This window comes from Bos indicus, chromosome 13 (genome assembly GCF_029378745.1).
Source record: "Bos indicus isolate NIAB-ARS_2022 breed Sahiwal x Tharparkar chromosome 13, NIAB-ARS_B.indTharparkar_mat_pri_1.0, whole genome shotgun sequence".
Lineage (NCBI taxonomy): Eukaryota > Metazoa > Chordata > Mammalia > Artiodactyla > Bovidae > Bos > Bos indicus.
The window spans coordinates 78,130,761-78,200,799 of NC_091772.1; the positions used below are offsets into that span (position 1 = coordinate 78,130,761).

Genomic DNA, 70,039 nt, shown 5'->3' on the forward strand with positions numbered 1-70,039 from the left:
GGTGGGAAGGGCAAGAGGCCCAGCAGGACTGGCTGGCTGCCAGCCAGAGGAGCGGGCCCTTGGCACGGCCGGGGCTGACCGGACACCACCCATGTTACTGCTTCACAGCCGGACGCAGCAGGGTGCCAGTACCCCCGCACCCACCCCCACCCAGGGCCCCAGAGCTATCTCAGCAGAGAAGCAGCTCAAGGGCACTGCCCTCCCCACAAGGTCGTGGGCAGGGGTCACGGGGCAGCGGAGACCCCTCGCTGGTTTGCTGTTGGTCAGTCGAGGGGGCTGCTTCCCTCCCCGGCACTGTCAGGGCCTGCAGCTCCACACTGTGAACAGTGACCGCGGAGGGACCTTCTCTCATGGGCAAGGACCTGGCAGGGACTGGGATCGGGGCCGCCCTGCTGAAGAAGTGCTCTCTGCACCTCGAAAGAGCGCTTCCTCTCCGCCCTCCGTGTAGGCCGTAAGCTTGAGACCACCGTGAACGCACCGGCCAAGATGAGGGGCAGATCGCACGACTGTGGGATGTAACCACAGACCAGACTGGAGGCTGTGACAGGAGGCTCCAGATGAGTCCCGAGGCTCTAGGCACAGTTCCCTGTAGCCACCAAGGAGGTACCAGGTGCGGAGCCTCCGCTTTCCTGTCTGGAGGTCCCCGCACTTGTAGACTTGGCCCTGAATCTGCTTCGGGGTGTCCCAGCAGCGTTCTGAAGTAGTTTTAGCAGCTCCCCTCCTCTTTCTCCCTTGTGAGCTGACTGAGAGTGAGGAGCCCGCAGACGTCCCTGGCCCGACCCCCTTTCAGGGGAGCTTGAGGCAGCAGCTCACTCCAGAGGACGGGCTCATGAGGACCTTTAGCAGAAAGTCTGGCAGCCCTTTCTGGAAGGTGGCCCGCTGTGAGCCACCCGATTCCCTCCAGGCAGTCACTGCGACGTCTGCTCTGGCTCCTGGCACAGACACCCGGGTGGTGCCGGCTGGTGGTTGGGACCACGGCAGGGAGCGCAATTCTGAGTCACGGACACGTCCTCACCCCTCACAGTGGCTGGCAGACACACGGTCCATCCGAGCAAAACTGTTTCAAATGCTAGAAACACAGGGGAGAGCTGTGTGTTTCTTCTCCATCCAACAGACAAGGAAACCCAGCTACATGGTACTAACAGTTGTTACCAGCAGAGACTTAATACCTCGAGCTTCACAAAGCAACATTTTAAATCTAAGGGAAAACCCTACTCCTGCTTGTTTTTTAAGACGGGTCGGCAAACTATGGTCCATGGGCCAGATCCAGTCTGCTGCCCAGTTCTGTTTGGCCCCTCAAGAGGAATGATCTATACAGAGGAACATCTGCAACTGATCTGATAACAGGGAATACTAACTTTGAATCCAAATTACATGTTATCCCCTAAAAAACAGCATTCCATTCTTCTCAGTGTACCTGTTACCATCATAAAGAACTGTACTCAATTATGTTTTGAATTTCATCCAAAAATTGTGGAAATTTTGTTTTCTCGTTAAATAAACACACACATAATTTGATTTTGCCTCTTGGCCAATAAAGCTTAGATAGTTGGGAATTCTCTGGCCGTCGAGTGGTTAGGACTCTGCCCTCACTGCTGAGGGCCTGGGTGCAACCCAAGGTCTCACAAGCCAGAAGGAAAAAAAAAAAAAAAAAAAGCCTAAATGTTTACTAACTTGGACCCACTGTAGAAAAAGTTCCCCGGCCCCTGCTTTTGGAAGTCAAGTTGAATACCAAAGCATCTAAGACATTAAATTCTAATCCTGAATAAAGTATATGCTGAGGAAGAAGAGCACAGCTTCTTAAATATTAACGCACACTTCTTTTTATTATATTAAAATCAGGCAATGGTCTGACAATAAAAAGGCTGCTTATGGAATACTGTTATGTTAAACTTTACTTACAGGATGTTAAATCCTTAGAACTAAGGTTTCCCCCAGAAAAAGATTAATGGAAACACCAATTGCTTTTCAGACTTGATAGTTGCTGCTTCAAAAGGTGATTTTACACAGACACTAACAAACAGAAAAAACCCTTGGAACACAATGAATTGATTTTATTTCGTATGCATCCACATCTCAGCATTTAGTGGTCCTGAACAGAAAAGTGGAAAAACGCAGCGATTTGCCAGGAATTTCGGGGATCTGCCGTGCACACCGAGGTCTTTCGTAATCCCTGCTGAGGACTGGGAGAAGCAGCAGCACCAAAACCAAAGTATGCACCGAATTCAAGGTTCTTTTTGTTCCAGTTGTCAGCTTCCAAACTAGACCCGAATGGACTGAAAGGATGACCCAATGAGAGCCCTGTTTAAAACTTCAATTTTAAAAAGCCAAAGCCTTTACAGGAAAAGAAAACAATTCATTCAGAGGGGTCGTGTGTGCTTACAAGTGTCTTCTGTGGCCTTTCTCCAAGTTTAACCACCAAGGAGGTCGCGAGCTGGCAGGTCTGAGTAACCCTGGTGACTGTTCTTTTCACCTTATCAAAACCTGAGCTAAAGAAACGCATCAGCTGATGATGGCAGCAGAGGGTGGCAAGGCTGAGAACCCAATATTCATTTCCCAGGCTGGTGGAGAGTAAACTGTGGTTCCAAGGCTAAATGAGGGGAGGTCAGAGACTCTTTCCAACCTTACCTGATGGCTTCTGGCCAAAGCAAGGAAGCGTCATGGAAAGTGTTGGGTGGTGGTGGTGCAAAGGGACTTGAGGAGGAGGAAGGAAAAAGCAGCACCCCTCAATTAAGGTGGGGGGAGAAGATATGGGGAAAGCCCTGAATTCCTCACCAAAGGCCAATTTCAGAGGGAAGCAGAGGGGTTACAATCTATGCCTCGGCCAAGGGCAGCAGTGGAGGGTGGGGGGAGCAGGACTGATGGCTTGGAAGGGGGGGCATCACTTAAGACTTAGAGAGAGAGACCAGGGATGCGGACAGAGCAGCCCACACGCCAGCAGTGTCCCCCAGGCTGTGACCTGAAACCTTCATGTGTCCTCTACTAAGCCACCCCGAGCTGGAGGGCTGTTGCGGGGAGGGGGAGGGGAGGGGGGAGAAGGCAGAGACCCCAGGCCATGGAATCAGCAGCAAGGTGATTGTGTGATGTGTCTTTTCACAGTTGAGTTAGATGTGCCCCACCGGTTAGGATGGGAATCAATTTAAATATAACTTTCTTGATCCCAGAAGTTCAACTATGTGGACAGTGGTTACGCTTGACAGGTGATTTGTTACAGCACAACCTGTATATTTCAAATGGACAGAAAAATTAGTATCATTTACAGCATCTTAAGATAAACTGCCTTTGAATGGGAGCTTTCTTTCCAGTACTTTGAGGTCTACAAGACGAATCTAGAAAATTTACTACTGTGGAAAATGAAGACTGTTTAAATCGAATGGGGGCAGGGGAGGGCCTGTGGTTTTTCTTTTTGATTAATTGCTGTAACACTGTCCTTCAGGCGGCTGAGGGAGTTTCATATTTTCTTTAGACATCATTAGGCGCCGAAGCTCTTGCAGGACAACTTTGATGCTATATGAATTCTGCCATTTTGCTAGCACTGATATGGCTCTTGGGTCCACCTACAGAAAGGCAAAGATAAAACAAATTACTGTCAGGCTCTCAAACAAAAGGAATGCTGTGTGCTGGAGCTAAGCTACAGCAGAAAAGTGAGTAAGAAGCATTTTTTAGGTGGAACACGCTGATCACCCAGCAGGATCTGACATGCGGAATGCCCACAGGATTCCCTCCCTCCCGTTAGTCTGCTTTTCCCTTGTTGGGTCCCAAACCCTCACGGTCTGGAAGGAGGAAATTACGGATAAGTAAAAGCCGCTCTTACAGACGAGGCACCGACACCTGGTGAGACTCAACTGGCTGTGAAACGACGGCCTCGCCTGCTGGGCCAGCCGCAGCCACTGCTCAGGGCCTGTCCTCCCCACTCTGTGCCTAGGTGGCGGCCACCACTCAGGGCCTGTCCTCCTCACTCCATGCCCAGGTGGCGGGCAATGCTCAGGGCCTGTCCTCCCTACTCTGTGCCCAAGTGGCGGGTGATGCTCAGGGCCTATCCTCCCCTACTCTGTGCCCACATGGCGGCCACAGCTCAGGGCAGTAGGGAGAGCAAGGCAAGGGCTCTGCAGACCAGGGCCTGCCCAAGCCATGCTCCCTCAAGTCAGTGCAGCGCTCCCTGGAGAAACGCCTCCAAATGGGAACTTCTCCTGGGTTCAGGACATCAGGTGGGCCTCAGAGGTAACACTGACCAGAGCAACAGGCTCAGCTCTTCTCAGCTTCCATTCCAGTCTTCTGAATACCTCAAAACAGAGGGCTTAGAAGCTCCTGTGATGCTAGCACGCAAGCACCCTCTAAGGCTCCTGCTCTCCCCTGGCCAGGACAGCGGCCTTAGAGGCTCGAGAGCCTTCAGCGCGCGGCAGGGGGCAATCTGCCGCCCCTGCTCCGCTTTTACAGCATTTACTGGTGTGTCCCCATCAGTGCCTGCTTACGGCAAACAAGACTGGTCTCCATTCATGGCAGTGAAAACAGTGGCAAAAATAAGAAAGCAAGGCCATTACCAGGAAAAAGTATTATATGCCTGTGGTGCACAATTAAGTCCCACGGAGAGAAGCATGGTGTTGGGGGCGGTCTTTCCCCTCTCCGCCTCTACCTCTTGGGGGTGTAGCAGGGAGGCTGAAGGCGCGCTCGTTTCAAAGTGACCGGCACAGGCTGAGCGGTAACAGCCCAGAGCAAACGCCGCACAAGTTGTGCTTAAACACAACTGGGAAACAGGCCCTCACTCCAAACAGCACGTGTGCGTCCTGCAGCACGTCGTCATCCAAGAATCAAGGAACAAACGGAATCAGGCCCCGAGTGCCCCTGACGTTCGAGCACAAAGAATTTTGGGGAACCCCAGGGGACAAGGAGGGGCAGCAGAAACAACTTACCACTCCATTAGAACTATTAACTCCATTCATATTAATTTTTGTTACAAATCTTACAAAGGGGGGTGCTTCTGGGTATTTAGGTCCACATTCTATTTTAAGGCTGTATATTCGGTTTTCATAAATTGTCTGGAAAAAAAAAAAAGAAGGTATAGCCATGTCAGGCAATTACAAAGAATTAAAAAAATGCACAACTTCTGAAACCCCATTTATTCCCCATTTATTCCTGCTGCAGAGCTGCTGTGTCTACTGCCACCATAGAGTCTGCTCGCGGTTTGTAAGTTAGTCGTGATCGGTCCCTGCACTAGCGCCCATGAATCTCGGCTTTGGGGGAATATAAAGAAGCCAGGAAATTTAAGCTAGGGTCACTGAAGTCTTAAGCTGGTATCATTAGGCGCAATCAGATGGACTTGCTTTTACGTTCATGTGTCTACACCCTGGGAAACGAAGTGTAAGAGGCATCCTTCATTCTGGGAAGTCACACCGATGTCTACTCACGAAGGGACCATCAGCCGAGGCACTAAACACCGCCACGTACAGAGTAAACAACAGGCAACTCTAGAGAACTTTGAACTCAGGCACAAGGTCGGGTGGGCACAGACACAAGGGTCGCCTCCCACTCCTCAGCACCGGGGTCGCGCTCTGGGAAGGGATCTCAGCCACGGGCACTCCGTCCCTGCTGCCTTTAGGACCACCCAAGATGCCCGGCATTGAGGAGGTGGCGGGGGGCCGAGGACGCCAGACCTGCCCAGGAGAAACGGTCCTTCTCCGAGCGCCAACCGAGCCTCCGCTGAGAAACACCGACGAGTCCCACCTCACGGCAGGGAACGGCTCCCTGACACTTCCGCCCGCTGAGCGGCGGAGCGCGCCCCCTTCTCCAGGCGGTTCTTTCTGCCTAGAGCGCTGACCCCCACCCGAAGCACCCCAGCCTCTGAGACCCAGTTCAAGCACCGTGTGAAACAGAAGGCTGCTCACGGTTTTCTCATGTGCAGCTGCGTCATCATCACCTGCGTGTCTGAAGACCACACCAAAGCGTGGCTGACACCTCCCGGTCGGACCGGCCCCCGTGGGGGAGACCGGCCTCCTCCGGGGCCCTCACCCGCGCCCCGTGCCCACTGCACCCCGTGCTGCACAAGAAACGGCTCCTGTGTGAACAGTGACATCTAGCGGCCTTTGCGGGGAGCACAGTAAGAAAGGTGATTTAAAGGCTTGAAAACATTCCGTCTAAAATAGTGGCCCGTCCCTAGCTTAAAAACTGGAACATATATTTTAAGATTCAGAAGGCATAATATTCCCATATAAGATTTTCACATCCACTTCACAGCGACCCCAACCTGTAACAAAAGCTCAACTCAGGATTTCCCCCTACCTGCCTTCTTCCCTGGTAAGCAGGAGCACCATCCTGCAGTTACAGCAAGAGGGCAGCCAGCCGTTGACTCCCTTTCCCTCACTTCTTATCCCCAGCATCAGGCATCTGTAACTGTTCAAATGCTGCAGTTACATGACAGGTGCGCTCAGCGTACAAGATGGGCATACGCTGTCAGAATAAAGGCTGGGGCCTCTAAACGGGAGGCAGGGTACAGCCTGAGAGGATCTCCATGACGGAGGCCACCAACAGGCAGTAATGTACAGGAGGAGGAGTGGGAGGAGACATGTCAAACTATTGCTCACAGTGAATCTGGGCATGAAGGTGGGGATTTGAAAATTAGGGAAAAGCTTGGGAAAAAAGACACCACACTAGGTATTTTAACAAAGAATTTAATACAGGAAATCGGTTAAACAGGTACCACTGGACTGAAAAGTTTTAAAAGAGGAACCTGAACACACACAGAGGTGAGGACTGCAGGGAGCAGATACTACCTTTGTGTTAGTTCAGGGTTATTGCCTTTTTTACCCCTGAAGGCTGGGGGACAAGGGAAGAAAGCTGTAGCTGATCCGATCTAGAGGCTCGGAGGAAGAGGGCTCCAGAGTTGAACCCAGGTCTCTGAGGAGGGGCTGCTGTGAGGCTGATGCTGGGGGTGCCCCCAAAGGCTGGAGGAACCCCCAAAACCTGGAGGCCGGGACCCACGGCTGATGCCAGGATGAAGGGCAATCACCAGAGTGGCACAGACAGAGCAGAGGCAAGCAGGAAGGAACAAGGCTTCCTCCCTGCCCTTCAGGCTCTCCGCTGTGCCCTCCCCTGGCGCCTGACAGGAAGCCAGCTGACAGAGGAAGCATGGAGTTCACAGATGCCAGTGCCAGGATCCAGAGCAGAGCAGGGAAGGTGGGTTTATCGCTCACTACCCAGCACCTGCCCAGCCCACTCCGGACCAGGCAAGACAGACTTCCTCTGCACAAGAACTCTGTTCCCGTCAGTCAGGGAACAGATCCTCTGACGGCAGCATTAATTATTCATTTCTTGAATTCAATCACAGTACTACCTGAATATTGTACAGCTGAAGACTTAACTTGCTGTGTTGACTGCACAATTGCAATAAAAAATAAAAAGGCAAAAGGAGGCCCTCTTTCCTTCCCCTTTGCTTTCTGTTCCCATCAGGGTCACTCTGGCCCAAGGCCCCCGTCTTGGCAGTGAGAGCTGTCTCTGGGCTAAGCCTCTGGCCTTTCGGGGCTCGTCCAACCGGCTCTGTGGGCCCCACAGGGACCAACAGAGGGTGCCTGTCCTCCAAGTGATAGGTTTCAGTGGTCCTAGCGTCCCCTGACTCAGCCTTCCAGACCCAGGCCGTGGTTATTTTTTAGTGTTATCTGTGTTCCCCTGCTGCTGCTGCTAAGTTACTTCAGTCGTGTCTGACTCTGTGCGACCCCAGAGACAGCAGCCCACCAGGCTCCCCTGTCCCCAGGATTCTCCAGGCAAGAACACTGGAGTGGGTTGCCATTTCCTTCTCCAATGCATGAAAGTGAAAAGTGAAAGTGAAGTCGCTCAGTTGTGTCTGACCCCTAGCAACCCCATGGACTGCAGCCCACCAGGCCCCTCCGTCCATGGGACTTTCCAGGCTAGAGCACTGGAGTGGGGTGCCACTGTCTTCTCTGTGTGTTCCCCTAGTAGGCTTTGTTTCAGCCCAACACCTATTTGATCAATTTCTATATTAAATTATCTCTGTTGAAATATTTAGTATGGTTTCTCTTTTCCTGACACAAAGAATTAAATGGTACAAAGTGAACTGCTTAATCTGTATTGTTTGAAAAACTCTATGAGAATATATTCACGTATCAGACAGGTAGCTGAAAGCTTTTCAGGAGGAGACAGGTCAATATATACTGATATGGAAAGATGTCCACAGTCTGTTAAGGTAAAAAAAAAAAAAAAAAGCTGCAAAACATTAAGCACAGCAAGGTCTCATTTTTATTAAAATGGTTATGTATTTAGGTTTGTGTACCCACAGTAAATGCCAGTAGAAACACACCACACACCACATGATCAGTTTTTATTCTGTGGAGAGTATAATGAAACGGGGAATGGATCACTGCCCTTTTACTTCACACACTCCTGTAATTCTGTTTGTTCCTAATTATGCGCAGTCTACTTTTAGATAAGTATGTGAGTGAACACACAGCTAGGCTCTAACCCACCCATAAAAACACCATCACGGAGAACTCCAGAGGTGTAACGGTGCTGCTCAACCAGGGCGACCCCCGTCCCTGTCCCACTCCCGAAGTGGCGGGAAGCAGGCTGCCCCTGAGGATGTTTATGGCTGTCCCAACCCCGGGGACGCTGCTAACACCCGCTAGTGGCAGGACAGCTCCAAAACGAAGAACCACCCGCCCAACGCGTCAGCAGTGCCAAGGCCGAGAGACTCCGCTCTGTAACCCGGCTACCATTACACCCCACGGGCAGAGCAGAAATCCTCTACATGCAATGCCGTGGACAGATACGTTTGCCGAATTTTTCAAGGGGCACTTGGACAGGAAGCTTTGCTTTTAGGTTTGGAAGATTTGCTTTACAAAAAGAAAAAATATATATACATATCTATTTTCAAATAGCTAACACACTCACATGATTAAAGCTCACTCAAAGAGTACAAAAAGGTATTGGGAATAAGTCTCCCTTCCCGCCCCGGCCCTAGCGAGTGATTCCTTTTGAAGAACACAACCACCGACATGGGCTTCTTCTCTGTTTTCCAAAGTATTCTCAGCACACGGAAGCACAAGCGTGTCCACCTCCTCCGCCTCCCTCTCCCAGCCCGACCCCAAGTGACAGCACGTTCTGTGTGCTTTGTACCTTTTTCCCACTTAAGTATCATGGAGATCACTCCATTTCAGCACACACAAATCTGTCTCATTCCTTTGAAAAGCTACACAGTACATACTACGGTCTACTGAGAGACACTCAGGCGGTTTCCAGTATTTTGCCAGTACTGAAAATAAGGCATGAGATAATTTTGTACATACAGGATTTGGGGCAATACATTCAAGAAAAGAGGAGTAAATCCCCAGTAGGACTGCTGCATCATTCGGTACATGCTTTCTAAATACTGGTGGAGGATTCTGTTGAGTAACACAACAAAAATGTAACAGGGAGAGGAGTTCCTCAGTGTTCTATTCAGACGCTTTAATCATGAGGCTGACACTCCAGTTGCACAGCATACACCTTGTACATTAACCACAAAATAGATTGGTCACAGGAAGCGCCTAGAAGCAGGTAGTTCCTTTATGTCTTTGTTTTTAACCTTAAGGAACAGAAAGTGTATGAGTAAAAAGACACGATAATAAGAATTGGTAAAGATGCAGAGAAACGCACCCCGCATGCGCTGCTGGCAGGATGTGAGACGTGCAGCTGCTTTGGAAAACAGTTTGGCAGTTGCTTAAAATGTAAACAAAGTTATCATGTGATCTAACAATCCCACTCCTACGTATATACGTAAGAGAAGTGAAAACATCTGTCCCCATAAGAGCCTATACACAAATATTCATAGCAGTATTATTCGTAATAGGAAAAGGTGAAAAAAATTCAAATGTCCATCAATTAATGGATAAACAAAACATGGTATATCCATTAAAAAAGAATATTATTCAGCCATAAAAAGGAAAAAGCTACTGGTAAGTGCTATAACATGGATGAACCTTGAGAACACCATGATAAGTAAAAGCCAGTCACAAAAGGCCACATATTGATCCCAATTACATGAAATGTCAGAATTGGCAAACTCAGAGAGACAGAAAATTAGTGACTGTCAAGGGCGAGGAACGCGAGGGCAGAGGGCAGAATGGGAGCGCCTGCCGAAGGGCATGGAGTTTCTCTCTTGGGTAATGAACATGCCCTCAAGTTAATGACAGTTGCACAGTGCTGAATATATGATTAAAAAAACCCACTGAACTGAACACTTTAAAAGTAATTCTACGGTAAGTGAGTTCTCCATTGTGAATTATGTCTCAATTAAAAACAAAGAAACGATGGAGAGGATATATGGGAAGTACCTTGCATACTGCAGCTACTCACTAACAGCTTCCTCTGCAAAGAGGCCAGTTGAAATTCAGGGTACTCTAAAGTGTCTTAGGTGGAATAGGCTATTTTTACAGAACTGAGCGTTCATTTGTTCATGTGTTTGAGTGGCTCCGCGGCACCGCTGAGTGTGCTCACTCACCACACCCAGTCGTGGTGTAATTTAGGGTAGTCACTGTTGTACGCTGGTTCATCCTCACTACTCTCAAGTCTGAAAATCGGTCTGTTGATTAACAAATCTATTGAACTACCACCTCATTCTGAGTCATTTCCAGGTGTTCTGGAGAGTAAAGAGGAGGGAAGAATAGTTTTCATCTTCAAAAAACCTAAAGCATTCTTAAGAAGAGATGAAACGCAGTGAAGGAAACCATCACTATACTAAGGGCTTTCAGAGACAGCAAGAAATGATCTGTGTGAAGACAAAAGCCTTCTGCATCAGGTTTTCCCTAGTACTTAATGAGATTCAGAAAATCCTGATTTTCACAGATTTAAAAAAAAAAGATCAAGAAATGAGTAAATACAGATTGCACATTTTTTAACCACCCCCACCCCCCCACAAACAAAGCTACAGGGTCACAAAAATGACTCAGAAAAGTACATGGCAAAGCCAGTCATTTGCCCTGAGCACCTATGACGATCCAAGATGAACAACAGCTGGTCCTGACACTGAGCGAGCCCCACACGCTTCCTTTCTCAGCCAGGGCCAGAGCCCCCGTGTCTTTCTACCTCCCAGAACTAGTGCAGAGCCTTGCACAAGGTGAGCAGAACGACTGACCACCCTCAAGCACAAGCAGACACAGGAGAGGGCTGCTGCTGCTGCTAAGTCGCTCAGTCATGTCCGACTCTGTGCGACCCCGTAGACAGCAGCCCACCAGGCTCCTGCATCCATGGGATTCTCCAGGCAAGAGTACTGGAGTGGGCTGCCATTGCCTTCTCCAGGAAAGGGCCTGCTATGCTCAAAATCTCCTACAGCTTGTCTGAAACGAGTGTCACATTACTGGAGTCTATCTCTTCACTTCCACATCAAATTATTACTTAACACTAGATAATTTTATAATGGGAACAGCTGAAAACTCAAAACATAAATAGGAAGGAGACAATATAGGCTAGTAGTTAGGAATACAAGCTCTGGAGTGAGACCTGGTTTGGGAATTCTCAGCTAAGTGACTCTGTGCAGACTTCTCCAAGTTGGCTTCTGTAAAATGGAACGCAACTACACAACAAGAGCATCCTAACAACGGGCTCTTGTGAGAATTAAATGATGTTTCTGGGGAGTTGACTTCATGCCATAAAAAAAGGTTAGCTGGCATTACGAAGACTGGGAACTCGTGCTAATTACACAGCTTAAGAGAGGTCACATTCCTCATCCCCATTGTCTCTGTCTTCTTTGCAAAGGTCTCTGGGCTCAACAGTGCCTGAACAGACCAGAGCAGACCACGCAGGCAATGACCCTTTGCTGAGTGGCCCAACGAACCAGGACACAGATACGTGACAGGACTGGGAAACGATGAATAAAAACCACAACCCAGGAGGCTCTCCACAGTCTAGACCCTGCCTTCAGGAATGCCGGCTGTATCTGGAGCCTTGTTATCTGATAAGCCCAAGAGTTTGTTCTAAACTACATCTAACAGTACAATTACCTCAAGCCTCACTGCCTACATCGTCACGTAAATTCACACTAAGAGTCTGAACAGATTTTTGCTTACCATTTAGAGGGATTAAACAGCATCAGAGGAGGTTCAAATATATAAACTGAAACTGGTCAAAAAAGAATAGCCACATTTCAGAAACTACACCATTGGTGAGCTTTTCCCGTGATAAGGTAACAGTTTTAAAGGAGGCACAGTGAATGTAAGACATTGACATTTATAGCCGTAGCTCGACGCTTACTCTTGGAGGCCCAATTATCATCCCTGTCCATCTTGTAAGTGTCATGTCTTCGTCATCTTCTAGACCCCAGCTAACTGTGCCATCTCCTACTCCTTTCTGGCCTTCTTCGAGTTCTTCCAACAGTCGGAAATTGCGAGGGACTTTTACTCCTAAAATAAATGGAAAGAGATTCAAGATACTAGCAACTCCAGGGGAACTTGTAAGCCTAGAGCTAGTCGCTCATTACCTCTACCTGACAATAAAGATGCTTACATGCAAAACACTGCTGTAAGTTGCCGCGCCTCAAGCTTGCTGCTCGCGAAGCTACCTGTATCGACGAGCACACCAGAAGGAGGGGCGCTGGCGACTAAACCACGGCTGGGTGACAGAACCTAGAGTACCCCGCCCCCGTCCCTGGAGCGCTGACAGATGTCACAAAGGCTTTACAAGTAGAAATGCTAATTTGCCCCCCTGAGTTTGACATGAAAACCATAAATAAAGTGTTGATAAAAGTGCCTTGGAAGAACAGAGGGTATTTCTTTTGTTTTATTCTTGTTCTACATCTCTGAGTCTAAGGGTGTGCTCCTTTGCTGGAATGACTCTTAAAACTACCTTAGAAGGAACAGCTGCCCTACTCCGAGCATGTAACAAGTGTCCCCTTCATCAACTCAAGAGTCAAGTGAAGGCAGCACGGATGAAAGTTTTCAAATATTTAAGTCACAGTTTCTCGTGAAAAAGCTAAAGGAGGGTAGCCGGTTCTCTGCTTTACCTGTTTCTAAAATTCCCCAAGCCTGGCAAGCAGCTCAGGGAAGCAGGCACACAAACACCTCTCCAGGTTCATGCCGCTGTGCCCGAGTTCAGGCTGAGGCGCGCACTGCTTCTGGGTGTCTTCCAGAACAGAGTCCAGGTACCAGGGCCAGCTGGGGATGCTGCTCTCCCAACCAGGCCTGTCCACCTGTCCCCCACCTCCCCTGGCACTCAGACTATTTCCTCCAGGAAAAACTCGGGATCCAGGCAAGTTACCAGCTTTCTTTACTGAGCCCCCAAGGCCAGACTCTTCAGAGCCAAGCAGCACTTCGCAGATGACTGTGAAGAAAGACCCACTTGGAGGGACTCAAAGCTGTGGGAGGTGTTTCCATTATATTTTAGTATTTTCCAAAGTGCAGAACCCGCTACTATTAATTTGACTGGAATAAATATCTGAGGACATCAGATACTTTTCCAGGCACCAGGCAATAAGCTGTGAACAACACAAAAATGCCTGCCCTCATGGAGCTTACATCCTAGATGGAAATACATGTAAATTATTAATATGACAGATGGCGGTGCTCTGGAGCAGAGAGTACTGATGGGGGAAGTTACAATTTTAAATAGGGAGCATGATTTATTGGTGGCTGAAGGGAGAGTCTTCCAGGCAGGGGCAAAGGTCCTGAAGCACAACCTTGCCCAGAGTGCCAAAGAACAGCAAAGATACCAATTTAGCTGAAACCAAGTCAGTGAGATGGAAGATTAGTAGGAAATCAGGGGCTCCAACTGTGAAAGAAAACACTGGAGTTGTGAGCAGGAGTGATGCGGTCCCTCTGGCTGCTGTATGAAGAGCGCAGTGAGGGGAGCCAGGGCAGAGACAGGAGGCTGTGGCAGTGATTCGCAGGTGACAGCTGCGACGGTGGTGAGAAGTCTCGCTATTTCAGAGGTCTGAGTGGTGAGACGTGCTGGCAGGCTGCCTACGAAGTGTGACAAAGAAGCGTCTATGGCCCCCAAGCTTTTTGAAGATGGTACATGAATGGATAGTTCACTCTCTAGTCATGTATTTATTTTTGAGAATAACCTATTTAGGGCAGGTAATATTATACTAATTTTTCATTTATGACAATGATAAAATGTTCCTTTTAAAAATAAATATAAGCTAGAGAGTCATCTGACTGAAGAAAAATATTAAACAGCACAGATGGTACTTGAAACTTAACAGAAAAATCCTGAAAGCATTCCTGAATGGTCCATTTGGAAAACACTAGCATTTTTCACCCAAAGACTAGCCAACTGGATTATTCAGCTACACTGAATAATTAAGTCTCCTCCAGCAAACACAAAACTGAAGGAGGTTTTTGATATTATAAGCAAGAAGGCAGACAATACAATGCCTTTTGTTTAGAAAGAGTTAAATCATTAACAATCCTAACTACTTCGGCTCAGGGAGAAAAATCACTGTGCCTCACCACTGCTATTGCTCCTGGTTAATTTATAACCCCGCACTAATACAAATGAATATCCCTACAGCACAGAGTTGTACTGATAGGAAGACTGGTAAATATCTGAGGTACCTGTTCCCAGACGGGGTGACGGGCTGAATTGTGTCCCTTCAAATTCATACACAGAGCCCTAACTCCTGGCATCTCAGAATGTGCCCATGTCTGCAAACAGCCTTCAAGAAGGTGATTAAGCTGAAATGAGGCCACGAGGGTGGGCCCTAGTTCAGTCTGCCTGGTGTCCTTATTAGAAGAGGAAACCCAGGTGCCCAACAGGCATGCACACCTGTACAGAGTAAAGACCACACGAGGACCCAGTGAGAAAGCAACCACCTGCAAGTCAAAGAAATCAAACCCGCTGACACCTTGATCCTGGACTTCCAGCCTCCAGAATTTTGAATTTCCATTGTTTTAGCAACCCAGTCTATGGCACTCTGTTCTGGCAGCCCTCGCAAACTAATATAGACGCTAAGTGACGTCTTAAGAAATTTGGAAAGGAGACCAGGTGGTGACAGTGATTATCTCTCGGTGCAAGAATTATGGGTGACTCCAACCCCCTTTCTATATTCTATGATTTAAAAAAAAAAAACCAAAACCACGATTGTGGTATTTGATCAAGAAAACACTTAGGAACCATGTCAACCAAAGCACACTTGCGATCCACTTTGCCTCGCACGCCTCCCCCAGGTGAGTCACACGGGTCATGCTCCCTCACGTTCTCCAAGCCTTTCGTTACCTGGCACCTGGTTGAAGTAAGGACTGAGGATTTCCTGAGAGGGGGAATCTCACCTAATGGTATTCCCTAAGAGACTAACTCTCTAAGTGGTCTGTGTTTTTTAGTGTTACCAAACCCTGTTCAAATGATCAACAGCAAAGTCCAGTAGCTGCCATGGCTAAGACCTTCATCACTGAATGAAGTTATACATGTGACCTCTATTTCAACTTACTCTCTTTGGCAAGATAAAAAAAAATGGGCTTTTTTTTGGGGGGTGGGGGGGGTGGGGGGAGCTGCGCCAGTTTGCAGGACCTTAGAGACTGAAGCCAAGGAAGGTCCCAGAAAGCACTAAGTCTTAACCCCTGGAGCGCGAGGAAATTCCAAAAAAATTGTGCTATTTTTTTGGTGTCAGATCTTTAAAGTCAGGTTGGATTAATTACTTCAGGTGTAACTGTTCCGCCTGTAAACTTTAGCAAAGAATATCCTTATGGCTGTAAATGTTCCCTCTTCATCTAACAACCAGGTCTAATTAGGAAATCCTTTTTGTAAAAAAACTTTTTTGGCTACACCTCTTTGCATGTGGGATCCTAGCTCCCAACCAGGGACTGAACCCGAGCCCCCTGTGGGGGAAGCAGAGTCTCAACTGCTGGACCGCCAGGGAGGTCCCCCGATTAGGAAATCTTCATCCAAATATCACAAGCTCGTTGCTATTAGTTTCAAAGCAGGTAGTGAATTTGACATTCAATTACTTAAAGCACGCAAAGCCCACATACACAACTGAACAACAACAAAAAAACGAGGAAGTTAAATTTGTTTTAGGTTAGCATTTGGAACAGTAACTGAGCACCACAGAGGACAGTCAGCTTTTGTTACTTCCATACTGACTTTATAGGGTGATTCAGTTTGAGTCAATTATGAAACAGGCATTAAAACAGCTTAATAAATGACAAACTTTGGATTGGCCAGTATCTACTAGGCAGTCTAGAAATAGTCCAAGCAGGAGCTGGAATATACATATAAATATCAGAATAACTGTAATATATACTGATTAATTACAGTAAGCATTTAGTCTATCTGAATAGCAGTTCTCAGCTTTTTTGGTCTCAAGACCCTTTTATACTCTTAGAAATTACTGAAGATTTCAAAGAGTCTTTGTTTATGTGGGTTATAGCTATTGTTATTTATCAAATTAGACAATTAAAGCTGAGAAACTGTAAAAATATTTAACTGACTTAATAACTAACCACAACAAACCACTGTGAGTTTAGATAAATAACAGACACCTATATTTTCCAAAGAGCGAAAATAAATTGCTCAGAAGAGTGGCATGGCTTTGCAAATTTCTTTAAAATGTCTGGCTCAAAACAACAGGAAGTGTTAAGAACTGACGTGAACTGGAGAATACATGTCCTGTCTAAAGGGGACAGTCACTCCTTTGCTCTGGCCAAGTGTCTGTGGTTCAGATTCTGCTTATGTGCCACCATTCTGCAACATCTGAGGTCACCTAATTGTTCTCAAAAACCCCTTTGAACCTTAACACCCGAGGTTTAGCTCAGAGGGTATTTTAAACCCTCTAAGGGTAAGAGTAAGTAAAGACTGATAAAGGCTGCAATCTGGCATCAGGCAGTTATGCACTCAGTTAACCTTTATTTAGCTAAATCTTGAAGAATTTAAGTCCACAAAGTGGACAGCTTTTTAAGAGGGCTGTTACTTTTTATTTTTTAGTTAATTTTCCCTAAGCCATAAACTTATTTTCACTCAAAAACTGATTAAAAGCCTGGGGAAGAACAGCCAGCAGAAATCAGGAACTGAAAAAACATACAAGTATGCAGCGATTCATTTAGCTTTTTCTGATATTTAAAGAGAAGTGGCTGATGAGTACCTGGTTAGCTGATACACTGAACTCTAAGAGGCAGGAGGAAAAGGGGATGACAGAAGATGAGGTGGTTGGATGGCATCACTGACTCAATGGACATGAGTCTGAGTAAACTCTGGGAGTTGGTGATCGACAGGGAGGCCTGGCATGCTGCAGTCCATGGGGTCGCAAAGAGTTGGACACGACTGCGCGACTAAACTGAACTGATCTAGTAAAGAACCGTCTAGGGTTCCATGTTCCATGTGTCTAAAACTGAGCTCACTCCACGTTCACAAGCAAAATCCACACATTTTAGGACCGCAATTTTGAAAGTTGGTGAGGCTTTTTAACTGTTTCTCAACATTCCCCTACCCATAAACTTGTCAGTAATATATATGTACACACACTTTTCAGTACAATAATTACCACTCATTCTACACTATGATAGACCTTACAAGGGCTATGAAAGAAATAAAAAACAGGAGCCTCCCAATCAGAGTACGAAGTCTCACTATGGAAACAAGACACACACACGAAGTCCAATAAAACAAAACTATTAAAACATATAAGAGAAATAGAATCATAAGACAATGTTTTTTTAACCTTTGAGAAGGTCATAGACCCCTCGGAATATGATGAACCCTAAAGAGGTGGGGCTGCGTTTCTAAGAGGGACTGGACTTTATCCTGAAGGTAATTAGTGGGGAGCTGCAAAAGGCTCTGAGCAGGGCAAGAGATAAGGCCAATCTCCCAGGTAATGTTCAGGATGTGCTGAAGGATTAGAGGCCAGGTTAGGGACGTGTTACTCTGAACATCTCAGGATATAAAGGCAGAAGCATCTGCTTGGAGCAAATACCCTGGCAACAGAACAGGCTATTGAGCAACTTACAGGCTGAGGCGGGTGGGACGTTAAAAGATTTAAGGTAGCACAGATTAATCTGTATGACTGTGGTGGTGGTTCTCATTTTTATAAGGAGATATTAAAACAATTGGCCTTTACATGGTAGCCTTTAGATGAATATTTGTTGACAATTAAAAAAAAATGAGCAAAGAATAAAAAGGTATGTACAGTCTATTTTGTAAAAGATAAACACAAAGTCAACCCATGCTTCCCTACATGTCTCCCCGACCCAGGGATCGAGCCCGTGTCTCCTGCATCTCCTGCAATGAAGGCAGGTTCTTTTCCTCTGAGCCATTGGGGAAGCCCCTTATATGTGTGTACTCACATAAATTATCTTTCGATGCCATGGAAAGTGAAAAAAATGAAAGTGTTAGTCACTCAGTCTTGTCCAACTCTATGCGAATCCATGGACTGTGGCCTGCCAAGCTCCTCTGTCCGTGGAATTCTCCAGGCAAGCATACTGGAGTAGGTTGCCATTTCCTACTCCAGGGGATGTTCCCGACCCAGGGATCGAACCTGGGTCTCCTGCAATGGGGGCAGATTCTTTACCATCTGAGCCATCATGGAAGCCATGGAAGTAGAATCACAAATGTAAGGATATCTGGTTGACCACTCTATTTTGAAAAGGCTGGTCAGAGTAATGGCGAAGTTACCTCCCACAAGCAAGAATCAGAACGTAACTTTAGAGAAAACTCTACAATCTCTCAGCAGAGAGCATGGCCCTAGGCTCCAGTCTACACTCGGCCACTTTCTAGCAATCTAGCTGAGGGACCGTGCAAGTTACCTTGAGCCTCAGCACATCAGGGGTCCTGATACTCCGGCTTCTACGGGAGGTGAGGAAGAATCAACGAGCTAAAGCCTATGAAGCACCTGGTGTTATACCAGGCACAGAGACTGAATCACCTTCATAGGCACACCATCATAGTATAAAAAACCCTCACGTGATCCCATATCCTCTTCTAGCTACTGGCTCATTTCTTTGCTGTTTTTTAGCAAATAAACCTCAAGAGAGCTGTCTTGACTCCTTGTCTGCAATTTTTCACCTGACCTGCACCTACTCCACTCAAGGTTCTCTAGTGAGTCACTCACCCAAACTGCTCCCAGCAGTGATGGACGCTCAGGCCCCACCTCCCGATCCGGAGTGCCCCCAGCTGCTCCTGTGACTCCTCCCGAAGCCTCGGGCTCTCTCCGCAGCCTCATGCACTGAGGCGCCACTCGCCCTGGCCTCCCACCGCTGGCTGCCAGGCTCAGCGCACAGCTCACTGGCCGCAGCCTCGTGCACTGAGGAGCCGCTCGCCCTGGCCTCCCACCGCTGGCTGCCAGGCCTCAGCGCACAGCTCACTGGCCGCAGCCTTTTCTGTCTACTTGACTCCCCAAGTGATCTTACCCAAACCAAGGGCGCTAATGACTCTCCAAGAAGAGGGGGCGAGAATACACAGAAGAATTACAAAAAAGAGCTTCACGACCCAGATAATCATGATGGTGTGATCACTCACCTAGAGCCAGACATCCTGGACTGTGAGGTCGAGTGGGCCTTAGGAAGCATCACTACGAACAAAGCTGGTGGAGGTGATGGAATTCCAGTTGAGCTATTCCAAATCCTGAAAGATGATGCTGTCAAAGTGCTGCACTCAATATGCCAGCAAATTTGGAAAACTCAGCAGTGGCCACAGGACTGGAAAAGGTCAGTGTTCATTCCGATCCCAAAGAAAGGCAATGCCAAAGAATGCTCAAACTACCACACAACTGCACTCATCTCACATGCTAGTAAAGTAATGCTCAAAATTCTCGAAGCCAGGCTTCAGCAATATATGAACCATGAACTTCCAGATGTCCAAGCTGGTTTCAGAAAAGGCAGGGGAACCAGAGATCAAATTGCCAACATCCGCTGGATCATGGAAAAAGGAACAGAGCTCCAGAAAAACATCTATTTCTGCTTTCTTGACTATGCCAAAGCCTTTGACTGTGTGGATCACAATAAACTGTGGAAAATCCTAAAAGAGATGGGCATACCAGACCTCCTGACCCACCTCTTGAGAAACCTGTATGCAGGTCAGGAAGCAACAGTTAGAACTGGACATGGAACAACAGACTGGTTCCAAATAGGAAAAGGAGTACGTCAAGGCTCTATATTGTCACCCTGCTTCTTTAACTTATATGCAGAGTACATCATGAGAAACGCTGGGCTGGAAGAAGCACAAGCTGGAATCAAGACTGCCGGGAGAAATATCAATAACCTCAGATATGCAGATGACACCACCCTTATGGCAGAAAGTGAAGAAGAACTAAAGAGCCTCTTGATGAAAGTGAAAGAGGAGAGTGAAAAAGTTGGCTTAAAGCTCAACATTCAGAAAACTAAGATCATGGCATCAGGTCCCATCACTTCATGGCAGATAGATGGGGAAACGGTGGAAACAGTGGCTGACTTTATTTTTCTGGGCTCCAAAATCACTGCAGATGGTGACTGCAGCCATGAAATTAAGATTCCTTCTTTGGAAGGAAAGTTATGACCAACCTAGACAGCACATCAAAAGGCAGAGACATTACTTTGCCAACAAAGGTCCATCTATTCAAGGCTATGGTTTTTCCAGTGGTTATGTATGGATGTGAGAGTTGGACTGTGAAGAAAACTCAGCGCTGAAGAACTGATGCTTTTGAACTGTGGTGTTGGAGAAGACTCTTGAGAGTCCCCTGGACTGCAAGGAGATGCAACCAGTCCATTCTAAAGGAGATCAGTCCTGGGTATTCATTGGAAGGACTGATGTTGGAGCTGAAACTCCAATACTTTGGCCACCTGATGCAAAGAGCTGACTCAATGGAAAAGACCCTGATGCTGGGAAAGATTGAGGGGACGACAGAGGATGAGATGGTTGGATGGCATCATCGACTCAATGGACATGGGTTTGGGTGCTCTCCAAGAGTTGGTGATGGACAGGGAGGCCTGGCGTGCTGCAGTTGATGGGGTCATAAAAAGTTGGACAGGACTGAGCGACTGAACTGAATTTATATTTCTAATTAACTGCCTGCTAGCCATCTCCATTTAGATGCCTAACAGGCCTCTCCAACTTAATTCCAAAAAAACTCCCTTGCACTCCTCAAAAAACAAAAACTACCCACCCCTCGATTTCAGTGTATGGTACAGATTTCCCAGACTAGAAACCCTGGAGTTACAGTAAGAAATCTTTCCCTTATACCCCATATTTAACCCATTTCCCAATATATCCCCAACACAACCATCTTCACCGTCCGGACCACAGGCACTGCAGCGCGAGCCGCCTCAGCCCCGACTGCTTTCTGTCTACTGACCATTCTCCACAGCGAGCCCTTTAAGGGTAACTTAGATGCCACGGCCCCACTCTCACCACCCTCCCCCGGCTGCCCCTTCCTACTAGCCCCAAACTCCTGGGCTCACCCACAGAGCCCCGCCGACTTCCCCATCATTTCCTGCCTCCCTTCGCTCGCTGCTCACCCTCCTCCTCCATCCACACCGGCCTCCCTAAGCTTTCTGAACAGGCCATCTGATGTTGCTTTTGCACTTGATGCTCACTCACCCCAGAATTCTCTGTCCCAGAGCTGGGCATGGTGGCGGGCTCCTTCTTCTTCATCCGAAGTCTAACTTCCCATTCCCTCATCACGCTTTATTTTTCTTCACAGCACCATTACCACTTGACATTTAAACGTACAGTATGTTTCCACTTCATTAGCTGTTTATTGTCTGTCTCCCATCAGAACATAAATTCCCTGAGAGTAAAACTTCTGTTTTGTTCCCTACTGAATTTCCAATACGTCAGAGTGCTCTGCCAAAGCGTGTACTCCAATGCCTGCGGAATGAATCAATGGGTGGCTGGGTGTTAGCTACGGATGTTGTTTGAGAATGAACAATGCTCAGTGTCACAAAATTCTAACTCTGGTTTATTTCTGGAAACATGGCAGGGAAACATTCACAGCACTATTAAAAGAAGTCTAATATTATAAAGATCATCCAAGGGACTAATACGGATTTTAAATCACCCACGAAGGTTATATGTTAAATTTTGAATGTGAGGATATGAAGAAAAAACACCAATCTTCAACGAGGAGCTGGGCAGTCTCTTAGAGCCTCCCGTCCCCCACCCAGTGGTCCTTCACACAATGACTGCGCTGTACCTTTTCTTTTTCTTTAAATTTCATTTTCTTTCTTTTTTATTGTCTGACTCACTCTCACAGCTTCTCAAGCTAAGAGCTGTGACTCATTCCACCCCGCGTCCCTAGGATCTGGTATGCTCCCTGGCATGCAATGGTGCTCAATTAATGCTTCCTGACTCAAGAAAAGCCAGCGCCTCTTCCTCTCCTATCACAGCCTCTAATATGGTCTGCTGTGGCCAAAATACTCAATACTGATACTATATAAGTGAAACACCAAAGGTTCTTTATTTTGAGGTAATTAAAATTCAGTAAGTAGTTTTATTTTTTAATGAAGTGTGATCAAGACTTTTAGAGAACCCCCTTTTTTTTAAAGAGGGAAAACTGTTTCTCCCCCCAGACCACACAAGTCAAGGATTCTTCATTACAAATTGAACTTTGCTTCATTAAATATATATGAAAGCATGTTACTGATATTTCAAACCATTTAGAAACTGCTTACAAAGTTAATACACCAATATTCTCTACAAAGCAAGAGCATTTAGCTCTGAATGGCCTGACCACACCCTTCTTCTAGAACCTCAGGGGCTACTCCAGGGATAAAAATCCAAATACTTGTCAGAGATCCTACAGACCCTGTGAGTGTATCAGTCGCAGGGGGACTTCATCCCATCCCAACGGGAGAGAGTAGTTTCAAAATCATGATACGTTACTTTAAACAAAAGACCTCAGTGAATATATTAAAAATTAAATCCATATATGTCAAAACCCAGAAGTATTAACAGGTTAGAAAAACTCAGTAACACTCTAACATATTTTCTTCCTCTGGCACTCAATCCACTGAATTAACCTAAATTTTAAGATTCCTAAAATTTCTAAAATTTCCTAAAATTTCACCTAAAAGGCAGCTGAAGAAACAGCTTCAAGAGACAATACCTTTACAAGAGTATGTAAAAATGGACTCTTGTTAATCTTAATAAACTGTAACTATTCAAAGGTTAACTATGAAAATGTTAAGATAACTTTATCAAGGTGCTAAAAAAACACAGCAACCCAAGATTTATAAAAAGAAAGCATTTGTTACTGTTACTTCAGAATTCTTCTTTCCAGAAGGATTTTTCCTGGATCTGTGTCAGTATTAAAAGTCAGCCAGTTATTCTCTTGGCTAAATATAAACTGAAAAGTCAGCAGCTGCAGGATATCACTAAGAAAAGATGACAACCAGGTTAAAGCATGAATAATTGACAGGGTTTTACATCATGTCCTAGTAAAACATTTAATGCAGTAATGTGGAACACAGAACATATTAAAATATTTGTGGTACAAAAAGAATTTTGAAGCCCTTTAAAACGTCTTTTTGGGAAAATCACTGCTACAAAGTGGCAGGTACCTCAGCAGGTCAACCCTGGAAAACCCTGGCCTGGCTTGGGTCTTGATTTAAAATGGCAGCGCCTCACAGGTCTCTCTGGAAAGAAAGCTACTAGCTGAACCTGACTTGGGTGCCCATCCAGGGAAGACAGTGACCTGAGCCAAGAGTTTGGTGGTGCCACCATCTGGGAAAATAACGATGCCTGGAAGGTGAAGCACCTGGATTAAACACTCCTGACATAAAGTGAGGGGGCAGGGAACTTTTATTTCTGAGCAACCAGCAAGTCAATCTGGGTGCCTACTCAGGGCCTGTCCAGAGAGGGATATTTCTTCTCTTCTTCTCTACAGCAATGATTCTCCACGTATGGTCCCCAGACCTGCGGCCTTCACATCACCTGCGAACCCACCAGAAGTGTGAATTCTCAGGCCAGACACAAGAACACTAAACTACAGCACAGAATTATCCAATCAAAAACTGAGGGTAGAGCCCAGCAACCTAACAAGCCCTCCAGGTGATTCTAATGTGTTCCAGTTTGAGAATCGGAGAAGGCGATGGCACCCCACTCCAGTACTCTTGCCTGGTAAATCCCATGGACAGAGGAGCTTTGGTAGGCTGCAGTCCATGGGGTCGCTAGGAGTCGGATACGACTGAGCAATTTCACTTTCACTTTCATGCACTGGAGAAGGAAATGGCAACCCACTCCAGTGTTCTTGCCTGGAGAATCCCAGGGATCGGGGAGCCTGGTGGGCTGCCGTCTCTGGGGTCGCACAGAGTCGGACACGACTGAAGCGACTTAGCAGCATCTAGGGGAAGAAACATCCCCCCTTTTATCATCCTTATGTCCAGACGATGCAACAACAGCTGGTGACAAAATGCAAGGCCCCACGTTTCTCTGCTGCGAGGGTGACGAAGGCCAAAGATTGTATTTTCTCTGAAAGGGGTGGAGACAAAGAATAAGGTGTGGTAAGTGTCTCAGGACATTAGGGAAGGAGAGGACAGAGTTAATGCTATTCTAAAGTCCCTCTGTAAATACCAACTAATCAGGGCAAGAGCTTTCCTTTTTGAAAGGTTGAACAGGCATTTTCGCTCTGTCCTCCCGGATTAGTTCACTGTGACACTCAGTGTCTGCTATTTGCCAGGGACCATACGAGTGCTAGGGACACAGCAAAAAGCAAGGCAGAACCCTGTCCTACTGGAGAGGCCCAGAAAATATGCTTAGAAAAGACACTCCCAAACAAACAGAACACCCTGAGAAACCTTCAGACAAGGTTCAGCACTTTAGAAGAGAACAGAACAGAGCTGTGATGAGTGAGAAGACCAGGCTGAAAAGGGTGGGAAGGACGGCCTTTCTGGAGAGCTGAGACCTGAAGGCGGAGAAGCAGGCAGTCAGTCACGTGCAGGCCAAGCTGCCCAAAGCGGAAGGGCAGGAGCAGAGGTGCTGTATCACAAGAGGTCACGGCAGGCAAGCCCAAGACCACCGCGGGCCTTGAGGGCCATGGAAGAGAGACGGATTTTATTCTAAGCGCAGCACGAAGGGCTTTCTGCTGGGAGTGGCAGTTTCTGTTTTCTCATCTGTGAGAAGTCATTCTACTTCCTCTATAGCGAATGGATTGGAAAAAGGCATGACTGTAAGCAGGAGGTCTTTGCTGTCTTCTAGGCGAAAGAAAGGTGGTTCTGGTAGGAACCACTGTCTTGGTGGCAATAATGCCAAGAGAGAGCAGGAGGATTTGGCATCTATTCTGGGATTACACCTATGGATTTGCACAGGGTCAAAGTGACAATGAAGAAAGAACCCTACTTGGTGTTATTATTATCCACCCGTGAAGGGACCAATCTGCCAAGGCAGGAATGTCGACAGACCTGCCAACGGCTGAAGGAACTCGAGATGCCCAGCTGGAGAACAGGCAACGGGAGCTGGAAAAATGCTGCCGTGGCCAAAGTGCATGCCGTGGAGCAGAGCTGTCCCAGTTCTGCACCCCGGATCCCCCGCCCTGGCTCTGGGCTTCAGGCAAGTCATTTCTTCTCTCTGGGCCTCAGTTTCCTCATCTTCACAACAGATACCTGCTTCAAAGGGTTACTGTCAGAAACAAGATGATGTATTTAATATAGCATCTAGCACATAGATAGCCCTAGAAGTGCCATTTAAAAAGAAGTCTGAAAGGCCTGCATGTACCTGAAGACCAGTACTGACAGATTCTGTACACGACATCACGGAGCCCGGAGCCCAGAGAGCGCGAGTTACTGCGTGTGCAGTGTAAGCAAGGGCAAGCAGTGGCCCTCGCTCTCATCAGACACCACACAGCCCAGGACGGGATAAGAGGTGGTCAGGGATGCTGCGAAGAGCTCCTGCTACAGGTCGCACTAATTTCTTACTAAAGCCCATTCTCACCAAGACTAAACACGCCAAGACCAAGGAAGAGCACACGGCCAAATCCACACCTTTCCATTTCCTTCCGAAGGTGCTGGAGTAAGCTGGGAAAGGAACTGGAGTCAAAACCCCCGGCTCTAATCTTGAGTGTCACCACGCCTTGGCCAGCCACCAATGTCCCTCGGGAATGCCACGGGGCCAACACCTCCCCTGGAGAGCACACGAGTCGTGGAGAGTTAAATGAGATGATATAGCAGGTAAGTATAGCGTGAGGAAACCTCTAAAGCACTATACGCAATGTAAAAGTAATGGTTTTAACATCTCTCCGTCACCCAATGCGCTGCTCTGTGCTTCCCTGGGGACTTTTAGAATTCGAGACTTGAGCGAGGGCGAGGGAAAGAGAATCTAGTGGGGGGAAGAGGGTGGTTTTAAAGTTCTGTGAAGGGGAAAATCGTGACCATCACACCCTGGCAGTCCCTAAGAGGAACCACAGGTTGTTCTGGCCCAACACAGCGTTTCCTTCCATCACTGGGGCAGACTGGTATGTCTTCAGCTGAGCACCACGTGACGTTGTCTTGAAAGCAGAATCCCTGTCGTAGAAAAGGCACCTACCTACAACCAGCAGAAGAAGATGCTCACACAGTGAGACACACGGGAAGGAGACCAGCTAAGAGACTACAGGTTCTCATCTGCCAGCTCCAGCTTGCTGGGGAACACTCTTGAACGGAACGGAAGACCGTAACCTCCACCGCCCATGTGGTGACATGTTCGTAAGAGGGCTGTATGAGCCGCTCCAACACATGCGGGTTTAAAGTGTAACGGGCTTACTCCTCTGGCACTACGTTTTTGGCTAACTGTCAGGGTAGCCTGAGGGATGCTGGGTTAGAGGAAAGACCTGGCTGCCAAGGGTTACTCTTTGAGGCCCTGCAATCTTGGTCAAGGCAGGAGTAAATAACCTGTTCTAACACGAGCATCCTGAGGATTCTGGTGGGTTTTTCACAGTTCCACTCTCTAAGATCTACGCAGAAATCACACGCTGCAGAAGTAAAAGAGGTAGAAAGGTGTTGTCATCAACTGCTGAAAGCAGTGACCACAGAAAACTAAGTTCAGCCCTGACAGGAACTCAAAGGCGTCACAGCTGTTTCCTGGGACCCAGAGACCCAGATTCATCAAGAAGCTTATTCTAAAGCTGCCTAAGGAAGGCCTCGGGGCCGCTCACCACACCTGAAAGACTTCTCAGGGTTAGAAAGCAGAGGGCCCTGTACACTTATTTTAGTTCAACCCAGCAGTCTGCCCCAAGTCGTAGCAGTACGATCTTTCTGCTTCCCACTTTAGCACTCGACACTCCTCTCACTGCCTGGGAGTAGAGGTCAGATCTTGTCATTCCGCTCTTTTTAAGACCCTCATTCATGCGCTCACCAAATATTTACTGAATGCCTACTTCAGACCAGGTGCTTGTTCAGTGGCATCCTTTCACACTGAATAAAATCCAGAGCCCTCTCTCTCTAACCCATCTCTTTAACAAGCCTCCCTTGCACACTGAGGTCTTCGGTTCTTTCAATCTGCCAAGCGGATTCCTCTTACAAGGCCTTTCCACTCACTGTCCCCCAGCCCCAGCCTGTGACACACACCGCCAGCTCCTTCCATCATCTGCTTCAGTTCAAATACCTGCTCCTGGAGAAGCCTTCCCTGACCACCTCTCCAGACAGCACCATATCACACAACTTCCTTCATAGCGTTTACTGCTATCTGAAATCTTACTATGCATTCCTTTCATGGGCTTCTCCTTGACTAGACTAGAAGCTCTTCGAGGACAGGGGCTATGTCCACCTTGTTCACTCTCCATAAAGGGGCACAGTAAATTCTTAACAAGTATCTGTTGAACACACAAAGGAGTTCTGGGAAGCCCAGTTCCAGGGCATCTCAAAACCTGCTCCCTGTTACCTAAACCATGCCAAGTGCTCTTGTATGCCACCAGGCAGCAGCTGACCATGTTTCATCTGATGACTACAGCATTTATGAAGCACTCTTCAACTGGCAGGATCTCAAGAAGTTGGAATTAAGTAGCTGTTGAATCTGATTATAGATAGCCAATCTCCAGTCACTGCCAAGGAGCTGAGCGGCAATACCACCGTAAGGACAGGGGCTACGGGCACAGCCGTGTGAACGGCCTCCCCGGTCCACAGCAACCTGGCCGGGTATTACTCCACTGAGAGAAGCCTCACGGCAGTCTGGCCTAACTCAGCCCCTCTCTTCTGAGAATGTCTGTGGCAGTCTCTTGGTAAATGAATTGACTCAGCACTGTTCCAGCTGAATCCAAATCCAAGAAAGGGAGGTACGGTTTCCTCTATCCTTCAGGAAGACCCCATGGCTTTCAGTGTAAAAGACAGCTTGTGGTAGGTGACTTCAGTCAGACCCCCGACGTCCAACTCCTTCCATGCCCACTCTAGCAACCAGACAAAGAATCCCCTCAGGATACTAGAGGAGTCACATGCGGGAAAGACAGACTCCCTCACCCCGCTCACTTTAGGTCACCAACCTCTCCTAACAGTGCTGCTGCAGCCTTATACAGCTGGAGAACTTCAGTACCCAGCTCGGTAGTCCTGTTCGTTTCCTCCATCAGAGGTCGCCCATGGTCACCTCATTTTTCACTGCCAGACACCTCAGGGGACACCCCGCTCGCCAAAAGGGAGACACTCTGTCACTCCCAAATCATGCACTTCCAGAATCTGACTGTGTTGCCTCACTGGCCCCTCTGGGGGACCTTCCCCAAACAATCATCACCCTGTCTCCTCCAGAAGGCCACTTGAGTCCATCCCCTGATCCCTAACTGTGAATGTTCACTCTGAAACAGATTCCTTCAGGACCTGATCCTCTGGAGCACCTTAGGGGAGTACAGAGCAGGGAATGCAAAATAAATGCTGCTTCCATTTACCTACCAGAGTCTGGAAGAACTCCCCCTGGCCCAGAGTGCAGCCCCCTCAATCCCTCTTGCATCTAGACTTTCTTCTCTAGCTCCCACCTCATTTATTCCTCTCCCCATGACCATCCAGCCACTGGGGAACTTCTGACCTGAACTCCCATATGTTACCAATACCTGAAAGAGTGGAAGAGACAGTCTCCATATGAGACACTCCTAAGGTATGCCTCCCCTACCCAAATAAAAGAGATGTTTCTCCTCTGAGAAGAACACCTCTGAAACCTGATTTCCAGTCTCACTCACTGCATGGGGCTTCCCTCAGTTGACCCTTCCCCTAACACACACCTCCAGGGCTCCCAACTCATCTGTTCTTCACCCAGGATCTCAAGCTTCCACCGACCGCCCTACTCAGAGCTCGCCTCCTAAAACCTAACATCTATCTTTTCAAATAGGGGCCTGGTAATGATGGGGCCATTGCACTTTCAGCTGCTCCAACCAAATCCCTCTGGAATCTGAGAAATCCCTCTCCCCTTCTCACGTATCCTGTGGAGATGCCCTTAATCCCAGGTCCCCCACCGCAAAAGCTGCCATCCCAAGACGACTCCTTTCTAATAGGCGTAAAAATTTTCTCAGCTAACCCAATCCCCTAAACTTACACGGATCATGCCCTTAACCAACGGGGCATCCTATCAGTCACCCATCAGGATCCTGTTTCCTTCCCTCATTCTTCCTCAGGGGCTTCTCTGAAGTCAAGGCCAAACGGACATCCCCAAGGCTCCTCCCCCCGCTCAGACACCCAGCATCCAATAAAGGCCTTCCATCTCTTTGGGGGCGCCTCCTTGTCCTCTAGGGGACCCCTCGATCTCGTCCAAAGAGCCGCCAGCCCCGACTCCTCCGGAGTGGCCCTGGGCTCGCCCCTCGCCCGCTCCTGCCGTTCTGCAGCGCCTCAGGGCCGGGCCCTTCCTCTCCGCAGGGCCCTCACGCCGCCCGGGGGAGCCTCGGCCTCCCCGCGCCGCCCACAGGCCCCTCAGGCCCCCGCCCGTGCTTCCGGCCACCGCCTGCTCCTCCTCCCCGCTCAGGCCGCCCGCGTCGCCGCCGCGGGGCCCAGCGGACAGCGGCCCTGCAGAGGCCCTTGGCCCTGCAGCAGGGGCCTGTGCGGGTCTCCGGCCCCCGGCCCAAGCCCATGCCCCCTAGGCCGGCTGGGCCCGGCGCCCCCGCTCACCCGAGCCCGTGGTGGCTGCCATCTTGCGTCGCTGTCGCTCAAAGGCCGGCCCCTTCTTCACCCCCCACCGTCCCCGGGCTCTTCTGCGCCGGCGCGTGCGCAGGCGCGGACGCCTCACTGACGCCTGCTCCGCGGGCCTCTCGACGCGTTGCCTGGAAGGTTTTTTTTCCCCTGCCCTTTTAGAGCGAGCAAACATTTGCGTGCGTGAGGGCCCAGCAGCCTGCAAGGCCCTCCAGATTCTGGTGCGAGGCAGGTACTGAGGTACTTGGTGAGAAGGGCAAGGGTGATCATACTTGGAAGGGTGTGACTAAAAGAAAAGAAAGCTTTAAAAGAGCGCCTATTGTCATAATCTATAATACAATGTAATCTGAAGAAAAAAAAAACAACCTACCAAAACCCAGAAACCTGAATCATTATGCTGTACACCTAAAACTAACACCATGTTGTAAGTTAACTATACTTCAATAAAAATAAGTAAATAGATGCAAATTTATAATATTGTTTAAAAGCACTTATCTTGCCCTGGGCATTTTCCTCTGTGAGGTTTGCGTTAAAGTGAAAAATGAGGGCGAGAGGGATTAAGACATTTATATAAACTCAGCCCTTAAGTAATTGAGTCAGAATTTGAACCCAGGCCATATTCCAAGATCAATGCTCCCAGGTCAGAAGGGGCTTGAAGCAGGACGGTTAAAGGATTCGGGGGCATGGCAGCGAAAACATTCACTCATTATTCACTAATTCACTCAATCAAATATTTACTAAGCATCTACTATGTGCCAGACATTTTCATAGGTGCTGTGGAGGGATATACATCCCTGAAGAAGCAAGCTCCTGCTCTGATGGGCTTACATTTTAGTTGGAGGCAGGAAGCAAGTAAACAAATAGGGAAGAACCTCGCTATAATAGGATAGGAAATAAACCAGGGGAGGGTGGTCAGGCCTCTTATGGAAGTCACATTTCAACAGAGACCTGAACGATGGGAAGCGGGTGGTGGGAGTGACATGTGCAAAGGCCCAGGAGACATATATTTGCAAATGTTAAATTCAAGAAGTTGACTCCTCTATCATAAGTGGTCTGAGAAACCCTTATGTGGATGTGAAGACTGAGGCTGGAAGAGATGAAAGGTTTGCCTCAAGGTGGCACAGCTACCCATTGGCAGAGAAAGGACCAGAACTTTCAGTACAAAGGAACGAGGAAGCTAGACACCTGCACCCGATTCACCGGTTCTGACGGCAGCGCCTCCCGAGCATCTCTCTGCCCCATCACGGCTAGGCTCCCCTTGTCTCCCACGTGGAGGATCCCAGCAGCCTCCATTCTTGCCCCCATGTTCCATTCTCCTTGTGACAGCCTGAGTCTGCTCAGTTGCTCAGTCGTGTCTGACGGTAGCCTGCCAGGTTCCTCTGTCCATGGAACTCTCCAGGCAAGAATGTTGGAGTGGACAGCCATTCCCTTCTCCAGGGGATCTTCCCCACCCAGGGGATGGGTTGCCATTTCTTTCTCCAGGAGATCTTCCTGACCCAGGGATGGAATCCAGATCTCCCGCATTGTGGGCAGATTCTTTACTGTCTGAGCCACCAGGGAAGCCCCTTCCCACCACTGGTCACATGCAGTCATCTTGACATTATACCCTGTATCAAGTGATTCAAATTTACCTTGAAGGGCACACAAAATATTTGCCCTGGACTTTCAGTCACTGTACAATGTCAAATAACAGATGGGAAGCATTTGGGTTCCTAAAGTGGACTCACCTCTGGAGTGAAATTTTCTGGGTTCGAGTTCACCACTCACTTGGCTTGGCTGTGTGACTTGAGGCAAGAGACTTGAACCTCTCCTGGCATCAATTTCCCCTTCTGAAAAGGGTGATAAGGATACCAATCTCAGGGGGTTGCTATGGAGATAAAATGCGTTGATAAACGCTTGGGCACCCAGAGAGGAGGGGACATCTACCAAGCTGTCAAATTGAGCTTTTAATCCTCACAGCTCAATGACACGACAGGTCCTAGGAATATCCTCATTTTAGAGATGAGGAAACAGAAGCAGAGCTAACAGGTGGAGGAGTTAGGGTTAGAACAAAAACCTCTTATTCATGATGTGCATATGTGTTTACCAGCATAGATTCGTTGGTTCCCGTGGGGAATGTCTGTCAAGCGAAACTGACCATAAAGAGAATTTCTGCACAGTCCGCCTAGCAGGAGGACTAGATGAAGCACGACAGCCCGGGGCATGCTGGTTGTTGTAGTCCAGCGGCGCGGCAGAGCCTGTTGGGAGTTGTAGTCCTCCGCGTGCTAATGCACTCTCGGATTCACAGCTAGTCCCCAGAGCCGCATCGCTCTGGCGCTTGCGCCCCAGCCTCTTCCTGCGCTTGAGCTGGTAGCTTCTGCTGATGCCGATGTGAGTCCCGTTTTATCAGATGCGTGGGAAGGTGAAAATGGCTAATACAACTGAAGAATTTAGAAAACAGCTTGACACAGTGGGAGGGCTATACAAGTATTGGCTGCTGCTGTCATTATTTATTTCCTCCTCAATGACCTTTGCAGAGTTGGCTGTTATCTCCACATTTGTCAGACTTGGAAACTGAGACTCGGTGGAGTAAGATGGCTTCCCCAGGTCAGGCAACAGGAGAGAAGTAAAATCAGGTTTGGAATCCAGTTCTTTTAACCCTGGGCGCTCGGTGTTCCCTCTGCGGTGAGGGAGCTGAAGCCTGGGAAGTTTTAAGCGAAATGGCGTGGGCAGGTTTGCATTTTAACAAAGTGCAGCCTGGCTACCTCAGGGAAATTGAACTGGGCTGCAGCAAGACTGGAGGTGAGAGGTTCAGAGAGGAGGTGTACTGTACATTTTTCAACTGCCAGGCCCGTCACGTCCTTCTGTCCTCCAGAAGCCTGGTTTTGTTTAGGAGGCCAAAGGTTTGGCTTCTAGGTGTGAATCCAAGCCAGTCACAGGCACTGCCATTTTCTGTTGCCAGTGGTTGGTCCAGGGGTGTGCCTATGACCTAGTTCTTTCTGACCAGTGAATTGGGGAGAAGGCATGTTTGGAAGTTTCCTCTCATGAAAATAGCTGGGGAGAAAGCCTTTTTTGTCCCCTTTTTTTCCCTGTATAACATGATGTTGTGATGGTTGGAGCTGTGGCAATCATTAAGATACCATGAGGCACAAGCCTGATGCTGAAAAGCCAACAAACCAAAGATGCCAGCACAGAAAAATGGCAAGAGCTAGGTAGGACCTGGATGATGTAGTTGAGCAGTTGAACAATTCTCAGAGCTGCCTACCTATAGGGTTCTTAAGACATGTGGTTTGATTTAGGTCATACCTGAGACAGGGATCAAGACCATCTCCATGGAAAAGAAATGCAAAAAGCAAAATGGCTGTCTGGGGAGGCCTTACAAAATCTGTGAAAAGCAAAGGAGAAAAGGAAAGATATAAGCATCTGAATGCAGAGTTCCAAAGAATAGCAAGAAGAGATAAGAAAGCCTTCCTCAGCAATCAGTGCAAAGAAAGAGAGGAAAACAACAGAATGGGAAAGACTAGAGATCTCTTCAAGAAAATTAGAGATACCAAGGGAACATTTCATGCAAAGATGAGCACAATAAAGGACAGAAATGATATGCACCTAACAGAAGCAGGAGATATTAGGAAGACAGGGCAAGAATACACAGAAGGCCTATACAAAAAAGATCTTCATGACCCAGATAACCACGATGGTGTGATCACTCACCTAGAGCCAGACATCCTGGGATGTGAAGTCAAGTGGGCCTTAGAAAGCATCACTACGAACAAAGCTAGTGGAGGTGATGGAATTCCAGTGGAGCTATTTCAAACCCTAAAAGATGATGCTGTGGAAGTGCCACACTTAATATGCCAGCAAATTTGGAAAACTCAGCAGTGGCCACAGAACTGCAAAAGGTCAGTTCTCATTCCAATCCCAAAGAAAGACAATGCCAAAGAGTGTTCAAACTACCGCACAATTGCATTCATCTCACACTACAGCATGTAAATTTTCCAAGCCAGTCTCAACAGTACATGAAGCATGAACTTCCAGATGTTCAAGCTGGATTTAGAAAAGGCAGAGGAACCAGAGATCAAATTGCCAACATCTGCTGGATCATCAAAAAAGCAAGAGAGTTCCAGAAAAACATCTACTTTTGCTTTATCAGTTTAGTCAGTTCAGTTCAGTTGCTCAGTCATGTCTGACTCTATTTATAAGGAGCCCTTGCAACTCATTAAGAAAAAGAGATCTCAAAGGAAACATGATAATCATAGGAAGAGTTTATGGAGCATTTAGTATGTTATAGGAACATAGTGTTTTGTATATATTAATTCATTTAACCTTCATAACAATCCTTCCCTGGTAGCTCAGCTGGTAAAGAATCCACCTGCAATGCAGGAGACCCCGGTTCAATCCCTGGGTTGGGAAGATCCCCTGGAGAAGGAAAAGGCTACTCACTTCAGTATTCTGGCCTGGAGAATTCCATGGACCATATAGTCCATGCAGTTGCAAAGAGTCGGACACGACTGAGTGACTTTCACTTCACTTTCATAATGACCCTATGACACAGGAACTCACCTTACAGATGAAGAAACTGAAACACAGAAAAGATTAAGTAACCTGTGCAAAGAATCACACTTGTAAGGGGCAGAGCTGGGATTTGAACTCTAGGCTCTTAACCACCACTGTCCTGCCTCCCCACCCCACCCCACCTCAAACCCCCCCCCCCACCCCCCGGCAAAAAAAAAAAAAAAAGAAATCAGAATAGAACACATGCAGAGTAAGAAAATGCAATAAAACAGCCAATTCCACTCAACATATTCTATTTCAGTGATTCTAAGAGGCAAATTTTATATTCAAACATTTCTGAAATCAGGTGCATGGTACAATCAATGATATCTTAGATTCAATGAAATACAGTAAGAGAAATGCAAATTAAAACCACCTATCAGATTGGCAAAGAACAAAACACTCGATAACACCCTGTGTTGGCAAGGGTGTGAGGAAACTGGTGCTCTCAAAAGTTCTGAGAGTTTAAATGGGCATGGCCTTGGTCAAAGGCAATTTTGGCATGAGCAATCGGAAGGTAACTCGCAGACATCCCTAACCCAGCCATTGATCCCCAGGAATTGACCCCTCAGGTCTACTGGCCCTCATGAGCAAAGACCCAAGTCCTTCAGTGCACACCACAGCAATTTGTATTACCCAAGACTGAAAATGACCTCAAAATTTAACAGGTGATGCGTTAAAAAAGAAAGGTCCTTCCTGAGGTTGGAATGTTATACAGCTGTAGAAAGAAATAAGGAAGTGGTTGACATAATACTATCTCCAAAACACTGCATGAAGCAGGCAGAGTGCAGAACTGTGTATGTAATCTTCTACCCATTGTGTGAAACGAGTGGGGGCCAGCCACGCCTCTGTGACTGTGGAAAGGACTTGCAAGTGTCTCATCCAAATGGTGGCCTCTGGGGAGAACTGAGGGCTTGGGGGAGCATGAGTGGGGAGCACTGTAGATCTGGAGTCAGTCCATTTTTCTCTATAAAAGAGCCAGATAGTATTTTAGGTTTTTTGGGTCCTTTGGTCTCTTGACTCTGCTGCTGTATTGAAAAACCAGCCATAGACAATATGCAAATGATGGTTGTGACTGTGTGCCAAAGAAAACTTTATGACTGACACCGAATCTGAATGTCATTTGTTAGGAAAATATTCTTTATTGCCCCCACTATTTAAAAAAAAAAGTGCTCATGGGGACAGCAGAAAAACAGGTGGGCCAGATTTAGCCTACTGGCCACAGTCAGCTGACCCCTGTATTGTTTATTACTCTTAAAAAAAAATACTTATCTATATTTATTTATTTGGCTGTGCTGGGTCTTAGTGGAGAAGGAAATAGCAACCCACTCCAGTATCCTTGCCTGGGAAACTCCATGGAGAGAGGAGCCTGGCGGGCTACAGTCCATGGGGTCGGAGAGAGCCAGACATGACTAAGACTGAGCATGCATGCCGGGTCTTAGTTGAGGCATGTGGAATCTTCGTTGCAGCATATAGTATCTATTAGTTGCTGGCATGTGGGATCTAGTTCCCTGGCCAGGGACTGAACCCGGGCCCCCTGAATTGGTGGTGTGGAGTCTTAACCATTGGACCACCAGGAAGGTCCCCTATTACTCTTTACCTTATGCATGCATTACCTATTACAAAATTATGTTTAAAAGGGTAGCTCCAAATTGTTAGGTTTATCAAAAGTGGGTGAAGTTAATGTTGGGGACAGACTTGGTGCCCAGAACCCCTCTAAAGACAAATCAGCATAGGGGAATGCGTAACATTTCCCAGTGGCGCTGGGAACCCATCTGTTGGCGCTGCCACCTGCCCCAGGCCACCAGCAGATAGCAGCACACACCCACCTAAAGTCAGGCGGTCCCCGAACCAGCTGGGAGGAGGAAGTGGCACCCACTCCAGCATTCCTGCCAGCAAAATGCCACGGACAGAGGAGTCTGGTGGGCTACAGCCCACGGGGGTCACCAAGAGTCAGACACGACTGAGCAACTGAGCGCCCACCAGCTGGGAAGTCGTGGGCAGACGCTGACCTAGACACCTGTTTTATTTTGCCCATGGTATGATCAAAGAACAGAGCCAGCGTTTTAAAGCATCTGGATTTTCTGGCTCTTCTTTAATCAACTGATGTGAGTGGTCGTTGCCCTCTGGGGTCTCATGTCTCTGGGGCACCCCACTCCTCAGTGTCAGTGGCTGTTTCTCATCCGGCAATGTTGCTGGTTTCTCGTGGGAGACACACTGGAAACCCTGCCTTCCCCCCTCCCTCCCTCCACCGGGGCTGCAGGTGTGTGTGAAGCCTGCTGCAGCTCAGCGTCAGAGCAGGACTCAGATTCCAACCCCGCCATCGGCCATCTGGGTGACGTTTGATATGTTATTTGACTCTGTGCCTCAGTTTCCTCATCTGCAAAAAAATGGGGCTAAGTGTACAGACCTCAGAGCTGCAGGGACCACCCAAAGGGACTCTTGCTCGGGGCTCTCCGCCTCTGGCCTCTGCTAAGTGTGCAGTGGGTATTAGTCAGCATTTCCTGCCCCGTTTCTCAGTGGGAACTTGTTGGAAAACTCCCATCTCACAAGTGACCCCAACTTTCCCACACGTGACACAAAACATACTTCACTCTGGTTTAAAAAAATTCGTTTCCAGTCCTTGGGATTCAGGAGCAGCAAGACCGTCTGAGTCTGAGGCCTGGCTGTGTCTTACTAGCTGTGTGGTCTCGGGCAAGCCACTTCACTCTCTGAACTCGGGTGTTTGTTCTTGCTGGCTTCTGGGAGGCTCTAGAAATATACCGCCCTCAGGGCCTGGGTATAGGAATTAGTTCAGTTCAGTTCAGTCGCTCAGTCGTGTCCGACTCTTTGCCACCCCATCAACTGCAGCACGCCAGGCCTCCCTGTCCCTCACCAACTCCTGGAGTTTACCCAAACTCATGTCCATTGAGTCAGTGATGCCATCCAACCATTTCATCCTCTGTCGTCCCCTTCTCCTCCTGCCCTCAATCTTCCCCAGCATCAGGGTCTTTTCCATTGAGTCAGCTCTTTGCATCAGGTGGCCAAAGTATTGGAGTTTCAGCTTCAGCATCAGTCCTAACGAATATTCAGAACTGATGTCCTTTAGGATGGACTGATTGGATCTCCCTGCTGTCCAAGTCAAGAGTCTTCTCCAACACCACAGTTCAAAAGCATCAATTCTTCAGCACTCAGCTTTCTTTCTAGTCCAACTCTCATATCCATACATGACTACTGGAAAACCATAGCCTTGACTAGATGGACCTTTGTTGATGAAGTAATGTCTCTGCTTTTTAATATGCTGTCTGCTGCTAAGTCACTTCAGTCGTGTCCGACTCTGTGCGACCCCAGAGACAGCAGCCCACCAGGGTCCCCCGTCCCTGGGATTCTCCAGGCAAGAGCACTGGAGTGGGTTGCCATTTCCTTCTCCAATGAATGAAAGTGTAAAGTGAAAGTGAAGCCGCTCAGTCATGTTCGACCCTCAGTGACCCCATGGACTGCAGCCTTCCAGGCTCCTCCGTCCATGGGATTTTCCAGGCTGTCTAGGTTGGTCATAACTTTCCTTCAAAGGAGTAAGCGTTTTTTAATTTCATGGCTGCAATCACCATCTGCAGTGATCATCTGCATTGTCTGCACTGCAACATCTGCAGTGATTAGTGCAGGGAATAGGAAAGCAAGCCCTGTAGCCCCAAGGCTGCTTATCTGGCCCTGATTTTGGCTCTCTGCCCCACCCACTCAGACTTCTGGTTAATACCTTAATTTTTCTTCAGGCAACCATCCTTCCCTCCTCTCATCCTGTGGTTGGGAAATGTTGATCCCACTTCTGCAACTCCAGGTGGATATTTCAGCCCTGGCCGATAAGAACACTTCACCATCCCACTCCAACATGGTTGGTTCAGGGACAGGCACGTAACCCAGTCCAGGCCAGTAAGAGCCTGCCCTGGGACTTTGGCTGCATCTGCTGGGTAGGAAAACATTTTCTACTGAGATATGGAGCTGGTCCAATGTCAACCTCAACTTGCTTGACAGAAAATAGAGCTAGACAGAGACCAGTTCTGATGAATCGTGTACCCCGGGGTCCCACCAAACCTTAAGTCAGAAACCTCTAAACTTTTCAGTTACATGAATTATTTTCACTACTGATTTTTGCCTGACAGTTATAGTTTCTGTCATTTACAGTTGATAAATTCTAACACCCCTTCCTTTTGTGGTCCCCTCAGATAGTCTCAAATCAAGTCTACACTGGTGGTTTTCTTAGAACTACATGAGAATGTAGTTATCTCAAAATAAAACTTTTTTCAAAAGTCTAGTGGTGGGCAGAGTTTAAGGAAAATAAAGTTATGGGTCACATTAAAAAAAAACTTTTATCTGTGACTGCTCTAGTCTTTTATCATTCTCTGTCCCCAAAAGGTTTATGTTTTTCCTTGTGAACATTATAGAAACTATCCAGGCCAGACTAGATTAACTGTAAATGCCTGTGTGTTCACTGCTGAATCCTAGCGCCTGGCATACAGGAGGCACCTGGCATTTGTTCAGTGACTAAATGAACCAGACACTTGTTTAACACGTCCAGTCTCCCCATTTGGCTGTCCATATAGTTGGTCCTCTTTTTCAAACCTCATCTTCCACTGTCCCCTTGCTCACTCCAGTCCAGCCACATTCTTTTAAAAACCCCAGGCATGTCCCTACCTCAGGGCCTTTGTACTACTGTCTGGCCAGGAGGGCTTTTCCCACAGTTCTTTCCCCAATTGGCTCCATCTCCTCCTCCAGGTCTCAGCTCAAATGTCACCTGCTCAGAGAGGCCCTCCTTGACCTGCCAAAGCAGCCTCACCCCGCTTTTCCAGTGTCATCCAAAGCGGTTCATTTTCTTTACAAATCACCACCTGAATGTCCGAGTGCGTTTACGTATGTTTATTGTCTCTCTCCCCAGGAAGCCAACTCCACCAGGGGAGGTCCTCGTTTGTTGACTCATCTCCATGCCTGGTGCCAGTAAACCTTTGCAGAAGGGATTCCTCAGTAGGGTTCTGCCTCCATGTCTCTACCACCACGATCTACATGAAAATTCCTCACGGAACCATGGGTCCCCCTTCCAAAAGGGTCTGGAGCAGATGTCAACACCGATTCACTGTCTCAGGGGACAAAGCCTCCATCCTAGCAGAGAGCCGTGGGGGAAGCTGGGAATAGGGGTGGGTGGGGCCTCACCCTCCAGCCTCCTTACTTCCCCTCCCCCGGGCAATCAGGAAACAGGAGGCAGCCCAGGTTAAGTAGACTCTTGCTGCTTTGTTATAAATATATTATGTACATCCAAAACAGGACATTAAAATATTACTCCGTGTTACAGAAAAGATATTAAGGCTTTCTATTATTTACATTAAACAAGCAAGCACCGTTAAAAAAAATAATAACCGAAACAAAAAAGCCCCACCCTTCCTTCTCTGACATACCCTCAAGTCAGAGGGGACACCATGTCCCTTTCCAATGACCAAGACCCTTTGCAGGGGCTGTGCCCTTCGAAGACATCCTCCGATTAGAAACGTCAGCTCTGGCTGGAATCACACAGGCGGGTGGGGGAAGGGTCAGGGAAAACAGAGTCCAGACTCGATCAGGAAATTCCGGCTTTGTCTGGCCGGCTGCCCCCAGACCCTTGCTGCACTTTGTCGCCCTTGGGTGGACAAGCTAGGGTGAAGGTGGTGACTGGGCGGGCTGTCCACCCAGGCCTTTGGAATCAAGTCTGCAGGGCCATAGCGGGGTAACGGTCCAAGGACACTCAGCTGTGCCTGGGGGCTCCTAGAGCCCTGCGGGCAGACAGACAGGAACAGGTAAGATGACTCAGTGCCTCGATACCAGCCACGCTGAAGGGCTGCCCAGTTGGGTAGGGGGGTGGTGGGCGTGTGGGGAGTTGGTGAGCTTGTCTTCAACCCAAGGGATGGCTGAAAGGGTGGGGTTCTTTTTTTTTTTTTGCAGTCAGGCTTGGCAGACAGAGCAGCTCAGGTGGCTAGGGAGGGGCCAAGGGGAAAAAAAATGAAGGAAATGAAAAAAATCAGTGGCTCAAGTATTCTGTCACAAGGTGGGGTGGGTGGGCTAGAGGTGCCCGGGCCCAGCCCAGGAGGTGTCCTCTCCACCTGGAGTGGCCAGCGCGAGGAGGCTGGAATTTGGCAGATGGCTTCAGTTTGGGGGAGCTGGGGAAGGCTGGCAACGAGGTGGTGCCTGGAGGAGTTATTTGATCTTCTGCGCCCATTTCATGTCATCTGCCCGAGGCTTCTCGCCTGTCAGGGCCTGGATAATGTCCTCCAGGCGTCGCCAGAAGCCCATCCTCTCCAGAGGGTAGTTGAGCCAGCCTGCAGCAGAGACAGGGCAGGGGGGTGTGAGGAGGGGTTGAATGGGAGAGCAACAGGAAGAGCAGAGAGAGAGACAGCTGGCCCTGCCTTGGGCAGCAGAGGAACCGGGAGTAGGTCTGCAGGGGGCAGGGGAAAAGGGCTGACCAAGGAATATGGGGATGGGGGCTTCCCATCAATAGGCTGAGGGGCTGCTCAGACATACACCTTCATCCCTTCACTCACCTTCTTATTGAGCGCTTATTATGTGCCAGGCACAGAGGCAGTGTTTCCTATCATTTGGCTCTAATGCCACCTCTTCCAGGAAGCCTTCCCTGACTACCACTTAGCAGCTCTCCAGGCCTGTCACATCACCCATCCTTTCTTTACAGCCTTCATGATAACCTGTAACCATCCTCAGTAACTTGTCACTTCCCTGTTTAGTGTTGGTTTTGATCTCCAGCTCCCAACCAGAACCCCATGTTCTTTCACTGTTGATCCTGTTGGATCCCGGGGCCTAGGATGATGCCTGGCATGGTAGGTGCTAAGTGAATAGTCTTATTTCCATTAAATAAGTCTCATAATCTTATTTAATCTGTATTACAGTCTCCCACCTGAACCTCGAACTAGGTATTATTAACAGTCCCATTTTCCACATGAGAAGACTGTCTTGGAGGACAGTCTCCCAGTTAGTACCTGGCCAAACCAAGATTGATCCAAGCCCTGGCTGAACAATTAAGTGATCTCCAGAACAGCCTAAAATTTACCTCTCCACCTGCTCCTAAAAAGCATGACTTTAGGATGTACAAAAAAATATTTTCTGTGGCTCTCAGTTCTGCTTTCAGAAAGGCAAAAACAAAAAACCCTACAAAATACCTGACCAAACTAAACCAAAGCAAAACCCAACCCCTGCTCCCAAACCTGGAGGTGTAGCTTCCTGAGACCGCTCTGTGCCAGGCAGTTTGCATCCGCCGTCTGACCATTCACACCGCAGCCCTGGGGGGTGGTTGTGTGAGGGAGTGGCTGCAGCCCCATCTTGTGAATGAGAAAACTGATAACCAGGGAGGCTTGTGAGCCTCTGAAAGTTGCATACGGAGGAGCTGAAGGTTATCCAAGTTGGCCTGACTTAACAGCACGCATGATATACTTAACCTTAAAAAGATACCCACGGACCCCGGAAAACCTGCTTGCCTCACGTCCTTGGCACTGGCTCACCGACTCCCCATGTGGGCCTCCTGACTGCCCCCGGGGCACATGTTACAGGCCTCAGGGCCTTTGTACTTGCTATTCCCTCTGCTTGGATCGATCTGTCATTTATCCGCAGGGCCCCTCTCACGGTTTTCAGATTTCTGATCTCCCCCCGACTCTCTGCTCTTCACCCTGCTTTGTCTGTCCCCGAGGCATCTCTCACACCTGGAGTTTGCCAGCTCTCCTATCCTGGCCCTTACTCCACACCAGCCTCCTCGCTGCTCCTGAAACAAACCAGGCATGTGTGTTCCTGCCTCCCTCACCTATTGCTCCTGTTGCCTGGAGAGCTCTTCCTCCAGGTCTCAGGACTCTCTCCCTCAGTTCAAATGCCACCTTCTCCAGGAGGCCTTCCCTGACCACCTCATTTAAAGGGGCAAAGCTCCCTTCTTCCCTCTGCTACCCCCTTCTGTGTTATTTTCTTCCTTGGCAGTTAGGACTGTCAGATGAGGACTTATTGCCTGGAATGTCCCCTCTTAGAATGCTATAAAGGTAGGGATTTTTGTGTTTTGTTCAGTGCCATGGCACATAGTAGCACTTAATAAATATTTGCTAGATGATGGGTGGTTGGAATCACAACTCTATGAGGAGGGTGTGTGTGTGTCTGTCTTATTTATGGCCGTGTCCCTGGCACCTAGAAGGGTGCGTGGCACGTAGTAGGTGCCCAAGAAATGCGTGTTCTGAGAGAAAGCTCCTCCAGGGCTGTGCTGCCTCCCGGTGACCTCTGCCCCCAACCCTAAGGGTGGAGCAGCAGTCGGGGTGGGGGCAGCGCGCCCCTCTACCCTGTGGACGCACCCGTGGTGATGCAGAAGTAGGTCTCGTGGGGGGAAACGTGGTGGATGCGATGGTGTTTGCGGGGCAGGATGACGTGCCAGTCCTGCAGGAAGACGACCCAGCGTGGCAGCCCGAAGTACGTGTGCGACCACTTGTGGATCTGGTTGGTGAAGGTGCCAAAGATGATCAGGCAGAAGACGAAGCACTCCCAGGGGTACAGCTGCTCCAGGACTTCTGCGGGGTGGGGAGAGGGTGGGTGCCCACGGGCCCCAAACAGCTGTCACATAGGGCAGGGGCCCACTGCCAGCCTGGCTCTCACCCCTTGCCCCTGGGCAGCAAACTTCCTGGGATGGCAGGCACCCTGGCCTCCTTCTAATCTCCCACATGGCCTCTGGCAGGCTCAGACTCCCCTGTGGCCTCAGTCTTCCCTTCTGCTAAGTGGGCAGAATGGGAATAAGCAGAAATAATGGTTGAGAATGTGGGCTTTGGAGTGAGGCAGGGCTGGGTGCAGGTCCCTGCTCTGACATTTCTTGACTGTGTGAACAGGGGTCAGCGACTCTACCTCTTTACATCTCAACTTCCTCATCAATGAAATGGGAATAAATCTCGGTCCGGATTCCCTAGAAGCAGAGCCTCACTAAAACAAGGCCTCATGTGCATGTGATCTATCTGACTGGGGAGGGGAATCTTTTGAAAAACACCCAAGGGAGTGATGAAAGCAAGACAGGGCAGGGGAAGAATTAAGCAAAGATGGGATGGGGGGAATCTTGTCTCAGCCTGATCCAGGGAGGCGGAGGGTGGATTCTGAAATGCTGATGACTCCACAGAGTTGGTCCCACTCAGAGGCAGGGGCTGGTCTTTTGCAGGCTTTCTGGGTCACTGACTTCAGGCTTATCCCAAGGGGAGGGGCGGGACCTGTGCTGGCAGTTCTCAGAAGGGAGCTCACAGCGGCTCAGAGCAGCGGGGAGAGGATGTGGTCGGACACCACACCACTCACACTCTCCCCACAGGGGGCTGCTCTGAGGACCAGCGAGGTGTCAAGCTGCTAGAACAAGAGCTGGCTCAGAGGAAGGGCCCTCCCCCACATTCCCCCGCACTGAGGTCACTGAGGCTCAAAGAGGTGATGGGACTCGCCTTGGGACAGGTTCCCTTCCCCAAACAGGCAGGGCAGAGATCTGAACTCAGGACTGAGTTTGGATCAGGCTATACATACTCTTTCCACTAAGCCCAGGCAGCAAGATCAGAAGCCCCCAGGGCCAGGCAGGTGAATTCAAATGAACGAGGCGGGGGGAGGTTATGACTGCAGGGAGCAGCGGGGACTGCGGCAAACGGGAGAGCGTGCCTCTTGTGCAAGGGGGGCCCCACAGCTCAGCTCCGGCCCAGTGCAGCCAAGTGGGAGCCAGGATCCAGGTGGCCAGGTCGGATTGTTCCAGAGAAGTTGGAAACATAGATCTTTATGTCAAATATCCCAATTTTATATGAGGGCAACTAACTAAACTTTTATAACACTGAGGGGCGAAACACCCACACCAGCTACGGGAGGCTCGTGGGAGGCGGGTGTGTGTGCCTGTCCCCGAGGGCTGCCTGGAGGCTCCCCCGCTGGCATGCTCACCTGGGCTCTGGGTGCGGAACTTGTAGGCCATGTTTAACAGAGGCAGCAGCGTCAGCAGGCAGTTGTCCCCGTTGGTCTCGATGAAGTCGTGCCGGGTGATGGCTGTTGGGTCGATGTGATGCTCCCGGAATGGCCGGATGAAAGCCTAGGTGAGGTGGGGGGATGGGAGAGGGGGCCCAGCCGACCAGTCAGCCCCTCCCTGACCTCCTGCACACACACTCCGCACGGGAGCACCTCCTTGTCTCTGGCATGCCGCCCCAGCACGGCACTGCTGGGGGTCCCCCAGTCTTCAGGCTCCAGGTCTAGCAGCTTTAGCAGAAGATGGGTGGAAATGACCTGGTGGGACCTCCGGCTGCCTGCCCCTCTGTGGGCCTCAGTCTCCGGACCTGGGCTACGGAGGGGGGGTTGGCGACAACCTCCACCCTCCTCTCCTACCCTGAGGCAACTGAGGAGACCCCTCACACTGACAGACAGGACCCTTTTATTTTTTCCAATATCCAACCCCTCCTTCTGGTAAGAGCCTCCGCTTCTTCTCTTAGTACCAGTTGCTCCAATCAGACTGCCTCCTCGGACCCTGGCCCGGCCAATCAGAGCATCCCATTCCTCTGGCCACAGTGACTGGCTGTGTGACAGCCACGTGACCCAAGCGAGGCCAATGGTGATGAGTCGTGGGACTTCGGTCCTAACTATGGGAAAAGGGGCGGTCTCCAGGGAGCGCTGAGCTGGGAGGATGGACCTTGAGGCAGCGGACGGCCATCCCGGCCACCTTAGCAGGGGAGAGCCCGCGTGAGAGTGGAGCCAGTAGAGGGGAAAGCAGAGACAGGAGTGGAGAGGGACGGGCTCCAAAGAATACAGTCTGTTCGTCCCACTGGACCCAACCACGCCCTAGTTTCACTTCTAAAATTTTTAGTACACAAATCGGTACGTTTCTGTGGTTACTGCTAAGTTGCTTCAGTCGTGTCCGACTCTGTGCGACCCCATAGACGGCAGCCCACCAGGCTCCCCCGTCCCTGGGATTCTCCAGGCAAGAACGCCGGAGTGGGTTGCCATTTCCTTCTCCAAAGCATGAAAGTGAAAAGTGAAAGTGAAGTCGCTCAGTCGTGTCTGACTCCTAGCGACCCCACGGACTGCAGCCCACCAGGCTCCTCCGTCCATGGGATTTTCCAGGCAAGAGTACTGGAGTGGGGTGCCATTGCCTTCTCCCTTCTGTGGTTAAGTGTGTACCAGATTTTCTATCACAATCAAAACGTCTGACTGACACCAGATAAAGTTCAATGGAAATGAACAGTGAGGTGCAGCAGGGCAGGCAGAGGAGAACAAGATGCGGTGTGGCCCCCAAGTTCAAGGGGGTCCAGTGAGGTGGACATGTATCAGAGCTCTCTGTCCCAGGCCTGATGCTTTTACTTCCAGGAAATCACAGGCGATTCCTGTTCTGGTCTTGAAGGCGGGGGAGTGGGGGTCAGGTTGGAACCACAGTTTTCACATTACAGATAGGAAAATGGGCTCAGAGAGGAAAGGGGACTCAGCCCAGTTCAGACAGCCCCACCTCCTCCTGGAGGAGACAGGCTGGGCTTCAGGGCTCGGTCAACATACGCACCTTCCCCACAATGGGCAGCTCCACGGAACCCCAGGTGTCGGCTCCCCAGTGCACCAGGCCGGACAGGAAGTCAGCAAGGAGAGCCCCTGCCACTGTGGACAAGAGGAGGGTAAGCCGGAGGTGGGGGGAGTCGAGGGCACGTCCCTACCCACTCCCCACCCCAATTCAGGAAGTCACTCGCTCACTCATTCAGGTTAGGGTGTTCCCTCTTCTTCTTGGGACACTTTGCTGCCTGTGAATGGAGCCGCAGTCTGTCCCTTTACTTGGTCATCCCCAGGGAGACGCGGGGCCTCACTTGCTAGGTGAGTCTGGAGGAGTAAACTGGGCTCAGGTCGCCCAGCCTTTCCCTGTTAGGAGCCGGCTGGCACTTTCTCTCTGACCCACAGTTGCCCCGCTCTACTCCAGTGCTACTGGTGACAGACGGCAAGGTCATTCTGGGGTTTGGTGTCAGGAAGAACCCGAGGTCTAGACAGAAGCCACACCCCCGCAACCCAGCTTTTACCAACAGTCAATGTGATCACTGGGCCCCCAGCAGCCTTTTCAGAACAAAGACCCCTCAGAGAGCCCCGAAACCACATGCTCACTTGAGGGTTCAGTATAATCCAGAGGGTAAGTGCTGTTACGCCTAGACTCACGTGCCAGCTGTCACTTACCAGCTGTGTGACACTGGGCATGTTCCCTAACCTCTCTGTGCCCCAGTTCCCTCTAGATGGATGAGAATGAGAATGATTTAAAAAGAACACGGCAGCTACCGTCTACTGAATACTTTCTCAGTGCCAGACATGCTCGATCTTCACAAATTCTCACCTCTATCAGAAGCTGGTACCATCTTTATTTTTACTTTATAGAGGTGGAAACTGAGGCTTGGAGAACAGAACTAACTAGACTGAGGTCGCATACATGGCAAGTGGCAGAGCTAGGCGCTTAAGCTACCTTGGGGCCCAAGTATCTCGGGAGGATGCACCATGACATCGTCCACAAGGGGAAATCAAGGCCGAGTGGCCAGCCCGCTGCCCAAGGAGACGCCCCAGTACCACCCATTCTGCTCCCCACCGCCTGCGTCTCAGCCCTGCTGGCATAGTCCCCTTCCTTACACCCCCTTACAAGCCTCTGGGTCTCTGTACTTGCTCTGCAACCTGCTGGAACATTCTTTCCCAAAATGTAACACAGCTCACTCCCTCACTTCCTTCAGATCTTTGCCTCAAAGGTCCCCGAGGACACCTCATCTAAAACCGTAAGCACCCCCGCCTCCCAGCATTTCCTGTCTCTTTTCTTCTCCAAACACCTATCACCTTGGACTTCATTTCTGTTTACTGTCTTCCTCTATAAAAACGTCAGCTCCACAAAGTCAGGAATTTTCGTCTTTCGTTTATGGCTGCATCCCACTTCTTGGCACACAATATGGGTCGGTACACGTGTTGAGTGAATCGATGGGAAGTGCTAAGTACAGTGTGTAGTGCAGAGGGAGCCCTCAATACTATCATTATCTTTGCTGTTGTTCATTTAGTCCATAAAGGCGACATTCTGCCAGGGACCTACTGTGTGCCCTACACTCGAGCCAGAGATGCACCGGACTTTGGCTGAGCTCATGTCACTGGGACAGAGAGATAAGGGGCAAGGAGATTTGCCAGGTGGTACAGTGGAGGGGAATCTGCCTGCCAGTGCAGGGGACACGGGTTCAGTCCCTGGTCTGGGAAGATCCCACATATCACAGGGCAACGAAGCCTGGGCACCACAAACAGAGAAGCCCCCGCTCGCCGCAACTACAGAAAGCCCGCGCAGCCAGAAATAAAAAAAAAAGACAACAGAGTGAGGAAGGGGTGACACTGCCTGGGGGCCACGCTGGGGAGGGGGAGGCCGTGCCAGGGCTCTAAGGCTGGCGCACAGGGCTGGGCAGTCCTGCTGCTCAGGGGCGGTGCAGGGAGGGCGGGCCGGGCTGGGGAAGGGGCTGGTGAAGGCTGGGAAGCCCAGGGCTTCTGCACTTGCTGCTCCTCTATCCGGCGCACCACCCCCTCCCTGAGACCCCTGAAGGGCTGGCTCCTCCTCCGTCTTCTAGCTCAGGGTAAACATCACGAAGCCCCCGGCTAAAGCCATCCTCCCAGGCAGGTGCTCTTGGTCACGTCTCCTTGCTTGCTTGCTTTCACAGCACTGGTCACCATCTGAGGGGACAGCCTCGTTTATTTTCCCCACTTCTCGGATGCGGAAGGGGGCTCAGGGAGGTTGAACCACCTCCCTGAGTGGCAGACCTGGTTTGAGAAGAGGTTAGTCTACCAGTCTCCAAAACCAGCTCCCTTTCATGCCCTTAATCTCTGCCTCAGTAGGTCCGGGGTATTAATAGAGCTCCTACTGCATACCACAGGATGCCATTACACACTGCCTTGTGTCTACCACGAGGGAACAGCGGCACTGGAGCCAAGCTCAGGGGGAGCCAGACCAAGAGCCGGAGCCACTGCTTTGTGACCCTGGGCAAACTCTGCCTGCTCTGGGCCTCAGCATCTTCCCTTTGCCAGCGAAGGGTCAGCGGAGGTACCTCTTGAGCCCCCGTGCCATCAGCCTGAGCTAACGCTGCCTCAGGAGAAAGCAGCCCTCCAGCAGGCTCCCTCACGGTGCCCAGTTTGCCTCCTCACCCTTGTTCCATGCAACCACCAACCTGCTTCCCATAATCACACACTGGTTTTGCCAACTCTGGGACTTCACACAGATGGATCCTTATGGGATATGCTTTTTTGGGTCTAGCTTTCTTCACTAGCATGATGCTTCTAGAGGCATCCATGTGGTTGTCTCAGGAGTTCATCCTTTTCAGTGCCAAACAGTGCTTCACCACCTGGATGTACCACGGTACGTTCATCCATTTTGCTGGTGGACAACGAGGCTGTTTCCAGGTTGGGGCTGGAATGACTCGGCTCCTGTGAACTGCCATCCACAAGCCTGTGTGAGGACATATGCCCTCATCTTCTTTGGGTAAAGATGTGAGCCATCTACCTATCTATCCATCTACCCACCCACTTGCTTATTTAGTTTTACTTGATATTTATTGAGCACTTATAGTTACCAGGCTCTGTTCCAGCACCTTAAATGTTTTATCTCTCTTAATCCCTAAACTGTACCAAGGCCAGTCCTAAGCCGGTTACAGATCTCATCTCCTTAATCGTCCTAAGCACTTAATCCTTACAGATGATGTGTGCGTGCTAAGTCGCTCAGTCATGTCCGACTCTTTGCGACCCCACGGACTGTAGCCCGCCAGGCTCCTCTGTCCATGGGATTCTCCAGGCAAGGATACCAGAGTGGGTTGCCATACCCTCCTCCAGGAAATCTTCCCAGCTCAGGGATCGAACCTGCATCTGTCTCTTGCATTGGCAGGTGGGTTCTTTACCACTAGCGCCACCTGAGAAACTCCTTACAGATGACAATGATAATAAAAACAATATTAGAAAAATGTTTTGTAATTACAGTTAACACTAGGGTGCTTCCTGTGCGCTGGGTCCTTTGTCAAAAGTGTTAAAAAAGTGTATTATTGGGAATATAAATCCCCACAGATTAAACACGTGCTATGCAGCGACTTCTCTCCAAGGGGAACAATACGAAAAGGAGGTGGTGAGAGTAACTTTAAAGAAACCCGACAAACACCACTTGAGCCCGGTGGTCAAGGTCAACGTCACGGGGATCAGTCACGCTGATAGTATATATCCTTGCTATAGATGGTGATGAAAATGGCACTTGACCTCTGGGCTCTTCCTCCCCAAGACACACAGCCCACTAACAAAAACACTAGACAAATCCCAGCAGACGAGCGTCCCACAAGACACAGCACTCCTCAAACTGTCCAGGTCACTGAAAACAAGGAAGATCCGAGAAACTCACAGCTCAGGAACCTCGACGGATGACAACTAAACGTGACGTGGGATCGTGGATGGGATCCTGGGGTAGAGAAAGGGCAGTAACTAAAATTAAGGACATCCGTATGTGCTGCTGTATTTAAAATGGATAACCAACAAGGACCTACTGCACAGCGCAGGGAACTCAGTTCAGTGAGCGGTAGCCTGGATGGGAGGGGCGTCTGGGGGAGGACGATCTGTGCGGCTGAGGCACTCTGCTGCACGCCTGACACTATCACAATGCTGGCAACTGGCTGTCCTCCAGCAAAAAACAAGCAGCTAAGACACAACCAGCCGGCCAAACAAGAAACCCAAGAGACCACGCAGCTTAGGGTTCCACTTACATGAGATCTCCAAAATACGAAAATCTGATACAGAACGGAGATCAGTTAGGACTTAATGGTTAAGAGGTACAGGGTTTCTTTGCAGGGTGATGAAAGTGTTCTAAAATTGAGCGTGGTGATGATTAGGTAACTTGATAAATTTACTAAAAACTACTCGATTGTGCACTTTGTACGGGTGAATGCAATATTGTGTGAACGATATGACGACAAAGCTGTTACCTAAAAAAATTTTAAAAACTGAAAAAAACTTAAGGACCTCTGAATAAACTATGGACTTTACTTCATAATAATGCATATTGGTGCATTCATTATAACACACATATGATACCAACATGAGGCAGTAATAAGGGGAACTGGGGCCAGGGCTTATATGTGAACTTATATGTGAACTTGCTGTAACTATCTGCTCATTTCCTGTAAATCTAAAGCTGTCCTAAAAAAGAGAGTCTATTAAAAAAAAGTGTGTCATCTCACTTCATGTCCACTGTGATAGGCCTCACCACATCCCACTTGCCAGAGGAAGAAATGAGACCTGGAGGGTAAGGAGGGGTCAGAGCTGCTGGTCAGTGGCCAGAGACCAGAGACAGGGCTGTTCATGATGCTGCTGAGCCTTCATGTCCAGGTCTGAGACAGGAACGGTATTTACGTCGCTTAAGTACCATCAGCTAACAACAGGCAAATGCAGGTCCTAAGGGTTTCCCAGGTGACGCAGTGGTAAAGAATCCTCCTGCCAGTGCAGGAGACACAAGAGATGCAGATTCCATCCCTGGGGTGGGTAGATCCCCTGGAGAAGGAAACGGCAACCCACTCCAGCATTCTTGCCTGGGAGATCCCACGGACAGAGGAGCCTGGCGGACTGCGGTCCATGGGGCTGAAAAAGTCAGACACAAAGGAGCGACCGAGCACGCAGTGCAGGCCTTGGGACACAGTACGCGGCCCCCAACACAGCCACCGTCAGTAGTTAAATGCCGCTCCCCTCCTGCAGCATCTGCGGTGTCATCTGTCCAGCGACCAGCCCCTGGCCTTTTCTGGCTGCCCAGCAGGGAGGAGGGACGTGGCCTTTACGGAGATGCCAGGAATTATTTTTGGAGAGAAGAGAGTCCCCCCGCCCCCGCCCCGGGAGGAAATGGCTCTGTGATCTATGGGCCGTGGTCGTTTTCAGAGCACAAGTCCAGGCCTCCAGGCCTGCTGCCCAAGTCCTGTTTAATGGGAGCAGGGCTGGCAGAGGCGGGCACACAGAAGCTTCTTTGTCCCAGGGCTGGTGTCAGCGCCTACTGGCTGGATCACCCTGGGGGTGGCCTGAGCCTGGTCACCACCCTGCCTGCAGGACATGGGGCCAGGCTAGGAGACCATGACTCACCCCAGCTACCCTGACTCACCCTGAGACCCTGAGACAGCCCCCTGGGGCCTCCATTTCCCCACAGGCCATGAGCTAGGACTTCTCTGCCCCGCCCACCCTGAGGCCTGGTGTGGAGACGGGGTGAGACAGAAACAGACACTGCTAAGGGCTGGTCCCTACGGTGTAGTGTGTGTGTGTGTGTGTTTAGTCGCTCAGTTGTGTCCGACCCTCGGTGTTATTTTCCAGGCAAAAATACTGGAGTGCGTTGCAATTTCCTCCTCCAGGGATTGAACCTGCGTCTCCTGCAATGCAGGCAAATTCCTCCCCCGCTGAGCCATCAGGGAAGCCCTGGTCCCTCCGGTCCTGGGGCCAAATCCTGTCTTTACCACCTTTCAGCTCAAATCCAGGGGAGACTCCTCCTCCAGGCCAGACTCCTGACCCGAGAGGCCACCCACGACCCGAGGCCCTGTGACTGCCTGATCTGCACTCACTGTGTCTTCCATCTGGAAGCCCCGCCCTCCTTTGCCAGGAATTTCTAGTCCCTCCTCCGGGCACCAGCTCACCACCCCATTTTCCCTGCACTTTCCCCAAGTGCTGCAAACTGCTCAGGGCTCCCAAGGTCATTCCTGGGTTACTTATCCGCTGCGGCCAACGCCGTCCTTGTGCGGGCCGCTGAAGACCTCCAGGGGGATAACTCCGACGGTCCCTCGTGGCCCCGTCCTGCTGCCCTGCTTGGTGGGTGCTCCTCGCTGAACCCCAAGTCTTTTGAAACACCTTCTCGTCCAGGTCTGCGCGACCCTGCCCGGCTCCCCATCTTCCCTCTTGGCTGGCTCTTCTTCCTCTTCCTGCCCTGGAAGTCTCAGGGCTCTTCTCTGTTCGCACAGAGAACCCCCGAGGGTCCCTCCGCCAGCACGTGCGTGGGCTTCAAACAGCGCCTCTCCTCCCGGGACACCGGGATTTCCGGTTCCGGTTTCCTGCTGAAGGCCTTCTGGCGGCCCGGCAGGCAGCACCCCAGGCAGCTCGAGGCTCCTCCACTTCCCTCCGGGATGTCGGCGGTCACTTCTCTCAGGGCGCCGACCCCTCTCCCTCTCACCACCACCACAGCCACCTGTCAGCACCTTCCGACAGCTCACCCGGCTCTTACCACCTCTCACCACCTCCGCTGCCCTTCTGGGGTCTGGGCCACCTCCTTCGCCTCCCCTCCAGCCCTCCCTGTCCCCACCGCCCTCCCTGCTGCATCAGATGATGTCGGCTCCAAGGGCAAAAGGTCAGTTTTCATTCCAATCCCAAAGAAAGGCAGTGCCAAAGAATGTTCAAAACAACCGCACAATTGCACTCATCTCACACGCTAGTAAAGTAATGCTCAAAATTCTCCAAGCCAGGCTTCAGCAATACGTGAACCGTGACCTTCCAGGTGTACAAGCTGGTTTTAGAAAAGGCAGAGGAACCAGAGATCAAACTGCCAACATCCACTGGATCGTTGAAAAAGCAAGAGTTCCAGAAAAACATCTATTTCTGCTTTATTGACTATGCCAAAGCCTTTGACTGTGTGGATCACAACAAACTGTGGAAAATTCTGAAAGAGATGGGAATACCAGACCACCTGACCTGCCTCCTGAGAAATCTGTATGCAGGTCAGGAAGCAACAGTTAGAACTGGACATGGAACAATGGACTGGTTCCATATAGGAAAAGGAGTACGTCAAGGCTGTATATTGTTACCCTGCTTATTTAACTTATATGCAGAGTACATCATGAGAAATGCTGGGCTGGATGAAACTCAAGCTGGAATCAAGATTGCCGGGAGAAATATCAATAACCTCAGATATGCAGATGACACCACCCTTATGGCAGAAAGTGAAGAATTAAAGAGCCTCTTGATGAAAGTGAGAAAGTGAAAGAGAGTGAAAAAGTTGGCTTAAAGCTCAACATTCAGAAAATGAAGACCATGGCATCCGGTCCCATCACTTCACGGGAAATAGATGGGGAAACAGTGGAAACAGTGTCAGACTTTATATTTTTGGGCTTCAAAATCACTGCAGATGGTGACTGCAGCCATGAAATTAAAAGACGCTTACTCCTTGGAAGAAAAGTTATGACCAACCTAGAAAGCATATTAAAAAAGCAGAGACATTATTTTGCCAACAAAGGTCCATCTAGTCAAGGCTATGGTTTTTCCAGTGGTCATGTTGCACTATAAAGAAAGCTGAGTGCCAAAGAATTGATGCTTTTGAACTGTGGTGTTGGAGAAGACTATAGATTCCTTTGGACTGCAAGGAGATCCAACCAGTCCATCCTAAAGGAGATCAGTCCTGAATATTCATTGGAAGGACTGATGCTGAAGCTGAAACTCCAGTACTTTGGCCACCTGATTCGAGGAACTGACTCCTTGGAAAAGACCGTGATGCTGGGAAAGACTGAGGGTGGGAGAAGGGGATGACAGAAGATGGGATGGTTGGGTGGCATCACCGACTCAATGGACGTGAGTTTGAGTAAGCTCCGGAGTTGGTGATGGGCAGGGAGGCCTGGCGTGCTGCAGTCCATGGGGTCGCAAAGAGTCAGAAACGACTGAACAACTGAACTGAACCTAACTGGCTCCAAGGGGACAATCGTCAGTGACTTCTCATGGCTTGAATAAAACTCCAAGTTCAGACCACGGCCTTTAAAGCCCTGCATGGCTGGGTCCCCACGAGTTTCTGATCTCCCCCCAATTACTTTTCTTTTGGGCAATTTTCTCCAGCCACACTGGCCTCCTTTCTCTTCTCCAAGCGCTTACTCAAGCTTACTCCAAGCTTGAGTCTGGGGCTTACTCCAGACTCAAGGGCTTTGCACCTGCTGCTCCCTCTGCCTGGAATACCCCAGACAGAACCACCTGACCAGCTCGCTCACTGCCTTCAGGTCTCTGTGCACCTGTCACTTTTCCAGAGACCTTCCCTGACCTCTTTCCTCATCCTCCCTGCCAGTTTCCGCCAATTCTGACTTTGCTACCCAGGATGGCATCATCTATCTGTATTTATTAACTGGGCACCTTTTCAAGGCTTCTGGCTCCTTGGCTTTCTGGGGCTTGCCAGGGGCACCAGAACCCCTGGGAGATAGCAGCAGGCTAGGGGTGGCTTCTGTAGGCTGGCACAGTACCCTTCCTTCCGGTGTGTCAACACAGAAATCAGAGTGGCTACTTAAATCGATCAGCAAGTGTGCAAACACTGCTATCAGAGGATTGTCGGCTGTTATCAGTCCAGAGGCAAAGGTGCTTGTTGGAAGAGCTTGGCTGATAAGCAGGTGAGAAATCTCCTGACCCCAGGGCTGGAAGATCTGGCCCCAGTCGGGGGAAGGAGGTGGTGCCCTACCCGGGGTGCCAACCTCTTGGCTCACTCAACCCACACAGGGGCTCTGGAGCTATGGGTCCTTTGCCCGGAGTGGGCCCACTGCTGAGAACACGCGCTCCCTCCTAGTGGAGGCCTACAGTCTCTAGTCAGGGAGTCTGTGGTTTAGGAGATGGGCAGGTCTGGATGTACCATCCCAGACCCTGCTGCTGCCCAACAGGCCAACCACCCGGTCCCAGAGCTACACTCTCTCGCTCGGTTGCTGCCTACAGTTCAGAGAGCCCAGGGTGGGACTCGGAATGTGGTGGTGTCTGTGTTGTGCGGTCGCTCAGTCGTGTCCGACTCTAGCAACCTCATGGACGGCAGCCCGCCAGGCTCCTCTGTCCATGGAGTTTCCCAGGCAAGGACACAGGAGTGGGTTACCACTTCCTCCTGCGAGGGAGCCTCCTGCATTGGCAGGCAGGCTCTTCACCACTAGTGCCGCCTGGGAAGCCCTTGGCATGCAGCGGCCTTGGGAAATATCCACAGTTAAACTGACCATTGAGAGGCAAGGTCTGAGCCCCGGGGAGGGGAATGTTGGGTGGTGCCCCTCCCTACCTCGACGCAGCCGCTGCCCTCTCAGCAGGGATGCATCTGGCCCTCACAGTGGCCCCAGCCAGCAGGTACTATGAACAACCTCACCTTCCAGATGGGGCAGAGAGACTCAGGGGTGTAACAACACTTGCCCAAAGCCACAGAGCCCGGGAGTGGCAGAGCTGATGTGAGTCCAGGATGTAGCAGTCTGCTTGTGATCGCCCCCAGATGAGGTGTTGGGGCTCACACTGTCGACACCCCCGCCCTTGAATGTGCTCCTCTGAGGCAGAGAAGCCGGGGGTGCAGGTCCTTCTTGCCCCTGGACAGAGGGGGCACGTCCGGCTCTGTGGGCAGGGCCTGGCTCCTCAGCACTAATGGGTTACCCTCTTTCCCTTCCAGCTGGTCCAGCCCCCCAGCACATGCCCACTCCCACCGCAGACCCTGATGGCTCAATTAGCAGGCCCAAGTGCTACTGGCCTGAGCGGCCAGGATGCTTTTAATGAGACTGTGGAAGCTGAACACTTGGGGCCGGCTGGCTGGACCAAGGGCGCAACGGCCACTGAGCCTGGGGATGGGGTGACAAGCACTGGAGTTAGAGGGGAGAGCGGAGGGGCAGAGTGCGGACAGGGAGGAATGACGCCACTCCAGGACCTGGGTGTGGAGACACTGAATTAGAAACTGTGTCGTGCTTTCCGTTTTGAGGGGTGACTCCAGCTGGTCCCCGCTCTGAGGCTCGGTCTCTTGCTCTGTATAACGATGCCAAAGATGGCAGCGCCCGTTGCCCAGGCCGTGGACGCGTGAGGATGGACCGGCGGAAACCGGCGGACCGGCAGGCACTGATGCGTGCAGCTAGTCCATTCATTCTCTCACTGCTTTGGTGAGTATTTACAGAGCACCTACTGTGTGAGGCATCGCGTCCGGGGACACAGCAGCAAAGACGCACAAGTCCTGACTCTCAGGGAGCGGGTGTGTGACTGGGGGAGGCAGGGGACAAAGAAACAGCATATAGAACAGAGTGGGGTGCGGGGTGCATGGCAAGGCTGCTGTTGCTGCAGGAGGAGCTCCCTGAGGGGCACGAGGCAATGAACCATGCAGGGCTCTGTGGGAAGAGTTCAAGCTCAGGAAGAGCATGTGCAAAGGCCCTGAGCTAGCAGCCTGTCTGACGGTGCCCGGGGAGGCACAGCGGGGAGGCTGGTGTGGCAGAAGCGGGGTGAGCTGACGGGAGGAGGGCAGTGACGGGAGGAGGGATGGGGGCTGTGCCAAGGAGCTGGTGTTTTGTTCTAAGTAGACTGGGGACAACAGATCAGTGGTATGACCTCATGGGGGATCCGATGGGATCTTCCCGGCTGCCTGTGGACAATGGACAGTGGACCGTGGAGGGCTGAGGTGGAGGTGGGGAGACCACAGTCCAGCCTGGAGGGTGGTGGGGACCAGGGAGGGGATGGGGGATGCTGGATACAACTCAAAGCAGAAAACCAGGAGACTCGCTGATGGTGGATGTGGAGTCACAGAGGGGAGGAGCTCAGGATGATGCCCAGGTCTCTGGGCCAAGCTGGACACAAATGCCACGTGTGCGCAATGGGCAACAGGGTCCCCACAGCTCGAACCCCAGTCCTGTGCACGCACGTACACACACGGGTGTGTGAGTTGCCATCAGCGTGGGGCAGACACTAGGTAGGTCCCTGGCCCCTGGGGAAACCGAGGCAGGCAGCGGGGCTGCGGCACTCACCCATGCCCAGCATCACCAGGGGCGTGTGCTCCCAGCGGGCCAATAGCAGGAGGTGGGCCATGTTGTGGGCGATGAGGCTGAAGCACAGGACCACGCAGCACCACTCCTGGAAGCGCTTGCCTGCGGGCAGAAGGGGCGAGAGTGAGTGCAGGGCGGCAGGCCAAGGCCGCGGATCAAGGATCAGAGGCAGGCGGGGCCGGTCTAGAGAGGGCTGTGTTCCATGAATCCGCAGTGCAGACTGCAGGGTGAATGCAGGGACAGCCTGCCCATTTCACAGAGTGTCACTGAGGCCCAGAGAATGGGACAAGTCTGTCCAACGTCATATACTCTGGGCCGGCTGTGTTAAACCAAACCCTTCTGCGCACAGGCCTGCTGCCCATGAGGCTGGCCTTACATGGGCTGAGTCTTTGGCAGGCAGGACCAGAACGTTGGTCTCGTGGGCCCCTTCGGGCTCTCTCTGGAGACTCCTGAAGGAATTTTAATGAGCTTCTTTTTTTAATTCTCATTATCCTATCACCTGCCCCCTTCTGGTAGGCAATCATTTGGAAGCGCTACAAACAGCTTTTAATTATGCACGTTCAGACCCTGTCCCACGTCCATCAAGCGGGGCTCCAGGCAATGAGTCAGGAATTCAGGAGAAACCAACCATGGTTATCACTTCCATGGCTCCAGCCACAGGGCCGAGGAGGAGGTCTCAAGCTCTTAACATCTCCAGGGGCTGGACAGGTGGTTTGAAGCAGTGAGGTGGGCTGGGTGGGGACAGTGGGATACCACAGAACATGTGCCCCTCCTAAAGCGGGAGGCACTAGCTGGCTGACTACTCCCAGGACAGGGAGTGTGGGCCCAGGGAGGTCAGAGGCTCGAATTCTCAAGAGGAGCCAGAAATCAGCATGCAGGTATGAAACCCTCTCTATAATTTAGGCACGTATTTTTAATATCCTGTGGGCTGGGACAGGCTGATTCACTCAACTGCAGCTTTGTTGACCATATCGAGACACTGAGAATAACCTCAGTGTCCACTGCCTGGGGAATCAGACAAGTTAACTTGGTTTACAGTGTCTCTGTTGCCAGGCAAAAAGCCTGGGTGGCTGTTCCTATGTGGCCGACGGAGGGACGGGAAATTCAGGACAAACTGGTAAGTGCAAACAGCAAAGTGCCGAACATCCATTTACATAAAAAAAGAGAAAAAACAAACACACAAACAACTGTAGAGTTAAGACTGTCTTTTCGCCTCCTTTTGAATTTAAAATTTATGAATGCGATATTTTAGCAAAAATCTCACAATTATAAATTAAAATTTAAAAACGCAAAAGGAAATAAAAGCACCGCCTGGGTGACATAGCATATGACATGGCCCCCAGGAACACTGTTTTCTCAGGCAGCTGGTCTCAAGGACAAATCTCCTCTTGCAGATCTCTCCGTGGAACCTCCACCTCCAGGAAGCCATCCACAATTCCTCCTTTAATGCCTGGGCTCCCCGACCATGGGGCCCATCATGGGAAACTCTGCCTGCAAAACTTCCATCCTCCTCTCCCTAAATGTCAACTCAGGAGGCCTAGGACCCTGCCTGCCTTCCACAGCAGGGCCCTGTGCTTTGGTGCTTAATAAATGCTTGTGGAATAACAAATTCCTAACCACGATCCTAGAGGAAAACTGCCAGGCTTTGCTTCTGGGCACCCTTCACTAAAGCGCTGTACAGGGACCAGGCTCAGAGAGAGAATGGGCCTTGTCCAGGCTGCACAGAGCAGACTGCGCTCCAAGCCAGAGCCAGAACTTCCGCCCTGTGAGAAGACCAAGGCTCTGAGTGGGCCAAGGACATGCCCAGGGTCGCATCCCTCGTACAGACGAGGACCCTGGGGCCCAACAGGGCCAGGATCCTCCAGGCCTCACAAGGTGGCAGGTGCAGAAGCCTTTCGCTGCCCACTCCACAGTCAGGGGCTTCTTCCTTGGCACCCCGGGGCCCTGCCACCCCAGCGCCCCCACCTGGGGTCACCATGACGGGACCCTGAAGGGCCTTCCCTTTCGTGGCTCTGGTCTGCAGTCAGGACGGGGGGAGCTCAGAAGCAGGAAGCTGGGAGGGCCGGTGGTCAGGGACGGGAGATTCCTCAGTATGATCTGCAGCCCCCAAGCCTGCAGCGCCAGCAATGAGATTAAGTGACAGGAACAATAACCAGGCCAATTGCGGGCTGGGTATAGCGTGCAGCCCACACCAGACACTCTGCAGACCCACTCCCCCTGTCTTGTCTCATTTATCCATCTATGGCTGCACTTCAGTCCTTCCCAGCATCAGGGTCTTTTCTAAGCATGAGATGGTTGGATGGCTTTGCATCACTGACTCAATGGACATAAGTCTGAGCAAGCTCCTGGGAGGTGGTGAAGGACAGGGAAGCCTGGTGTGCTGCAGTCCATGGGGTCGCAAAGAGTCGGTGACAACTGAGCGAATGAACGACAAACGGCTGCACTGGGTCTTCTTGGCGACACACAGGCTTTCTCTGGTTGTGGGGCATGGGCTTAGCTGCCCGGTGGCATGTGGGATCTTCCCGGAGCAGGGATCGAACCACGTCGCTTGCATTGGCAGGCAGATTCTTTACCACTGTAATACCAGGGAAGTCCCCACCTCTGCCATATTTTGCTCTTAGGTTTTTTTTTTAAAAAAGGAGCTACACTTAAAAAAAAATACCCTAAATTCCTGTTTTCCTGCTTCCTTTAAGAACACAGGCTCTGGCACCCCAGGTCTGAGCCCCCCTCAGATGGGGGCAGAGCTCCTGGCTTCCCCAGCCCTCTCTCCTCCCTGAGGCCTCATCCTGGGGGGCTTCCCCTGGTGGCAGTGCTGGCCAGGCCCCTGCAGTCGTCTGGGTTTTCAAAGGTGAGGCCCAGTCTTTCATTCAAGTCTCAGTACCTCGAGGGAGGAACTGTGTGATCCCACTTCCTGGATGAGGAAACTGAGGCTCAGCAGGAAAAAACCAAGAGCTGAGTTTGGATCCTGTGCCTATAAGGGGGAGACCTTAGCCTGGACGTTTGGGGCTGTCTTGATTCCAAAGATAGCCCAACTCTCTCCCATTGCCATGGACAACGTCCCGAAATCTGAATATTTTCCCATCTAAACTGTCCTCTAGGCTCTGGAGTCTTCTGCAGAACAAGTGCCTCAGCTATGACCCGGAAAAACACACCTATTACAATGAGCATTCACAGAGCACCTCTTCTATACCAGCTGCACTGCCAGGGAGGATCCCAGCCAGCCCGGCCTGCAGCACACCAAAAGCTGGGGGCTATCTGCCCCGACTTTCAGAGGAGCGAACTAGGCCTGGAGAGATGAGGTGTCCAAAGTCCCTCGAGAGTCACCAAAGTCAACATGGACAGTTAGCCAGGCCAGGACCGCACAGATGGGCAGACTGAGGCTGGGGAGGGGAAGGCCTTTCCTCCGCATAGAGGGCTCAGGCCACCTCCAGCACAGCACTGGGCCTTGTTTCCCCAAGCCAGCCCCTGGCCTGACCACGATCGGAGCAGAGGGACAGAGGTGATGCCTGCTGGCCTGGGGCGGGGCCGGGCTGGCGTGTGGTGGCTGTGCAGGGCTGGCAGGGGCGGGGCGGGGGGCATCTCTGCTTTCCTGGGGACAGGTCACAGCTGGAGGCCTGGCACCGGGCCTGCCTCTTCTGGTTTCAGTCAGACGAGCCGTGGAACCTAACCTTAAGGTGGGTCCAGGGCCACTAGGAGACCCTCGGCCTCAGGGAGGTGGGGGGACAGGAAGTAGCGGGGAGGCAGGGACCAGAGAGATGCAGAGGAAGAGAGACAGATGGGAGAGAACAGCATCAGAGACAAAGCAAGGTGAGAGACAGGGAGAAGAGGAGGAAAGAGAGAGATGGGGGTCTCTACATACATGGAGGTGGACAGAATGAATGTAGCCAGAGAGAGGGAGAGAGAAAGACACGGAAACGAGGGAGACAGAAACCGGGCCAGGAGTGTTGACGGACCAGCCTGGCCAGGAAAGGGCCTCAGGAGGCCCTCTGGGGACAAAGCCCAGCTCAGCCCCCGGACGGCAGGCCAGGACCCCCACCTGGCACTCCTGACACCCTTCACCTCGCCCCCCACCCACGCTGAGTGCCTGCGTCCCACAGGCCGGGGGGTGAACAGGGGCTCCGGGGACCCACCAAGATCTACCCCTGGAGCCGGCGTAGCCACATAGCCAGAGGTCAGCTGGTACCTGCCAGGATGCGGGACACCCACCTCGCCTCTGGGCGTGCCCGTGAGGGCCTGCCTAGCCCGCCCACCCTTCACAAAGGCTGCACCTGGGAGAGGGTCTGCAAAACCCACACTTGGACCCTCTATGGCTCCCAGGCCCCAGGCACGTCCTCGGGGCAGACTCTCAGGGTCCAGGGGATTGGGCTGAGGCTCTTCACCTCAAGCTGCCCCGATCAGACCCCTCATGGCTCTCAGCCGACACGAGGCCCACCGTGTCTGCTGCCAGCCCTGTGGGCATGCTGGCCTGCCACCTTGGAACATGGGCCCCCTCCCGCACCCCCACCCCGGGCGGGCTCACCTCCACAGCAAAGATTCGGAACACGGAACCCAGAACGCCCCTGAACAGTGTTCAGGTTCTGGCCCTGCTAACTCTCTGTGTGACCGTGATCATCACTCTTTGCTAAGCCTCAGGGAAGGTCTTAAAGATGGACAGGGTGCAGCCACTCCAGGCCAGCCAAACATATGGTGTCCCTGGCGAGGCTGACCTTCCCCTCTGGTGGGCAGAAGCAAGCCGAGTCCCAGGCAGGACAAGCACTGGGAAGAACATGTGTGGGGGGTGGGCTATGAGGAGGCTCTAGGGGTCTCTGTTTCCTTCCCTGTAAAATGGAGTTGATACCAGGATACCCCTGAGACCCCTGTATATATATATAATAAGTTATAAACTAGGCAAAGTCAAGCATGCATATATATATGAAGGCTTGATAGTCGTGTCCGACTCTTTGCAACCCCATGGACTGTAGCCTATCAGACTCCTCCCTCCATGGGATTCTCCAGGCAAGAGTACTGGAGTGGGTTGCCATTTCCTTCTACCAGGGGATCTTCACATTCCAGGCAGACGCTTTAACCTCTGAGCCACCAGGGAAAGTCAACTTTCCTACAGAGACAACTGTAGGGAGGCTGAAATGAGAGCGTAGGAGGGAAACGCCCAGCACACAGTCAGGGACCAATGAATGTCAACTATGTTAACTGCCTTGTTATTGCTGCCAGCTGTCGCCGTACCAACCTACCTCTAGCCCCGTGAATCTCAGGAATTCCGTCCTGGAACCCAGAACCCTTCCTGACTCTACCCTGGCTCCCTCTGCTCCAGCCCACGGGCTGCCTCAGTCTCCCACAAACACTTCAGGCTTGCTCCTAACCTCAGGGCCTCTGCACTTGCTGTGTCCTTGGTCTAGACCAATCCTTCCTCAAATATCTTCAGGCGTCCCTCCCTTCTGGTCTCGGGTCAAATGTCACCTGTTTAGGGAGGCCTTAACTGCCCCCCCTAAAATGTGACTGTCCCCAACTTCTCCCTTTTTGGCTATTTGTTCCGCAGTACTTGCCACCACTGGGCAAGTAAGCTATTTCCCTTATTTACTGGGTTTACAAAAGCCCAGCTCTGTTTTCCCTGTTTTGTTCACCACTGTTCCCCCAGGGGTTAGAACAGGGACTGGGACAAAGGTCCCAGTGCTCAATATGTATTCAGCCTGGTCCCTTACTTTATAGGCCAGGCCTAGAGAGATGGAGGTGCTTCTCCAACGTCAAGGGACAGAGGCAGGCAGAGGGAGGCCTATGGAATTTAGAGAAGCCAGTCTCTTTCTGCTTCACTCCCCCTCTCCAGGCACTCCCCTTGCCCCACCCAAACTCCAAATCGGGAGGAGAAAAGGCCTCTGATTGCAGGTCTGGGGCACCGGGAGACTGTGTGCACCCTTAAATCCCTGAGGGGCTGTCCTTCAGACGGTGAGGGGCACTTGGGGAAACCAGAACTGGACAAAGGTGCAATCATGGTGGAATGAGAAGTGGGGGTCCACAGGGGAGGCTCAGAACACCCTTATGATTTCAAGGTCTGTAGGGTTTACTCGAGTAGGTGGAGCTGGACACCAAAGGAGGGGGCCTTTGAATCTTACCCTGGATTTCCAGGTGGTGAGCCTGAGGACCACAGAGATGAGGCAGTGTACCCTAAGACTCACAGGAGAGGTTGGGCTATGGCATTAATAACAGGGATTCCCTATTGTATGCCAGGCACTGCACAAGATGGATGATCTTATTTCCATTTCCCAGTGACACTAAGGAACAGATAAGCTTTATCATGTACCCATTTTAGAGGTGAGGAAACTGAGGCTCAGAGAGGGCCAGCACCTTGGCCCAAGTCACATAGTTAAGAAGCAGAATCAGGATGCTAAGTCCAGGCTGCCCAAGGCAGCACCAGAGGTTTTAGGTCCACAAGCTGGGTGCTGGGGGAACAGGTTGAAGACACTATGGCATCATGGGCCAGGTGCCCAAGTTAGGTATTAAAAAAAAAACAAAACAGACACAGAACATGAAACTGCAAATCCAGAAAGGTCTCTGGTGATCTAGGGCTCAGGTCATACAGACAGCTATGGCAGAGATGGTATGCAAACCCTGGCCAGTCAGGGCAGAAAGCCAAAGGTGGTGGCAGACTCATTCTCATCCCAGGCAAGGGATATCTATGCTTGGTGTCCCCCTCCCCCTGCCCGGGGCAAAAGGAAAGATGTCAGAATGTTTGACAAATAAATAAAGCTGGATGAGCTGGTGACACCCAAGCATAGGGACCTCCCAGTCACCTGACTCTGGAGTTCTCAAAGGTAATTCCTTAACCCCTGCGGACATTTGGCTCTGCTGGGGACTGGCAATGAGATTCCTGAGGCTCAAGTGGAAGTCAGAGAAGGGGGTGGAGGTCGTTGCTTGCTAGAGCAGAAATGGTAAGCCCAGCAGGAAGACACAGGGACCTTGTCCTGGGGGCAGAAGCAGAGCAAGGGTCTCTAAGTTTGCAGTCTGGTCTGTGGATACCCCCAAGTCCTTATGCAGGAGGTTAATATAAAGATCTACACGGGAGAGAGGAAATGGCTGGGACTGGGGCTTAAATTTTGAAAGAAAGCTTAAACTGGAAGGTGTGCAGGGAGGGCCCTCACCACCCAGAATTTCAAAATACAGGGTGAGAGTTAATTCGGGGGGTGCGGGGGGAGGGATGAGGGTCTGTAAACTGAAGCTATAAATCTAGGATGGGGCTTTGGAGGAAGGGCGTCTGGGGCACTCGGTACCTGGGGCCCCCTGAGTTGAGGTTCCCAGAGCAGATCTGATATGCTCAGATTTGTGGGGTGAAGTCACTACAGCCCAGGGCCCTGGCAGGGGTGCAGATAGGGCCCTAGGGTGTGAAATCTGTATCTGGGGAACCTGGGATAGGGTGTAACTCTTAGGAAGGGGGCCAGTGCATGTCGCTGGCGGGGGGGGAGGGGGGGGTGCCTTCGGCTTGGAGTCCTGGAATGGTGGATCCCCAAGACTAGGGGCTCTTTACAGCTGCGGGGACTCCGGGCTAGGATTGGGATCCGACAGCGTGATGGGAGCTGTCCGTAGCCCGAGGGGTTGATATGGCAGCTCCTTGATCCGGGGGCTGTCTTTGCATCCAGAAAGTCCCGTGGCTGGGGTTCTGGTTTGCGCTTGGAAGGGGCGCTGGGGTGGGGTCCCCAGACTTACGGGAGCTACTTGCAAGTTAGGAGCCGCGGCTAGAGCTCTGCATCGGGGCCTGAGGCTGGGGTTCCGATCCAGGGGACCCGGGATCGCGGCCCCGCAGCCCAGGCTGGCCGGGAGGAGGGGGCCGGAGGTCCTACCTGGGGAGTAGAGCGCGGCCAGCTCGCGGGCCCCGGCGTGCTGCGCGCCCCAGCGCCGGCAGGACGCCGCCTCATCGTCTTCAAGCTCCGGCTGCTGGCCTGGCCCGTCTTCGGCGCCCGCCATGGCCCCTCGCCCGGCCAGCCCGGTGCGCTCAGCTGGCGGCGACGGCGGTGGCTGCGGCGGCAGGGCCGCGGAACCGCGGCGAGATCACGCCGCCCAATGACGGCCCGGCCCGGGGTGCGGCCGCGGCGCCGGCGGGGGTCTCGCCCGGCCGGGCGTCACAGCCAATGGGGGAGCGCGCCTGAGGCCGCGCCAGCCAATCAGCGGCCGCTGAGCCGCAGCCAACCGCGGCGCGCGAGGGGCGGGCCAGTAGCGTACGGAAGAGCCGGGGGGCGGCGCGTCTCGGCCGCCCGCGCTTCTCTGCGCGTCGCAGTCGCCCTGCGGGTCGGGGCACGCTGACGGCCCCCGGCGGGCTGTGTTTACCCCCGCGGTGCCCCCCGGTGCCGAGGGCCGAGGTCTGAGCGGGCGTCTCTTGGGCACTCCCAGGCCGGCGTCTGTGACGGGCCGGGGACGCGCGGGGAGGGGCCCCTGGGCGGGGAGGGGAGGCCCCGTTTGGAGGGTCCCTGGCCTGGGCCGGTTTCAGGGTCTCCGAAGACCCCGAGCGTCACCCCCCACCGTGGGCTCAGCTCGCGCGGTGCCCCCGGGGACAAGCCTGACAGGGGGGTGGGGGCAGTGTCCCCCGGAGGGAGGAGACAGGAAAGTGATAAGAGTCTCTGTCAGATTTGGTGAGCGCTGACTATCTGTTGGGCGCCGGGCCAAGAGCTCGACCGCAGGGTGTTTTTAACTCACAGTCAGGAGCTGGGTGGCCTCCTCAGAGGCCCTGTCACCGCAGCGCCCGGAGGTGCCCCCTTCTCCGGTCACTGTGACATCACCCCGCCTTCCCAGTGCTCGTCGGAACGGACGGTGCCAGGCTCCCCCCTCCCTAGAAAGCAAGATCCCCAGGGCTAAGACTTGCTGAGTTCACAGCTGTTCTCCCACGTCCCGATCAGCCTAAGTGAAGTCCCTCAGTCGTGTCCGACTCTTTGAGACCCCATGGACTATGCAGTCCATGGAATTCTCCAGGCCAGGATACTGGAGTGGGTAGCTTTCCCCTTCTCCAAGGGGATCTTCCCAAAGGGCTCAAGTAAATGCTTATGGAGTGAATTAAGTCTCAAATGAATTTATTACCTCAGCTGGAACTCGACCGGTCTAGCCGACTACAAAGTACACAGTAATTGCTCACATAAATTCCACACCGCATCACCCGCCAAATGGGAGCTAAGAGTGTTCAAGAGGTGGTGGAAGGACCCGAGAGGTACCCAGGGGGAACAGGGAGGGGAGGTAAGACCTCATTCTGTAAGGTCTTTTGGAGGCTCCATCCTTGTTCTCTGAAGGTTTACGCCCTGGATTGTCCCGGTGCTAGGAAAAGTCAGTCACCCCAGGAGTGTTTCCTGGGCGCTCCCACCCAGGGCGGCCACGATCCCCCGCCAGACCCACGCCCCTTTTCTGTTTCTTTGTATATACCACCTCCCAGGAAAGAAAAGCGCGCTTCCTTGGCAGGGGGAGATTGCAGTCTGCAATTCACATTCTGCTGAATTCTGGCAAAACTTACTGGGTTTGCCTTCTTGTAGCTTACACAATTCAGATTTTCAGTCCAGGAGATTAAGGTGCCCTGTGTTGAGATCGGCTGGATCTCAGATTTCAGGGACACACCCTTCCAAGCTCTGCCTGTGTCCCAAACCTCCAAGCAGGATGAGGTGGCTGGTTCCTGCCGGTGTCGGGAGCTCCCCTAGTGGCCAGCACAAGATGGATGATGGACAGGTTATTCATTTGCTCAGGGAACACATTTGTTAAGCACCAACCTGACCCAGGTTGCTGTAGGGAAAGAGCAGGGAACGTGACTGTCATATTTTCTCTCATTCTGTGATTGTCTTTTCACTTTCTTGATGGTATCCTTTGATACACAAAATATTTTTACTCTTGATGAAGTCTTACCTACTTTTTTCTTTGTGCTTTAGGGGTCATTATTTCCTCATTTTTAAAATAACTTTGTCGTTTTCCACTGTGTGGCTAGATCATAATTCATTTAACTAGTTGTTTATTGATGGACACTTGGGTCATTTCCTATCTTTGAATGTTATAGACATTTTGCTCAATGTCATTTTGGCACGTGAAGGTAGGTCTATTGAACTCACTCTGAAGTGGGATTGCTTTGACAAATGTTAACTGCTTAGCCATTTTGGTAGATATGGATAAACCCATTGGTAGGTAGGTAAGCAGATATTGCCATTGGAATCATATAACTATAGTCCCACTAGCTGTGTTTAAGCATGCCTGTTTCCCACAGTCTTGCCAAGAGAGGGTGGCTAATTAAGTTAAGATTAAAATTTCAGTCCTTCAATTATACTTAGCACATTTCAAGTGCTCAGTAGTTACACGTGGCTGGAGGCTAATGAATTAGTGCAGATATAGAACATTTCCACCTTTGCAGAAAGTTCTATTGGGCAAATTTTAGTAAAGAATTGTACAGTGACCTTGACCTTACATTTTAGTAGGATCCTTGGGCTGTTTGTGGGAGGTGGGCTCAGAGACTGAGGAAAATCAGGAGACCAGAGAGGAGGTGACTGCTATAGTCCCAAGTAGGAGAAGTTGGAAGGTCAGACTAGAGTGACTGTGGAGGTGGGTTCTGGATGCATTTTGAAGGTGGAGTGGCCAGGACTTGCTGGTTGATGTCATGGGGGGTGAGGGAGAGAGGTCAAGGATGACTCTCAGGTGTCTAGCCTGAGCCACTGGAAGGATGGAGGTGCCATTGACTGAGCTGGGGAAGAACGAGGTGGGAGCAGGTTTGGGGAGGAGGAGCCCAGGAGTTATGTTCTGGGCATGCTGCATGTGAGATGCAGGTTGGACATCCGAAGTAGCGATATCCAGTGGCATCAAGTAGTTATTTCTGACCTAGAGAATGACACATGATTTTGATCATCAAGTTAAAGCAAAGCCAGAAATGAGGGAAGACACAGAATTACATGCCTAAGATGGGGATGAAGGCCAGGGGCAGTGACGGGCAGTGGAAGAAGCCTGGTCTTTGAAGTTTGGAGTCTCACGGCTGTGTTTCTGAGCCTCTGTGGGTCCATTTTCCTTCCTCGAAATGGAAAGAATAGCACTTGATAGCTTTGTTGTAAGGTTCACAGTGAGCGCTGTGAGAGGGGGGGTTCTTGGCAGAAATGTTTGTTGCATGTGATCATGAGGGTGTGGAGTGAGATCCACACGCTCTCCTGGCTGTCAAGGCCCTGCTGACTCTCGATGGTCATCCCCCTGCTGGGCGATTTACAGACACCAATAAAAGCAAATAGAACCCTTTCTGGGAGATTCCTGGGGTGGAGAAGGCGATGGCACCCCACTCCAGTACTCTTGCCTGGAAAACCCCATGGATAGAGGAGCCTGGTGGGCTGCAGTCCATGGGGTCGCAAAGAGTCGGAAATGACTGAGCGACTTCACTTTCACTTTTCACTTTCATGCATTGGAGAAGGAAATGGCAACCCACTCCAGTGTTCTTGCCTGGAGAATCCCAGGGACGGGGGAGCCTGGTGGGCTGCCGTCTCTGGGGTCACACAGAGTCGGACATGACTGAAGTGACTTAGTAGCAGCAGCAGCAACCTCTGTGGGGCCCAGTTCCTAGGCATAATCATGCCTCGCTTCGCTGGGAACAAGTGGGAATAACAGATGAAAACTATGTTTAAAAACTAGAGTAAAGCATCGATGATTAAAAAAAAAAAAAAAAACCCTTTTAAAATAATAATTTCTAAAAAATAATTTAAAATTTACAGAAAAGTTGCAAAAACAGTACAATAAATTTCTGTATATCACCTTCATTCATATCCCTCAATTGTCAACATTTTACTGCATTTATCATTTTTTCTCTCTCTCTAATTTTTCTGAACCATTTGAGAGTCAGTTACAGAAAGATACAGTGTTCTTTTACTGCTAATTACTTCAGTGTGCATCTCCTAAGAACAAGGACATTCTCGTACAGGACTTACATTCTCTCTTGTCCTATTGTTTCCAAAATCAGGACCTTCAATGTTGATACAGTCTTATAGCACCATTCTTATTGTTCATATTCAAATTCCACTAATCATCCCAATACCTGAAATCCTTACTCTTTTTTTTAAAATTTACTTTGAGTGGGAGGATAATTGCTTTACAATGTTGTGTTGGTTTCTGCTGTACAACAGCGTGAACCAGTCATGAGTATACCCACATCTCCTCCCTTTTGAAACTCCCTCCCTCCCCCGCCATCCCACCCCTGTTGGTTGTCACAGAGCCCAGAGAGTTGAGCTCCCTGTACAGCAACTTCCTACTAGTTATCTATCTGAAATCCTTTTTCTTACACTAGTGATTACCAAGGTCATGGACCTCCTCCAAAAGAGATAAAACGTGCACCTGTCCAAAGAGAAGAAAATCAATGGCAGCCGTGACTCTGCTGAAAGAATCTGTGCTCATACACCCTGCTTGCAGGCTCTGTACACTGAGAGCTGCGGCTGCTGCTACTGTTGCTAAGTGGCCTCAGTCATGGCCCACTCTGTGCTACCCCACAGACGGCAGCCCACCAGGCTCCCCCGTCCCTGGGATTCTCCAGGCAAGAACATGGGAGTGGGTTGCCATTTCCTTCTCCAATGCATGAAAGTGAAAAGTGAAAGTGAAGTCGCTCAGTCGTGTCGGACTCTAGCGACCCCATGGACTGCAGCCTACGAGGCTCCTCCGTCCATGGGATTTTCCAGGCAAGAGCACTGCAGTGGGGTGCCATTGCCTTCTCCGCATTGAGAGCAGTGCTTCTCAACTAGGATGATTTTGCCCCGCAGGGGACATTTGTAATGCCTTGAAGCACTTGTGGCTGTCATACCTGGGGGTGGTGATATGCTGCTGGCATCTCTTGAGTAGAGGCTCGGAATGCTGCCAAACCCTGCCAGGCAC

General features: G+C 50.7%; 2 protein-coding genes across 8 annotated transcripts; both read right to left on the reverse strand.

Moving 5' to 3' along the window:
- Nucleotides 1-2,033: 2,033 nt before the first annotated feature.
- UBE2V1 (ubiquitin conjugating enzyme E2 V1) lies at nt 2,034-30,041 on the reverse strand. 5 transcript variants are annotated; one of them, XM_019972571.2, is made up of 4 exons: nt 29,931-30,041; nt 12,235-12,383; nt 4,911-5,036; nt 2,034-3,557 (listed from the first exon to the last, which is right to left on the reverse strand). In XM_019972571.2, exons 1-4 carry the CDS (start codon nt 29,950-29,952, stop codon nt 3,411-3,413), a joined length of 444 nt encoding a protein of 147 aa, XP_019828130.2. In that variant the 5' UTR covers nt 29,953-30,041; the 3' UTR covers nt 2,034-3,410. The 5 variants fall into 5 exon arrangements, with proteins under 5 accessions (XP_019828130.2, XP_070657973.1, XP_070657974.1 ...); XM_070801872.1 differs by lacking the exon at nt 29,931-30,041 and adding an exon at nt 21,481-21,502; XM_070801873.1 differs by lacking the exons at nt 12,235-12,383; nt 29,931-30,041 and adding an exon at nt 29,365-29,388.
- Nucleotides 30,042-39,356: 9,315 nt separating this feature from the next.
- Nucleotides 39,357-65,259, reverse strand: PEDS1 (plasmanylethanolamine desaturase 1). Of its 3 annotated transcripts, XM_019972570.2 has the most exons (6): nt 65,029-65,258; nt 57,185-57,304; nt 46,003-46,094; nt 44,406-44,550; nt 42,815-43,027; nt 39,357-40,798 (listed from the first exon to the last, which is right to left on the reverse strand). In XM_019972570.2, the coding sequence occupies exons 1-6, from the start codon at nt 65,150-65,152 to the stop codon at nt 40,677-40,679; spliced, it is 816 nt and encodes a 271-aa protein (XP_019828129.2). In that variant the 5' UTR covers nt 65,153-65,258; the 3' UTR covers nt 39,357-40,676. The 3 variants fall into 3 exon arrangements, with proteins under 3 accessions (XP_019828129.2, XP_070657971.1, XP_070657970.1); XM_070801870.1 differs by lacking the exon at nt 46,003-46,094 and having other exon boundaries at nt 65,029-65,259; XM_070801869.1 differs by lacking the exon at nt 57,185-57,304.
- Between the last annotated feature and the right edge of the window lie 4,780 nt (nt 65,260-70,039).

What these genes read in the sequence shown, in the direction of transcription:
- UBE2V1 (XM_019972571.2), bottom strand. Translation starts at nt 29,952, where the DNA reads ATGGCAGCCACCACGGGCTCGG. An exon ending in GGCAGCCACCACGGGCTCGG is followed by an intron (nt 12,384 to 29,930) that starts GTGAGCGGGGGC and finishes CATTTATTTTAG; the next exon opens with GAGTAAAAGTCCCTCGCAAT. An exon ending in TTAATAGTTCTAATGGAGTG is followed by an intron (nt 3,558 to 4,910) that starts GTAAGTTGTTTC and finishes GCCTTTCTGTAG; the next exon opens with GTGGACCCAAGAGCCATATC.
- PEDS1 (XM_019972570.2), bottom strand. Translation starts at nt 65,152, where the DNA reads ATGGCGGGCGCCGAAGACGGGCCAGGCCAGCAGCCGGAGCTTGAAGAC. An exon ending in GTTCCGCACCCAGAGCCCAG is followed by an intron (nt 43,028 to 44,405) that starts GTGAGCATGCCA and finishes CCCACCCCGCAG; the next exon opens with AAGTCCTGGAGCAGCTGTAC. An exon ending in CTACTTCTGCATCACCACGG is followed by an intron (nt 40,799 to 42,814) that starts GTGCGTCCACAG and finishes TCTCTGCTGCAG; the next exon opens with GCTGGCTCAACTACCCTCTG.